The sequence below is a fragment of the Leuciscus leuciscus genome (genome assembly GCF_965113295.1).
Source record: "Leuciscus leuciscus genome assembly, chromosome: 8".
Taxonomy (NCBI): Eukaryota; Metazoa; Chordata; class Actinopteri; order Cypriniformes; family Leuciscidae; genus Leuciscus; species Leuciscus leuciscus.
The window spans coordinates 13376477-13448565 of NC_138732.1; the positions used below are offsets into that span (position 1 = coordinate 13376477).

General features: G+C 37.3%; 4 protein-coding genes across 4 annotated transcripts; 3 read left to right on the forward strand and 1 right to left on the reverse strand.

The window, feature by feature from the left end:
• Positions 1 to 25133: 25133 nt before the first annotated feature.
• Positions 25134 to 29388, forward strand: gar1 (GAR1 homolog, ribonucleoprotein). Its single transcript, XM_082177943.1, has 7 exons — positions 25134 to 25218; positions 25608 to 25822; positions 25930 to 26084; positions 26701 to 26760; positions 27803 to 27914; positions 28067 to 28189; positions 28872 to 29388. Exons 2-7 carry the CDS (start codon positions 25618 to 25620, stop codon positions 28880 to 28882), a joined length of 666 nt encoding a protein of 221 aa, XP_082034069.1. The 5' UTR covers positions 25134 to 25218; positions 25608 to 25617; the 3' UTR covers positions 28883 to 29388.
• Positions 29389 to 30311: 923 nt separating this feature from the next.
• Positions 30312 to 34708, forward strand: adh5 (alcohol dehydrogenase 5). Its single transcript, XM_082177963.1, has 9 exons — positions 30312 to 30457; positions 31023 to 31124; positions 31933 to 32074; positions 32185 to 32272; positions 32757 to 32976; positions 33077 to 33337; positions 33605 to 33740; positions 34302 to 34440; positions 34529 to 34708. The coding sequence occupies exons 1-9, from the start codon at positions 30440 to 30442 to the stop codon at positions 34551 to 34553; spliced, it is 1131 nt and encodes a 376-aa protein (XP_082034089.1). The 5' UTR covers positions 30312 to 30439; the 3' UTR covers positions 34554 to 34708.
• A 519-nt stretch (positions 34709 to 35227) lies between these two features.
• On the forward strand, positions 35228 to 39612 carry eif4ea (eukaryotic translation initiation factor 4ea). The gene is made up of 8 exons (XM_082178020.1): positions 35228 to 35351; positions 36121 to 36224; positions 36327 to 36422; positions 36554 to 36617; positions 36699 to 36812; positions 36936 to 37075; positions 38639 to 38768; positions 38853 to 39612. The coding sequence occupies exons 1-7, from the start codon at positions 35334 to 35336 to the stop codon at positions 38751 to 38753; spliced, it is 651 nt and encodes a 216-aa protein (XP_082034146.1). The 5' UTR covers positions 35228 to 35333; the 3' UTR covers positions 38754 to 38768; positions 38853 to 39612.
• Positions 39152 to 45189, reverse strand: adra1bb (adrenoceptor alpha 1Bb). The gene is made up of 2 exons (XM_082178019.1): positions 44062 to 45189; positions 39152 to 40635 (listed from the first exon to the last, which is right to left on the reverse strand). Exons 1-2 carry the CDS (start codon positions 45014 to 45016, stop codon positions 40136 to 40138), a joined length of 1455 nt encoding a protein of 484 aa, XP_082034145.1. The 5' UTR covers positions 45017 to 45189; the 3' UTR covers positions 39152 to 40135.
• Positions 45190 to 72089: the final 26900 nt, after the last annotated feature.

A 72089-nucleotide genomic window follows, 5' to 3' on the forward strand; every position in this document is an offset into this window, starting at 1 on the left:
AAGAAATGGAGAAATTGAGTCTTACATGATATGTGAAAAACTGCAAGGTTAAGAGCATATTTGCATTGTTGTAGTATCAACAGGTATTAGGACATTTAGCATTTACATTACTGTTAATCAGCAGTGGTGGAATGAAACGAAGTACAAATAGCCTACTTTACTTAAGTAGAATCAATAGTGCATACTTTTGACTTTTACTTCATTACATTTTGCAGCAATTATTATACTTTCTACTCCACTACATTTCTACAACGTTTCGTTACATTTTCTGATCAGTTTTTCCCCCTGCCAAAACAGGGATTGAAAAAAATGTCCTGTTTTCGGTGCTGATGTGGTGGTGACACGTTCATGTAACATAAGGGCGGCGCTGCCAATAAAGCACGTAAAAGCTGTCACAAAGAACCGGCAAAAGTAATGATTATGAATATGTAAAATATAGCAAGGAGACATTTTAATTGTTTATTAATAAACAAGTGTTTTCTGTGTCAGTGCCCTGCCTGCATAGATGAAGTTGACGATGCTATCCTCGCAATCTTCGCAGTAGTGAACGCGCCAGAGAGAAATGCACATTTCGGATTACACAAGCAGCGGTCTGTTTTCTTTCGTTTTGAATTATTCTGTTTAAAAGAAGACCTTCCAAGCTTTCTATAGATATATTTAGCAGGTCTGTCAGGCAAGTAGGCTCCCTTATACGCTGAGTTTCGGTTCATTTATGAGACGAGAGTCCAGTTCACTCGCCGGCGCGTCCATGTCGTGATTATCTATATTGTTATATATTTACGTCTTATTTATTAAATCCAGGCAATTGGTTGATGAAAAATGTATTACAATTAAGATACAATTAATACAAAACGAAATTCATTTTAAAGAAAGGCTTTGTGCTTTCTGTTTGAGGTCTCAGTGAAAGTTTTAAACAGTCATTTAGTGCCGCTTTCAGAGCGGTCCCGTCCGTAACATTGTTTTTTCCTCATATGCGAAGTGCGAACATGAAAAATAAAATAAAATGAATATGTTATGTTCTGTGGAGAGCCAACCCTTCTTCATCCGGAGGGTAGTATTACTTTGGTTTGCAGTGTAAGTCACAGAATTACAAAAAATTATTTCGCCACCTAAAAGCTAAAGATTTTTGGTGTCACGTCCACGGCATGTGTAGCCTATTTCCCTCATATTAAATATAAAACGCTTGATTACACATTGTATTACCTTGTTATGATATAGTGACCCATACAATGTGCCAAATATATTTTCCTTACCTTGTCATTCAAGGCAGGGCACTTTTTGTACAACCAACGTTGTGCTGAACTTGACAACGAGCAGGCTTATGTGCCGGGGCTGAGCCCCGGAGAGCCCCGGCCCAATTTAACCACTGATTACATGTTACATGTTTCTTCTCCAGTAGTGATTTTATATGCTTTCTGGAATATTTAAAGAATTTTCATAAAAATGTGCTTTGAATCATGATGATTATTTGCTGATCTATGATCCTCCTTGATTTAAAGATGGTCATCACAAACTTATGTATATTGTAATTATTATATTTATTATAATGCTTAATTGTAATAATATATTTAATGATATTATTATTATTATTATTATTATTATTATAAGTAATTAATTCTATCGTGACAACTCCCTGATAGATTGGCATGGTAATAGAGATTGGCATGGAAACAACAACAAAATGCTGCATTATGCATGCCAGACTAGTAATTGGCAATGTCACTTTGTAAAGACAGACTATAAAGACACACCCGCGTGCTTACACATTAAGCCTTCCACGTTTTCACAGATTCACATTTTTGAAGTTTACATAGAGATGATAATGGTATCGCTTTCAAAACTCGTTTTCAAAAACTTGCACTTTGAAACCTACTTTAAAGTTTGCATTCTCAGGCCACCAAAACGCTATCGTCGTGTAATTGAATGGCCAGAACGCATTCAAAGTTTTTGGTTTTCGGTTGAAAACGGTGTCGTGTAAGCAACCCCTAAGTTAATGATTTTTACCACGGAAATTAATAGCACTTCCAAACAGCACTAAACAGAACACACATAACATCCACGTAGGGACAACACCAGACAAAGAACATGAGAAGCACTGGGGTATATATCTACACAAGGGGCACAAACAAGACACAAGACATATCAAACAAGACACACCTGGGAACAATCAGAGAACTAATCAACAAGAAAAACTACAAAGGACTACAAAACATGGCATTAGGTAAGGAAATGCAACAACGTCCAGACAAGACATGGGTAATATATGACAATTACGCACTTCCCATTTTTCATATGTGAAAAGAACACTTTGTCATGTTTTTCTTGACCCATCTCTATTCAAATTTCAAAGAAGAAAAATTTTTTCTTCAAATTTTCACAAAGCGTCTTTCTAACATCATTTTACAAATTATGAGAGCTAATAGTCTGTTAGCAGGGTTTTTGTCACATGGAAAATAATTCTTGCTGACTTGTAATTGCATGATGGGTTGATGTGTTACACACGTAATTTAGATTTGTAGCGAGAAAGAACACAGACTCTCCAGCTTAACACTGCAGGCACATATTCTGCTTTCAATCCTTGTATATGAACAGGCATTAAAATATCTTTCTATAGTTAAATATGGAATGTGTTACGCAGTCTGACAATGAGATTAATTTAGGCCTGTTTACAAGAGATCAAAAGGGATCAGTCAGCACGATGAGTTGTTAGCTGAAGGAGGAAGTAGTGAGTACTGTGAGTACTGTTGATGTGTCACATTGACCTACCTGGAACAGCTCTGCATCACCCCACTCGCCTAATGCTGTTTTTGACAATGGCCAGCTGTTCCTGGAGAGGTGAATAGGGTATCATCTCCAGAACGTCACACTTGCCCACTTTGTGCCAGCTTACTGCAGTTTAATTGACATCTGCCTGAATCTCTCTTCACAAAAGCTGGAAGGGAAGAAGCACAAAACCAATTAAAATCTGATCAATGAGTGCTTTCTTCACATACACAAAGAGATTCGTGCGGTTCGGTGTTTTTATGTTTAAGCACCCGCGTGGTTTGTTTTCTAGCTATGTTTTGTACCGGTAAGCTCGGGCTGGGAGAACAGTTATTACAGGCTCTTTACGGAGGCTGTGTGTGACCCCTGTCTGAAGGTGAATGCCACCGGCTGCTCCAGCGTAGTCCATCACTACACTGCTTACCGCTTTCCATTACACTCCAGGTGCTCTTCAGTACTGCCGATACACACAAAACACACACTAGCACACAATGTAGCTCCATCTCACCTGAATTGTACCTCGTAACCTCTCAGCCCACATGCGTACTCGTCCACGGGGCTGTTTAAAATACAGTCATTGCTCAAATCCACCTACCCGCTAATACACCCGCCACTTATAAACACACTCACGTGGGTCACCGCAATAACAGACTGAAGTGAGGCCTCGCCACCTCGTGTCCACGTTCCTCAGAGAGGCCGTTTCCCTTGCGGAGGACTGTAATAAGTGTCAGCAGTGGCTGCAGATGGGGTCAAGTCTTTATTCAGAGATGGAAAAGGGAAATTAAAGGTCACAGTTCATTTCATAGGTCACATGGCACATTGGAAAAAGACAGTTTCTTATACAGCACTGGTTTTGAAGTTGGAGGGAAGTTCACTAAAATGAAATGGGGCTGCTGATAGTGCAGTTATATACACGTTGTTTTAGTGCTTGATTTCACAAATGCTATAATTTAGATATTGTTTATGACTATGTATTTAATTTCTTTATTGTAAAATGCTGTATCATATTTTCTATATAAATTCATGGATTTTGACAATTTAGGTCGGCATAGTGGGCCCTATCTTGCACCCAGCGCAATTGACTTTGTACACCGATGCATGTATCATTCCTATTTTGCACCCGACGCACAGCGGACTTTTCCCTCGGCAGACGCACGTTGGTAAATTAGGAAATGAACTTGCGCTCCCGGGGGCGGTTCAGCGAAAAGAGGAGGCGTGTTCCGTCGCAAACGTTCCCTGGTGCTATTTTGCAGTTTCAGAAAACAATTCCGCCTCAGACCAGGAAAAACCTAGTCTAAAGTCAGTGGCGTGTTTTCAATGGCAAGTTCAGATGCTTGGCCATAATGTAGCGTGTGCACAACGCGCATACACTTCTCTCATCTACACAGACGTAGGCAGCAGTTCCCATTTTTGCAAACCATACATAATTACAAGGAAAAATATTCCACAGGAGGGAAATCATTGTGGTGTCCATGAAGATGTGAAAAAAATAGGCATAAATCTAGCTTACACATTTACCCAAATTATTATACGCCTGTTTAACCAAAGCTAATTTGGGTGGGTTTCTCCCATCCCCATACAATGTCACTTTTCTGTCTTTTACGGCCCTGACGAGAACGTCGGTCTCCTCGCCTGTGAACCGCTCCTGGCTTGCGCCTGGCAAATCCGCCGTTATAATAGCAATCCGCCATGGAACAAGCGCGCCTGCTCTTAAAGGGAATGTGAGATGATACTCCGATTGGTTTATTTCACGTTACGCCCAAACCACACCTATGAGTAATGTAGCTTCTTCAGACCAACCCATTTTACCGCCAAGAGTCATTTATCCCGCCGGTATATATAGCAACAGCGCCCGAGATCCGCCCACAAAGTTACTTGCGTTTCGCGTTTGATACCTGCGTTTCAGATCGTTAAAATAGGGCCCAGTGTGTGTGTGCGCATTAAATAGATCAAAATTACAGAAAAGACCTTTGTATTGTTACAAAATGTCTATTTCAAATAAATGCTGTTTTTTGAACTTTTATTCATAGAATCCTGAAAAAAAAGTATCATTTTTATTGTTCATTATTGTTTAATCAAATAAATGCAGCTTTGGTGAGCATAAGAAATTTCTTTAAAAAATAAATAAATAAATCTTACCAACTCCAAACTTTTGAATGGTAGTGTAGGTAATGATGAGTAATTTGAAATGTAATATATGGAATTAATAAATAAATTCATTCATTTGTGTTATTTATCAATTCCATGGAGATCCTAGCAACTGTGAATATGCAAAGTCAAATGCAAAGTCATCACAATATTCCAAACGTATGAATGGCACTGATGTCAGCGTTTACATGTTAGTCAGCATTCGCTAAATAGACACTTCTTTCAAGTCACATCTATGGGTTACTGCATAGAAGTGCTCTAGGTTTTGTACATCAGAGTGACTGAAATGATGCATCACCATACTCATTTTTTGTCCTCAAACCAAGCTTGCGTTAAAGGATGCATTATATTTTTCAAATTACATTTCAACTGCCAATGCGTTTCCTCTCTATTCTTTTTCTCATCCCACACATTAGTGATCGCCCTAATGTGGTCATGAATCTTATGTGCCCGGGTATTCATAGATTTGCTGAGTCTGTATTTATGCAATTTTAAGAACCTGTCAGTGAGAGAGATGAACGATAAACCCATATATAAATATGATCACCTAGATCATTAGCCGTATTATAATGTTAATATGTCATTGACATGTATGGATAAATAATTTTCCAAAAGAGCAGAAAAAAAGGTCATTGATGCATTGAATTTAGAGTCATAAGTTAAAGTTCTGCCAACTGCAGTTTTTTTCTAAGAACCAGCAGAAATAATATTCTCCAACATGTTCACAGAAAAGTAAAAGTAACAGAAAAGAATCTGAATATTTTCATCTTTAAATATTATTCAAGATGTTCACACATGGTTATGACCCTCAAGCTAATTAACATATATGAACAGATATGCACACAAATTGCATATGCACACACCCACACATACAGATTCTCTTTCTGCCTTACTTCCATGTCTCTCTCTTTCTGCTGACCAAATCAATTAGAACATCAATGCTAATGATCACATCATAGAGCAAATGAGTTTGTCATCAAACACTTTTATCCGCATTGTCTCTGCACACCCCCACACGAACACACACACATGCGAAGTGGCTGTCACATATTCATTGCAACCCTTTCATCTTTCTCAACCACTGCCCCTTCTTTTACAAAAACACACTCTGTAGCACTGGCGCTAAATCGATAGAAACCAACCGCTCCCCTTTCCGAAAGCTTGAATCATCCACGCTTCATGCTCGCAGGCAGTTCAAACTCTCTCCTAACTCATTAAAGCTGATTTGGGATTATTTACATGCCGCTGGGAAGCACAGTAAACACGATTAGGTTGGACAAATACCGGGGTCAATATTTTGCAGACGTTCCAATTAATAAAACATAGGCCTACCATAGGATATGAAGCTACCGCTATCTTCAGTAGAAAGGGAGACAGCTAGGCAGGGCATAATTGGGAAGACAAAGAAACAAGAACCCCTACTGTCATGCACTGACATGCCTGTCACTGTAAAGACAATCCGCAACAGCAGTACATACTAGCTCGAATGAGCATTGATGAACTGAAATATCCTTCGAAACGAAGAGAAAGTGACATGTAAAGAGAAATTGAAAGTGGTAAAAAGAGGGAAAAAAAAGAAAAAAGAAAGAAAGAGTGAGGCAGAGATAAAAGCACGCTGCATAAAACCGGTTCACTGAAGTGATAGGATGTTGAGAGGAACAGCCACAAACATACACACACATATCCACATGTACTTGAAGTCGGAGCAGAAAAAGACACTTCGCAGCTTTATCACAAAGCCTCCTCTTGTCCCTCGCTAAAATTAGCCGGTGTTGACGAGACCCTTGCGCGGCGATAAAACAGATGAATTATGCAAAGGTATTGCACAGAGGAAAAATATGAAGCAGGGTAAAAGGAGTGGAAGATGTTGAAGTGCACAGCGGATGTGTTGGAGAGTGTGCGTGTTTGAGGAGCTGTATGTTGAACTATTTAACTATTTATATATGTATATTGTATGTGTACATACAGCATAGTACTCAGCGGCCATCTTGGAAATGGCTAGAGCAGCTGTTATCTATGTGAAATAGGCATACAAGCTCCAATACATACACTTGAATGGGGGAAGAAAAAAAAACCCCTCAAGATATAGTTAAACATTTTCTTTATAGAGACAACCAGTGGTGCTATGTAAAAAAAAAAATTTAAAAAAAATTATTGTATGCAGGTTTAAGAAGAACAGGGGTAGGAGTACTTGTTAGTGGACAATACATTTTGAAACTTTAAAGGTTAATTGCAATACTTTATGTGAATCATTAAGCAAAACTTTGTTTAGTAGCATGTCAAATATATATAACCTATGCTTTAATGATATTTTTTTTTTTTTCTGTTGTAGGTAAATGTATTTGCATATTCTAAGAGTTCCAAAAAAAAAAAAAAAAAAAAAATGTTTGGTCATAAAGCAATTTGGTGTTACTTTCAAGTGTAGCTTTCCCGATATTCAACCCGCTTTTTATTGTTACAAATCAATGTCAGTAGTATATTTAAATGAACAAATGTTTACTTGTTCTCCATGTTTCCTGCACCGAGAAATTTGTGTTTATTTGTCACAGCAAAAGTCCACTGGCTGACTTTTGACAGAGCTTTCATGAAAACTAGATTATACTTCTGCATTTTAGTTTTCCTTCCCACGGATAGTCTGATCGACAGAGGGTTATTAACAGAGCAGTCACTGTAAGAATAGGTTTATCACAAAAAAATTATCGTACCATGTCTACTCTATAAACAGCATTTCGCTAAAAATGGGCATGAAGTTTGAATTGTTGACAACAAACACAGAGTTTTTTCAGATTTTCCGTTGCAGCGTTCTCTCCGCATTTACAATTCTCTGCAGCCTTTATCCACTGCCTATAATGTGCTGGTTCCTTCAATCACTCCCACTAAACGTTTACTCTTTGAATTCTTGCATCCAGGAAACATTTTTTTTTTTTTACTCTGGTAAGCTTGTCCATAGCAGACTGGTGGGAGTGGCAACATGCATTATGGGTGTTGAAGTTTTCCTACCTATTTGGCAAAAGGGAAGACAACAGCCTTTTTTTCTTGGTTTTCTCTAGTTATGTAGCAAAAAAAAAACCTAACAAAATAAAACAACAACCATCTTTCTATTGTATAGGCAGCTAAGTTTTGTTGAAATCCCATTTTGCCAGCAGTAAAGTACCCCATTAAGGAATATAGTATACACATGTAACAGTAACGCATTGTTAGATAATATGTAATGGGAATACTTGACACAAAGAACATTGTTTTCTATAAAATGTCCATCTTTTTCTTCCTCAAACATGAGGCAGAGACTGTAGGACACTTGAGGGGTACTGCAATAAAAGCTGTGGACACAACAAGCAGAATTCAGAGATGCAGAGAGAGAGAGAGAGAGAGAGAGAGAGAGAGAGGGGAAAAGGGGAAGGATGATGGTGTTTAACATGGAACTGCAGATGAGGAGCTGCTGCAGTATCAGTGTGGGTGGAAGAGTCAGTGCTTAAATGACTCCCATCTTCTCCCTCTCCCTGTTCACCCCGACAAATTTACCCAGTCCAGATATAAGGAGGTCTGTAATACCTGCAGAAAGTCATCCACTTACATTCCCATTCATCTCAATTGATCTGAAATCTGCCATCTCTGCTCATAGGTGCTCAGTTCTGCAGCCAGGATTTTTTCAGGTCTGGTCTGAGGTACTTCTTTAGCTGCTCAGCTTCTTGGCCCTTGAAACATGCTTCCCAATCCAGGTCCATGCAGCTTATGCTATAGGTGACATGAGAGACCAATGCTCATGCATCAGAAGAACATAAATATTTTGTCATCATTTCCTCACTTCCATGTTGATCCATATGCTGTTAATTTGTTTAATTTAAAGGAGAACTTCTAAAGAATCTTTCAGACACTTTCAACAGTTTAATGTTGAAATAGTTTCATACAGTTTAATCAACAGTGCTAAATAGGAAAAGGATCTACCGCCAGCAGTCGATTTTGATATTCTAGGTATTATCAACTGAACGGAATTTTGAGATCGCAATAGACGTGAAGGACTATAATGCGTTAAGAGCTCGCTCAAGTACTGGGGAGCTAAACCATTTAGTGCTTTGTAAGTAATCAGCAATATTTTAAAATGTATACAATGTTTAATAGGGAGCCAATGCAGTGTTGACAGAACCGGGCTAATATGGTCATACTTCCTGGTTCTGGTAAGAAAGGACCAGCTGTAGTTTGTTTATTAAGCGTGCAGGGCAACCACCCATAATAACATTACAATAATCTAGCCTTGATGTCATGAACGCATGAACTAATTGTTCTGCATTTTTCATTGAGAGCATATGACGTAATTTAGATATATTTTTAAGATGAAAAAATTAGTTTTTCCAGATACTAGACACGTGACTTTCAAATGAAAGATTGGTATCAAAGAGCACACCCAAGTTCCTAACCGATGACGAGGACTTGGCAGAGCAGCCATCAAGTGTTAGACAGTATTCTAGGTTATTGTGTGAGGAAGTTGTTTGTCCAGTAATTAGAATCTCTGTTTTTTTCAGAATTAAGTAGTAGGAAATTGCTAGTCATCCAGTTTTTTTATATCAGCTATGCATTCCGTTAATTTTGTGAATTGGTAAGTTTCGTCAGGGTGTGAAGAAATATAGAGCAATATAGAAATATGTATCATCAGCATAAAAGTGAAAACTAATGCCATGCTTCCTAATGATATCTCCCAAGGGTAGCATGAACAGAGTGAACAGCAACGGTCCTAGTACTGAGCCTTGTGGTACACCATAATGAACTTTTGATCGATAAGACATCTCTTCATTTACTGCTGCAAACTGATAATGGTCAGATAAGTATGATTTAAACCATGCTAATGCAATTCCACTAATGCCAACATAATTTTCAAGTCTATTTAAAAGAATTTTGTGGTCGATAGTGTAAGAAAAAATGAAGTGGACGTCGAAGATCTCAAAAATGAAGTTTATTACAGCATAGCAGTGGCAAGGTACACAAAGCACCTTGGATTCAGCGGAGTCCCACAGAATGAATCTCATCCTCTCAGCTCAAACATTTATCCTCTATTTCGTTTGTCTTCCCCCTCTACATGTAAATGAACCTCTGTTTTTAAGTGTAATTTAAGAATAACAGATTCGTCTTCCCTCTCAACATGAGGCTGAAACTCTGTCTTAAATGTAAATTGAGGATCTTTCCTCTGTGCCCACATCTTTGATGTTCTGTGAAATCAGAACAGCAAAAGGTTAAGGTGATAAGATCTATCTGTAGTGGTCACATCTTTGATCTTCTGTTAAAATAGAACGGGTTAAATTTTAAGGTGACAAGCTATTTGAAGTCCCTGTAATCAAGATGGTTATTGGTTGCCCTCTGTGATACTATTTACATATTACTGAGATTGGATGTAATTGTCTCTATATGATAATTAAGCTCTTTTAAGTGAAGGAACATTTTGATATATATATATATTGGAGTGGAAGTTGTTGGGAACAGACCATAATTTCTTATAGACCCCCCTTTGATGCTCTTGGCCCAAAGTAGCATCACAACCACTCTCTTTTCGTAGATAACACCTCCCGAACCTGGTGGGCAGGTGCCCCAGTGGCGGTGTAGCCCTGTCTTAGGTTGTTCCCATCTATGGCCATCAGAGAATCTTACCCGTCTTCGGGATCTACGCCTCCTGCACACTGAGTTATGGCTCTACTTCACTTGAGCAAAGTTATCATAGTTTGTGATAATGAAATGTATTTTTTTAAAATTTTTTTTTTATACGAGGTAACCAAGAACCATCATATCCACTTGGAACATTCAATATTGATCATGGAATTATCTATAATCTTACGTTTCAGCATGGAACACATACAGCATAACATAATGCACTGACCGATAATAAGAAAGATATACACATACAGCCGTTTTAAAGGTTACATTCCAAATTAAACTAGAATAGGCCATATCTCCATCATGCATTTGTTTTGCAAAAATCTTGTCTTTCTTCAAGGCCTTGTTGGGCTCTCACAGTGGTGTTCACATCAGTGATGTTAGCATATTGATTAGTTTTGATAACTCAAATAATCAACAATCAATAGACAATATAGTGTGTGTGTGTGTGTGTGTGTGTGTGTGTGTGTGTGTGTGTGTGTGTGTGTGTGTGTGTGTGTGTGTGTGTGTGTGTGTGTGTGTGTGTGTGTGTGTGTGTGTGTGTGTGTGTGTGTGTGTGTGTGTGTGTGTGTGTGTGTGTGTCATTTTGTGTCCATTTTCTCAGTGTGGACATCCTTTATCCACTTGTTTTCCCTCTATGTTGAAAAACTGCTGTCCATAGTCTCTGAAATGGTTTGTTTCTGAAATCTCCTCTTGTTTCACTTCTCATTGTCCATTTTTTTTTTTTTTTTTTTTACTTGGAGCGCAAGTCCTTCTAGAAGAAGCAGTCACTGGTGTTGTTCAAGTCTGTGCCTCTTCATCAGTTCCTTCCATCCCATGGTGGGTCTCAGGGTTTCTAGGTCTTTTAGGCCTGGAGTTCTGGATCTTGCAGGTCTGGAAATCTCTATTCTTTTCTTTTTCTTGAGAAAATCCCCCTGGCTCCACTTCCTTCTCGTCCTTCAAACGACCAGATCACCTTTCTCCAGGAGGTTACAAATTTCAGGCAAACATCTCGATGCTTATATCTGAAACTATAATCAAAAGAAGAGGTTGCCCCCCTTTCCCCCACAAGCATCTTTTCACATTCAAACATCAAAGTCACAGAAGTTTCATCTCAAAACATGTTAAAAATTATTTCTAAACATAATGTATTTAAAACATTTATTATACATTACCACTACATATCAATGCTAATAAAACATGTTTCATAAATCATAAAGAATCACCCCCCTTTTGATAGTAAACCTTTTTCTACAATGTGTTACTATCATAAAACTAATTCTAATTTGCATCAGCATTTGCTTGTGACTGAGCTACAGTCATGTTGCTGGTGCAGTGATATGTTTGACAAGGTGTGAATGACTTCTTTATTTCCTTCCAACAGTGCCAACTGTGTTTCTAAATTGCCTATTTTCTTAAGCAAACCACTATAGCCCATCTTTCTTTTGTGTGAAAAGTGACACTGTCTTGCCTTGTGTCCCATCTTTCCACAAGCAAAACAAACAACTTCCTGATCTTCCTTTCTTTTCTCCAAACAGTGCCTTGCAATGTGACCATCCTTTCCACATGCATGACAGACAAAGTTTTGAAGAGGTCTCTCACTGTCTTGACAATGTCTAGCAATGTGACCAGCTTTTCCACATGCATAGCAAAGAATAACACCTTCTGAATTTATTATTGCAAATCTCCTTGGTCTATGATGGAAACCATTAGACAATGTAGAACATTCTCTCTCGCCAAAGGCAGCAACTGGATGTCTAGATTTGGCAGCTTTCATTTGACTATTTGCATTAGCATTATTGTTGTAAAACTGTGTCATTTTAGCAATAATGTCATTATATTCAGAGAGTGGTGTAACTAGCATTGTCACAGCAGACCGGGTGAGTGGGTCACATTTGTTAATCAAGGCAGACTTGAAACTGACATCATTCTTAGTAATGTCAGGATTACCACTGAAAGTCTTAAATGTCTCCAATAATCGTTCTGAGGATGCTGCTGGGTGTTCCCCTTTTCTCATTTGCATCTCAGATATCCTATCCCAATTAACTGACATCACACCTAGGACATCCAGCAGTGCCTGTTTCCTCTCTGACTTAGTAGCAGTTCTGTTCTTCACTTTCTGAGTTAATGCTCCAGACAAAGTGTCAGGCAAACACATTCTTAGCAATACGCATGCATCACCATCTGTAAAATTGTAAACTTCAGCATATTCCTCCAAGTTTTTCAGAAAATCTAATGCATCTTGTTTGGCAGGATCAAATTTACCAATATTCTTGATCACAGTTTCTAGTTCAGTTGGATTAAATCCTCGGACTATGGTAGAAGTCATTGGTTCTTCCCTTCCTTCTCTAGCACGCATAGTCGTAGTAGCATGGACTGGTGCCATGGGAAATCTGACTCTACAGTCAGAGTATTGGCTATTTAATGACTGAGAAACTTTTTCCAAACCCTCAGTCCTGTCTTCCTGTAAATCTGGCATTTCTGGAACTGGGTTACACAATGTGACACCTAACAATGTCTTACCATGGTTTTTCTCAGTTGTGCCATTCTTTATCATAAACTGACAAGCCGCCTTCGCCTCCTCCAAATTGTTGGACAATGTTTCCACAGATGATTTAAGCATACTATTGTTAGTTCTAAGAAGTACAATCTCATTCTGCATCTTGACCTTTTCTTCTTTCCATATCGTTTCACTAGCAAGGTCATTTTTTGTAGAAATTACCCCAACACTGAGTCGCTCATTTTCAGCCTCTAACTCATCTACTCTCCTCCTAGTTACTTTGTATGAAGCAAAAAGTGCTTGAAGCGCATTAGCAATTTTCCCATTTTTGTTCTTAGGCATTTTGGGATCATTTTCAAACTTAGAGATAGCCCACTTGTACGGTTTATCTACAATATTCTCTATTCCGTCAAACATTCCCTGAGAACCGTGTTTAGCGATGTATTTAACAATAATTTCTTCCATTTTCAAAAGTCTTATCGGGCTTTAAAATATCTCGTGATCTAATAGTTATTCACAAAGTCTGATTTAAATGACTACACGTTATCTAGTTCCTTTAAGATATCTGTTAGTCTAATTATTCACAGCTCCAGTACTTCGGACACAAATGATCAAAATAGCCACACTACCTGAGGCTTCTAAACTTAACCACAGCCACAATCCATTGGTCCTTAAATTTTGTTACGCAAAACAGTTAAGAAATGCAACACTGTCACAGTACGTCGGACAAAACCACACTATGTCTGGTTTTATGGTATATTCTTAAAACAACTTGGCCACAGTACGTCAGGCTTAAACAATATCAAAAAAATTAACACTGTCACAGTACGTCGGACACAACCACACTACGTCGGGTTTTTATGTTATTTTCTTAAAACAGCTTGCTTATCAGTACTTCGGGTTCAAACTATATTTATGAATTTTAAAACAATGCCACAGTACGTCGGGCAAAACCACACTGCTTCGGGTTCTTTGTTTTAAACTTCACAAAGTCACGGCACATCAGACTCACTAGTCTAGCCTATGCTATAACACACAATAGTTGTGAAATAATTCTGTGACCACACTGCGTCGGGTCTATTCAATTACTTTAGAATTTCCTCAGAATTATTACAACTTCACAATCGGTTTCAAGTACATTAGAAACATATACATTTGTTTCAGTTACTTTAGAAACAACCAATCTGAAATAACTCTGTCACAACTTCGGGTTTATTCAATTACTTTAGAATCTTAACAGAATTATAAGAGACCAACACCAAATTTCAGTTACTTTAGAAACTTTACACTTAAGCACTTTGTTTCAATTACTTTAGAAACAACAATTCCAATACAAGTCTGCTACCACACTGCTTCGGGCTTATTCAGTTACGTTAGAATCTTTAACAAAAATGTACGGAATAGGCTTAAAACTCCTCCTGCTAATACTGAATAAACCAAATTCGATCTCTTCTGTCCTTAATTTTTCTTTTCTAGATTTTTTTTTTAAACCGAGGAATTCCTTGACAAAAACAGCATAAATGAAAGAAAACAGCTTTTTCTTACCTTTTCCCTTTTTTGTTGGAAATCCGTCGATTCCTGGGTCTGGCTCGCCAATGTAAGAAAAAATGAAGTGGACGTCGAAGATCTCAAAAATGAAGTTTATTACAGCATAGCAGTGGCAAGGTACACAAAGCACCTTGGATTCAGCGGAGTCCCACAGAATGAATCTCATCCTCTCAGCTCAAACATTTATCCTCTATTTCGTTTGTCTTCCCCCTCTACATGTAAATGAACCTCTGTTTTTAAGTGTAATTTAAGAATAACAGATTCGTCTTCCCTCTCAACATGAGGCTGAAACTCTGTCTTAAATGTAAATTGAGGATCTTTCCTCTGTGCCCACATCTTTGATGTTCTGTGAAATCAGAACAGCAAAAGGTTAAGGTGATAAGATCTATCTGTAGTGGTCACATCTTTGATCTTCTGTTAAAATAGAACGGGTTAAATTTTAAGGTGACAAGCTATTTGAAGTCCCTGTAATCAAGATGGTTATTGGTTGCCCTCTGTGATACTATTTACATATTACTGAGATTGGATGTAATTGTCTCTATATGATAATTAAGCTCTTTTAAGTGAAGGAACATTTTGATATATATATATATTGGAGTGGAAGTTGTTGGGAACAGACCATCATTTCTTATAATAGTGTCAAATGCAGCACTAAGATTGAGTAACACTTATAGAGAGATACAACCACGATCGGATGATTAGAGCAAATCATTTGTGACTCTAATGAGAGCTGTTTCAGTACTATGGTACGGTCCTGATTGAAAATCTTCGCAGATATAATTTCTTTCTAAAAAGGAACATAGTTGTGAAGAGACAGCCTGTTCTAGTATCTTTGACAGAAAAGGTAGATTCGAGATCGGCCTGCAATTGACTAATTCTGTAGGATCAAGTTTTTGTTTGTTTTTTACAAGCGGTTCAATCATAGAAAGCTTAAAAGTTTTTGGTAAGTATCCTAATGACAAAGATGAATTAATGACATTGAGAAGAGGATATATTCTGGAAGCATCTCTTTCAATAGTTTAGTCGGTATAGGGTCTAACATACAGTAGGCCTACATGTTGTCGATTTAGATGATTTAACGAGTTTAGAAAATTCTTCCTCTCCTATAGCAATGAATTAATATAATTTTTCCTTAGGGAGACTTCAATGCACTGCCTGATGCGATACTGTAGTAGACGGTTGCATAGTTATAATTTTCTCCCTGATATTATCAATCTTATAAGTGAAGAAGTTCATAAAGTCATTACTGCTGTGCTGCTTGGAAACGTCTGGGCTTGAAGCTTTATTTTTCGTTAGTTTAGCCACTGTTTCAAATAAATACCTAGGGTTTCGTTTATTTTCTTCTAAAAGGGTTGATAAATAAGCAGATCTAGCAGCTTTTAAGGCCTCTCTGTATGCAATTGTGCTCTCTTTCCATGAAATGTGAAATACCTCTAGTTTTGTTTTCTTTCAGTTGCGTTCCATTTTTCTGGCTGTTCTCTTAAGGGCCTGAGTGTGCTCGTTGTACCATGGTGTTGGACTATTTTCTTTAATCTTCTTTAAGTGCAAAGGAGCAACTGTGTCTAAAGTGCTGGAAAAGAGAGAGTTAAACGTTTCTGAAAATAAAGCAATCTTTAGTGGCAGAAGTGATAGGTCTAACATATTTGTAACATAGAGTCGGCTTTGCAACCTTGGCTAAATGAAGTATACACGAGACTAGATAATGATCTGAGATGTCATCGCTCTGCTGCAGAATTTCAACGGCATCAACATTGATTCCATGTGATAGTATTAGATCTAAAGTATGATTAGGACAATGAGTAGGTCCTGACACATGTTGTCTAACTCCAATAGAGTTAAGAATGTCTTTAAATGCCAATCCCAATGCATATTTTTCGTTATCTACATGTATATTAAAATCACCAACAATTAGGACTTTATCTGCAGCCAGTACTAACTCTGATAGAAAGTCAGCAAATTCTTTGATAAAGTCTGTATGGTGCCCTGGTTGCCTGTATACAGTAGCCAGCACAAATCTCAAACATGCTTTATCATTTACACTAGATATTGTTACATTAAGCACCAACACTTCAAAATAATTATATTTGAAACTAGACTTCTAAGTATTTCTGAAAATATTACTATAAATTACAGCAACACCTCCCCCTTTGCCTTTCAGACAAGGCTCATGTTTATAACAGTCATCTTGGGGGGGGGTGGACTCATTTAAAGTAATGTAATCGTCTGGTTTTAGCCAGGTTTCTGTCAAACACAGCACATCTAGGTTATAATCTGTAATCATATCATTAACAATAAGTGCTTTTGAAGTAAGGGATCGAATATTCAGCAACCCAAGCTTTATCATTTGCTCATTTGTATTATATTTGTTTTTTATTTGTTGAACATCAATTAAATTTCTACCCTTAGATGGGTTTGGAAGTTTTTTGTATTTCCTTATTCGGGGAACAGACACAGTCTCTATATGATGATATCTAGGTGAAAGAGTCTCTATGTGATGGGATTTATCTGACCTCAGTGATGTGAGACAGCTAGATGACGGTCGGTTTAGCCAGTCTGTCTGCTTCCTGACCTGAGCCCCAATTCATGTTTGAGCTCTAAGACTAATACTGCCATATTACTAGAGAGAAGAACAGGAAGGGGGCCAGAGCAAATTACAGTGCCTGACATCATACTTGCGAGTTCACACACCTCTTTAACGTTAATTTTAGTGATCTCCGACTGACGGAGTCGAACATCATTAGTGCCATCGTGAATAATAATCTTAGAGAATTTGCGATTTGCATTAGCCAGCACTTTAAAATTTGCTTTGATATCAGGCACTCTGGCTCCCTGCAAACATGTGACTATGGTGGCTGGTGTCTCTATTTTCATGTTCCGTGTAATAGAATCGCCAATAATTAGGGCACATTCAACAGGATTCACAATGGGTGTTTCACTGAGTGGGGAGAACCTGTTTGATGTTGTAATCGGAACGGAAGAGCGGAAAGAGTTTTTTTCCCCGTGACTACAGCATCTCACCGTCACCCAATTGCCCTGCTGCACGGGCCGGAACCGAGCAATGTACAGAGTTCACTAAGCTAGTCGCATCCAAAGCAGTATCTAAAGCCCTTGCACTCTTAAAATGAACCTCGATTAAAGTTTGGACGCGTGTCTCTAGTTCTGAAATCTTCTCCGTCAACCTGACTATCTCCCTGCATTTATCACATATACATCCTGTGCTGACAGAGAAGGCTATGCTATACATGTTACGTGAAGTGCAAGTGACAATAAGAGGAGAAGATGACATGACTCACCGTGTTTGTTGACTGATCCTACTCACCACAGTTTGTTTGATGAACTCGTAAAAGGCACGAGCAAAAGAAAAAAAAGAAAATAAATAAAGAGCGCACGGATGGCACGCTAACAGGCTAGCGAATTACTAGCGTGTTCGTGTTGTGCTAGCAATAATGATTTAGATTGAAGCTAGCGATGTCAGGTTAATGTGTGATGTTCAGTAAGTTATTTTTAGCAGTAAAAACAACAGGGAATGATAGTGATTAAAAACAGAAAGATATACGAAGCTTACAGACGCAAGCCAACTCAACAGCCAGGGAGAAACAAACTGAGATTTTGTTTGTTATTCTCTGAAATTCCTCCACCCTACTGCGGATCTCAGAAACTGGTCTCCATTCTCCATATTTGAATATATATATGTGTGTATGTATATATATATATATATATATATATATATCCTTTTGTGTTGATAACAACAACAGCATGCTGGTGAAATACATATTTGGTTAAACTATTCCTATATTAGTGGGATGGTGTTGGCATGAAAGTAGCATTTCTAAAATTATGCAAATTTTTATATAATTACAAGCCATTTTCTTATATATTTACCAGACACTACTATCCAAGGTGACTTACAAAACAATGTGTATCATCCTAAGGTGAGTAACATGAGAACTTAATATAAGTTTGATTTTAAAAAAGTAAATAAATGAATACAAAAATTAACATTGATTTATTAAATTGCTTAAAAAAATCAAATTGCATTATTACAATGGCCACACAGTCACCTGTGAAAAATAATGCTTGTAAAATGCTTACCATTTTATCCCAGCATCTGTCGCACATCTGTCATGCTGAATGAAGACTTTGTCTTGTAGCACTGTTAGCAATTCTTTAATGTGTCATTGGTGGCATGACTTTGAAATACACAGCTTGGATTCTTCTTTGTTGACAACTAGAAAACTCTTCTATGGTACAGAAACAATACCCCATCAGCAGGTATAAGGACTCTAGTCTTGCTGTGTCTGCTCTTGACACTGCATGAATCAGCACTGCTATGGTCAGCAGAATATTTTGGATAAAGCAGATATTAAATATAAATGGAATCATATTGGTCACAAACACAGTGGCTATTGAAACATTGATGTGACATATAATGGAAAAGTGAGGTGGATTTGTGGAGGTGAAATAGGATATTTTCCCCCAAATTGCCTGAGAGGACCAGCCACTATACACAATTTAAGAACTAGCCTATGTTTCAAGAAATAAATATTTATTTTTTAAAAAGAGAGACATGTTTATGCAAGCAGACATACAATGCATGCTGTAGATGTGGGACACATTTTTTTTAAAGACCAGCTAATCAAGGCCTGGGTTTACTTGAAAATTACATGCAGGTGTGTTGGAGCAAGGTTGAAATTAAACTCTGTAGGGAGGTGGACCTCCAAAAGTAGGTTTGTGTACCCCTCCTGTAGAACTAAATTAAAAAGTAAAGCAAGCAAACCTCGTTGTACTGGTAAAACACCCTCTGTGTTTTGTTGATGATGTTCTTGTTCACTTTGCGGAGATGTAGATCTGTCTTGACTCGTAAGATTGAGAAGATGCTCAAGTTAAATTATGTTCATTGATATTTATTGTTGAATAAATATATAACAAAACACAAATGCTAAGCCCTATAAGCTTGTCACTCCAACACACGCTGCCAAATGATCATCCACACTTTCTCATCTTGCGGTTAATGATTGTTACGCTGGTATCAGCACTGAATGACAGCCTTTATTACGAATTTTCTCCCAATACCTGCAGGAGGAGCACACTACATAATAACTAAACCGAAAACTTTTTAGTAATTTTTTCATTTTTGTATTTGAAACAAAAATGAACATGGCTCCTACACTGGCACTTAACAGACTCTTTAAATGTTAGCGATCTCCTCAGTGCAAACATCATGGCATGCAGTTCCTTGACATTTAGCAGATGACTCATTCTCAAGTGGCTTACACTGTAGCAAATATAATTACAGGTAAAGTGCCTTGCTCGAGGCCTCAACCGTGATAGAGCTATACCTCACGGCCTGTTAAGGCTCCCCTCTATCTGTGATTAATCCAACAAACTTTAGGATTCTTAAAGGGATAGTTCACCCAACACTGAAGGTTATGCCATTAGCCTACTACCCTCGTGCCACAACTTCCATGGAACACAAAGTATTATTATTTTGTATGATGAAAGTATAATGCAAGAGAATATGGGGGAACAAGCTCCAGAAATTACAATAAATAAATAAATAAACAAATTCAAGAGAAGTTTAAAAAATGGTCAATATAAATCATGCACTGTGCGTACTATTATGTATATACAGCTCTGAAAAAAACAAAACAATGAATCGGTTGATCCAAAGCCATCTGAATGATTCATTTACAAATCAGAAAGATTTAGTTTTTAAAATTTTAGTCTTTTTCATCACACAAATCTATCGTCTTCAGAAGACTTGGAATATACCACACAAGTCGTATGAATCACTTTTATGATACTTCTTTGTGCCCTATTTGAAGATCGAAGCCCCAGTCAATTCACCTTTTTTATTTTCCACAGAAGAAAGAAACAGAATCATACAAGTTTGAAATGACATGAGGGTGAGTAAAAGAAAGAATGATCATTTATGGTTTAACGATTCCTATAACCACTACTCTATCACAACCAGACTTCAAAAGTCCCTCAGTCCAGTTCATCCAGTGATGGCACCCGAGAATCCCCTGCAGACCAGTTTGATACATGGAAAAGAAATGCACTCACCCATCACTTATTAAAGAGAATGAGAAACCTAATAATACACATTATCTTCTCTGATTTTGTTGAAAGGATAGTATGGATGAACAGTAGGGGCAGGGAGAGCATGGAAAACCTCTCAGCTCTAATGACACTGCTATTTGTATGTTTAGGTGCTTTCAGGGTATAATCTTGGTCATCGATGCTGCTCTGAATGGAATGGAGAAGGCAAAGCGAGATGGAATGTGTAAAACTGGCCAATATCAAAGGGAACCAATTACAATACATGAAAGTATTTGATTTACTAACATCAAAGTACCACAAAAGAGATTTTCCTGCTTGTAACTAACTATTATCTGACCTGGTGGCATGGACTTTTGGGTTTCCCATTTGTAGCTGTACAGAACCATTATGGTTATATTCTCTTAATGTAATAAAAGAGTCCATCTGCCGCCTGAGAAAACATGAAAATGCAATGAAATTCTTGACAATGGAGTGGATATAGACACTGAATTTGAAGAAACACTCAAAAAGCGGACCACTATTCCTTTTTTAGTTTCTTTATTTTTCTTTTCCCTTTTTTTTAACTATAACCTATACTCGGCTGCCGACATAAAACCAAGAAATAACTCTGGGATCTTAACAGATATGATCTCAGTTCGGTTAAATCAGACCCAGCCTGTCAAAGCATTAAAGAAAACCAAACATAATGCCAGCTCTTATCGTCTCTCATCTCAAGAGGTGAAATGCCAACTCAGAATGCATCACAGGCTGGCTCTAAGCATCAGATGACCTGTCTTCAGATGTCCCTGAACGCTCAGTTCTCCTCACCCACTCAGAATGCACTGTCTCAACCTGATCAGAGAACGAGTGTCATTCACACGGGCTGAGAGAACAGTGTGCCATTTGAAATGGACACACACGACATGCATACCACTTGTGTTTCTTTGAGTGAAACCTCTAATCCACAGGGCTTGCTGCCTCCCGAAGCAGAATAAAAATGCTGTTATATCATGCTGGTACTTTGTTTATACTTCATTTCAAAGAGAACAAGGCCCTTTGGAAGCCCAGTGGAAAATCAATGGCCAGAATAATGATGCAGGCTAGTGTTGGCTTGGATCTGTGCTTTGCATTCAGTGTTATCCTGAACACAGATTGGATGAGAGCCCTCCCTCACCCACATTAAGTAATTTCATTCAGTTACGTTCTTTCTTTTTTCCTACTCTCTTCTTCTGTCTCTCCACGTATATCCAGGTAATGATGTTAGTGGGCTAGTTTGTGAACAGAAGCACCAGCGAGGAATAAAAAGAGAGGCAATGACATCGAGTTTCATTGATAATTGTGTAAATTATAGGTTGCTTATTATATTTTCAGTGAAAATGATCTCGATATATATATATATATATATATATATATATATATATATCGAGATCATTTTCACTGAAAATATTATATATATATATATATATAATTCAGTAAAAAAGCGATAATGTTAAATACTATTACATTTTTAAATTACTGTATTCTTTTTTGCAGTAGCTTAAAATGTAATTTCAGTGTCTTATGATCCTTCAGAAATCATTATAATACTGATTTGGCGCTGAAGAACACTTCTTTCAATGTTGAAATTTTTCAGGATTATTTGATGAATAGAAAGTTACAAAGAACCTGTGTTTATTTGAAATATTAATATTTGTTATATTAAACCCTAAATGTCACTTTTGATCAGTTAAATGTGTCTTTGCTAAATTTACATTTTACATTTGGCAGACGCTTTTATCCAAAGCGACTTACATTGCGTTATCCTATACATTTATACATAGGTATGTGCAATCCCATGGGATCGAACCCACAACCTTGCGTTGTTAACGCAATGCTCTTACCACTGAGCTACAGGAAAGCCTTAAAAATATATATTTAAAGTCTTTTCCATATATGTGGTTAGTTCTAAATGTTATACTAAACTTGGAATACATTTAAGTCCAAACTCATTGATAGATTTTGCACACACAAATTTTTTTTGACATCTTCAGATTCACAAACAAATCCAGAATAGACAACTTTTTGGGTCTAATGAGGTGCTTAGTGGTCCATGGGGTTCCCTCTGTGTGTAATTATGCCAGAACGGAAATGTACTTACACTTAGGGGAGATAAAAGTATTTGTAAAGCTATGTAAGTACAGAAAAAGAGTGGTGTAAGCGATCAATAATTAATTTACTTTCAGCATTCAGGGGCAATTAACAGACTTTTCCCCCCATTACAATCTACAAGGCCACATTGCCTTCTCTACCCCATAATCTGACTGACCAGTGTGACAATCACGGATTACCCAACCACAAAATCGATACATTACAGGATAGGAACCACTCCACATTTGTGCAATTAAATCACATGGTTCACGTCCTGAAATGCACAAAAGGAATTTGTGGAGATAAAGAACTTGTGAGCCTTGCAATGGGGAATTTGAACTGCCAAGCATTTTAGATGCCTTGGTTTTGAATGCTATTGTCCTTGATGAACATTATTTAATATTTCACACGTTATGAAGGTTTCATCAAGTGCATTAATGTAAGTTAAATACATAATATATTAGGAACAATTATTTTTTTATTTTTTTTCAGTTCTGTTTTGAAACTGTCCATTCAGACACATGCTTTGCACATCCAAAGCATTGTCTGGGTATGTCTTCCATCTCCTCAATGAAAAGTAGCACAGCTTCTGAGCATGTGTGCTATAAGCCTAACATCAAATATTGACATTCAGATGTTGTAGTGTCTCTCAGTCAGCCAAGAAGAGATAAAGTCAAAATTCCAGTCACTGTCAGGTTAGGTGCAGGTATAAAGGCAGGATTTATTCTCTAAAAGGTTTAAGGGAAAGTGTAAAGGTATTTGTGGTACAAGATATACAACACAAGGTTATAATAAGCTCCACATAAAGTGCGGCACTCCTCTTGACGTAGGGTACTCTCTCTCTCTCTCTCTCTCTCTCTCTCTCTAGCTGTATAGCGCTCTCTCTCCCTCTTCTTCAGTACACTACTCAAGTTCCCATGCTGGATGCTGACAGTTGCCTGCGGCATTCAAAAAAAAAAAAAAAAACGAGGTAGAGAGATTCGGGGGGGGGAAACTGACTTCTATTTACAGATATCGCCTTCTAGTGTGTAGACCCAGGAGAGCCAGCAGTTCCCTGATCAGAATCCAAATGTTCCGGTCCCTCACAATCATCACAGCCCCTTCAGAGAAACTATAATCTACCGCTCAGCTCATCATGTGTCAAGACTGACCTCTGCTGTTACCTCAGTGCATGCATTCATATACAGTTTATATGTATATACATATATATATGATAATATTAATCTCTATTTATCCAGAGGTTACCGTATGTCAGCCGTTTCCGGTCTGTATCCAGATCAGACCACAATGCAGCCCTGAATGTCAGCAGAGATCCTCAACTAGACAGTCGTCTGTGAAGGCCTCGTCAACGTGACAGCCGTCAGCACAGATCCTCAGCAAAGACCACAAGAACCAGACAGGTCCTTTGCACAGACCCTAGCTTCGGCTCTGTGTGATTTGAATCCGATCTTCAAGCAAAAGGAAATGGATGAATATTCGAATGCTATCAATCCAGAATCTGAAGTCTGACTTGTGATGCAGCCTGAATCATGATGACACTGTGTTCGTTTGTTGGCCAGAGGAGAACTGGCCCCCAGACTGAACCTGATTTCTCCCAAGGATTTTTTTCTCCTGATGGAGTTTGGGTTCCTTGCCAATGTCACCTCTCTGGCTTGCTTAATAGTCACTTAATATTCAACAATATTTTTGATTTGACTGCACTGTCCACATCACTGTTTGTCTGCAGAACTGTTTTATAGATTGATAATTGATTATATTTACAATGGAACTGAATCAACTCTGAACTGACTTCAGCTGAACAATGACACTATTTTCTTTAGAGATGCTGTATACAGCCGAAATGAACTCTGTTCGCATCAGTGAATCATTTTCCTGTAGCTGCTCTGAAATAAACTGTATTGTATTAAGCACTAGGCCTATATAAATAAAGGTACCTTGACTTGACTTGACATGGGTGACGAGTCATTTAGAATCTGAGACGTGCTTCTTCAAAATCTTTTTTTGTCATCTAGTTGTATTTATATTTTACAGGCTGTGTAAAGTGAGTTCTAGAAAAGTGATATATGAATGAAACCTATTTTTACATGAAATTAACATCAAACAGTAACACAAATGTTAAAAATGTAAACAGTAAAAATGTAAAACTATTAGATCAAAATATTTAATTCAACATATAGGCCCTAAATGAGAACATATGTATGTATAAGCCTTAAAATAAACATGAACATTTGAAATTTGTGCTATTGTAATATGTTAACTTTTTTCTATGAAGAATGTTGTAAACCGTAAGTTTTGCTTTTTCTTGACACGAACGCCCCTATCGTCCAAACATGGTAGTGACTTCCTTGTTTACGACAGTCTGTGCCGGTGTTGGGTGTTCATTTACGGCAGGCACAGTGCAGAAGGCACATGTGTTTCCAGAGTCAACAGCGTGCTCCTTGATTTGATAGTCCAACCGAGCACATTTAAAGGTAAATTGTGCTTTTCACTTTTCAGCGCAAGTTTTAGAATAACATATGTTTATGTAGAATACCGGTTGGTGTTATTTATCTGTAAGTTATATTTCTTTTTGCAACTGGAGGTATTAGATGTGCTAAAAGGCTAACCTCCCTGGTTCACCATGCTCGACAGTACTCCAGTAACTTACAACTGTTATTTCTTTCCTGTAATATATTATATAATGATAAGGAAAGGTTTAAAATCCCCAAAATTTTCACCTGGATATGTAACGTTAGTCTTTTCCTCCAGTGTTTGTTTGGATCATCATCATCATGATGATTAAACTTATGCTAACGCTGACTTCTCGTATTTAATACCACGTTGCCCAGTGTAACCCGCGATTCGTTTATGTGTTTTACAGGATCTTCATCATGTCATTCCGCGGGGGTGGTGGTCGAGGGGGTCGTGGCGGTGGTTTTAACAGAGGTGGTGGTCGTGGAGGTGGATTCGGAGGTGGTCGTGGTGGAGGTGGATTCGGAGGGGGTCGTGGAGGTGGATTTGGTGGGGGTCGTGGAGGTGGAGGTCGAGGTGGATTTAACAGATATCAAGACTTTGGTCCACCGGAATATGTTATAGGTAAGGTATATTTGCTTTCTTTCATGCCTCTGTTTGTATTTGCATTCTCTTGCGACTGCTTGTCTCATGCTATAGGCTAAATTGTATTGATGCTCCTCATGTCTCAGCTGTGGGAGAGTTCATGCACCCCTGTGAGGATGAAATTGTCTGTAAATGTGTGACGGAGGAAAACAAAGTCCCCTACTTCAACGCTCCTATATATCTGGAAAACAAAGAACAGATTGGAAAAGTGGACGAGATCTTTGGGCAGATTCGTGATTTTGTATCCTTACATGTTTTTGCATGTGATGTTGACAGTGCTGTCAAATTTTACAGCGACTTCAAAACGTAATAGTGAAGTGTTCTTGTGTAATTTGTCCTATAAACCCAGACAGCAACATAGTGTCGGTCCACATTTGGACCTTGTGGAATTAATGTACCAGATGTGGGCTGGATCTGGGCCAACACTATGTTGCTGCCTGCGAAAGCCTACTGTATTGTATTTGATACATGAATGTCTAAGGCCAATTATTATCAACATGATCAAAACCTTGCTGAAAAGCTGTTGCACACAATTGATAGGTTATGTATATATATAATATATATTGTATAAGTAAAAACAAGTAAAAAGCCTTTAGTATAAATGTAAAAAAAATATATATATATTGCTACACTTGTGTGTTTGCTGTCAAAACTAATAATTTTATAAAATAAATGCAAGAATAGCTTTCATAGTGTTATTAATTTTTCAAATCATATGCAAATCATTTCTTTTAAATTCTTGTTTTTTCTAAAGGATTAATACATTTCCACTACAATAAGATTTTTCTGAATGTTATTTCATATGTCAGGCTTTACAGGATTAATGAGCTAAATTGTTTCCTTAACAAATTCCTCAGTATTTTTCAGTCAAACTCTCTGAAAATATGAAGGCATCCTCCTTCAAAAAGTTACAGAAGGTAAGCTCAGTTTTTTTATTTTTGTAATGTTTATGAACCCTATTGTTATGGTACTTTTTAACTTTATTTCTATATATATATATATATATATCTCACACAGTACTGTGCAAAAGTCTTTGGCATGTTAACCCCCCCCCCCCCCCCCCGTCAGTTATTTATATAATATATTAGTTAATAGAAGTTAAATCATAAATAAATTAAATTTGTGATTTTATTTTTGAAAGCATTCTCACTTTACAGCATTTTAACACAAGTGCCAGTACTTTTCACAGTACTGTAGCTTTGCAGGAAGGTTTCTTCAAGCATCTTGGAGACGTTCCCGCAGTTCTTCTGGATTTAGTTTTTGTCTCAAAACTTCTGTGGCTTATTTATATCATTTTGGGCAATTTAGAGCCAGCTTTTCTTGTGCTTTTGGGTCAGTAATGGTGTACGTCTTGGAGTTCTGGCATGAAAACTTCTTAAATTTTTGGACCATCTTTTGACATATTTCTAACATGCAGTCAAATGCAACACTCAACAAACCTAGCCAGTTTAGACATTTCATGTGTTCTAGCTGAAGCACACCTGGTGCAGCTAATGAAGCACTTGATTAGACAACACCCATTTTGCATATTAGTGCTGTTGTGAGGGATTCTATTCAGTGGGTTGAATAATTTTGAGACTGCAGAAATCACTAAAAGTTGCATTTTTAACTTTTGGGGAAACCACTTGAAACATTTGTTGTGTTGAGCTTATATATATATATATCAAGATGTAACACCACATAACTTTTTCCTTTTTTTGCGGTCTTCTCTATTTTTTTAAAGAACACCCCACTGCTTATCAGTTTTATTTCAAATATTAGACAACGATCAGTGTTCTTTTAGGATATCCATAATTTAGAAGCAGATATTGCTTCAGAATATCAAAGGGATTCTTATGAGCCTTCAAGCAGTTTTAGCGGCTTCCTTCGGCTGTTCTGCCTCTTATCAATTCACTAGGATGTGACTAACAGTATTATGATGAAAAATATTTTAATTAACTTTCTCTTCCCTTGCATCAGTTCTACATCGACCCCATGAAGCTGCTGCCCCTCCAGAGATTCCTCCCCAGGCCTCCAGGTGAGAAGGGGCCGCCCCGTGGAGGTAGAGGAGGAGGAAGAGGTGGAAGAGGAGGTAAGACCACACAAGAAAACAATATACATATGCTAATTGGTTCGGTTTTATCATTATCTCTGGTAATAACATCTGTTTAATTAACACAGAATTGTGTAGCATTCACATTGTGCTCTACACAATGAATCCTAAAACGAGTGTTGTATTTGCAGGAGGCTTCCGTGGAGGTCGTGGAGGATTTGGCGGGCGTGGAGGTGGCAGAGGAGGCGGTGGTGGAGGGTTCGGTGGAGGGTTCCGAGGAGGCAGAGGTGGAGGCGGTGGACGTGGATTCAGAGGTAAGTTAGCAATGTTGATCCTCAGAAATTAATAATGAAATTGGATGAAAGTACTTAATTAAGGTAAATGGAATATTTTATCCAAAAATGAGATTCAAAAAGATCCATAATTTGATCCCCTTCATGTATTTTCAAACACATTCCTTGGTTACCGTTCAAAAGTTTGGAGTTGGTAAGATTTTAAATAATGTTTTTTTTTTTATATATCTCATGCTCATTCTGCACCAATACATGCATTTATTTGTTCAAAAACAGTACAGTAATATTGTGAAATGATTAGAATTCAAAACTTTTTTTTGTTTGTTTTAATATATTTTAAAGTATAATTAATTCCTGTGATGTCACATGATATTTTAGAACTCATTCTAATATGTTGATTTGGTGCTTAAACTTTTTTATTTTTATTTTTTTTTATCAAAATTGTTCCGCTTAATATTTTTGTGGAAACTGTGATGCATTTATTTTATCAGTATTTTACAATGAATAGAAAGTTCAATAGAACAATGTATTTGAAATAGGAATGTTTTGTAATTTTGTAAATGTTTTTACTGTCACGTTTGATCAATTTAATTCGTACTTGCTGAATAATGGTAATTTATAAAGTATGAACATATCTGAGCTGCTCTTTTCCATTTCCATTGTAGTAGGAGTAACATCTAATTTTTTTCTACTTTCTTTGCAGGTGGAAGATGATGAAGGACTCATAGGGTGGGATCTGTCCTGTCATCTTCTGTGGAAACTTCTGGTGAGAAGCCAGAAGCAGCATTTGGGGCCTTGCCAAAGTCTTTTGACTGTCAATTCATGCCTCTGTTGTACAGCTGAACTTTTTACTTTTTGTATTATATATATGTATTTTCTCAGCAGTGGATTTTTTTTATTTGATCTACTGATAGGACTAATGTTTTAAGTTGCCACATGTCTGTGTACAAGAGGACGGGAGTCTCCACAACCTTACGTGGTTGGTTTGCATCCACTTGCATTTTTACATTTGCTGGAGGTTGGACCAGTATCTACTTGAACAACGTAACGTAACAGGTTATGTAGTGACAAAATGGTGAAGTTAACTCCACAAATAATGATGTAAAAAACTTTCATTGTTGGATAATAATGGATGTCTGCATTTACAGAATTGCAAATTGTTTCAGTTGACCTCCAGATGCCACCATGGACTTGCAAAATAAAATCTGTTATATGGTCAACTGCAGTTTTGGTTTTAATTATTTTGTGATGTACTAACATGTTTGCTATTGCTAAAGTGTAGATATTGGGTTGTGACATCTGAATAGGAGAGACTTGAGTCTGCAAACCTATCAGAGATTGTTTATAAAAGGCAATGTGCACTGTATCAACAGTTAGAGTGTTTAGTCAGGGATTTTCCAGATCTTCAGCATAGAACCAGACAGAAGTGAGAAGTGTCTAGACTTTTCTTGGAAAAGCAATACTATGGTGCTGCAGACTACAGCTTAAAGTAACAATAATATATATAAAAAGAAAATGTAAATATGCTAATAAATAGAAAAGGATTGCCAGAGCTTTATTCTAAAAACAGTGGTGTGTTTTTGGTGACTGTATATTTAAAAGTTCCTAACTGCATGTGTGATGATTATAATAAAATAAAAAAATGTTTTATTGAATTCAAATTTACAGACAAAATAGGTATTGAGCAAACAATATTAACTTGCAATTTTCAAAAGGCAGACATAATTGCAAAATACAACAAGTAACAGCGACGAAGTCTCAAATCAAATATACAATCAAGAAACGTGTGATTAAATAGTTTATAGAGTGGCGCTGGTGTGACGTCAGAACCCGGAAGTCTAATTCGCCACTTGTTCCTTTTGTAAGACATTATGAAAAATCCACATTCCCTTGCATAAATAAGATGATAACGTTACCTCTTCCCTAAGAGAGAGAGAAAACACTTGTGTTTTAGCATAAATGTAGGTCCTTGTTGAATAACATTTTCTCCGTAAAGTGTGTAAGCTAATCCTTATATCCAGTTTCATATTTACGGTGTAGAAGGCATCATAAATGCTTTGACAGGCTATTTCTAGATCGAGCGAACATTGCTCTTTGATTCATTATTTATCAGTTCAACAGACCTATTAGATGCATAAGCGCTGCATGCGCTGAGAAAAACAACGTACTTTGCTCAAGCGTAACCACATCCTGGTCTCTCATTGGTGGAAGAAAGCTGTTCTTTAGTTTGCCACACCTCTCCTTCCCTTTCTCTCGTGGTGGAAGAAAAGCATGGACACAACTGGGAAAGTAAGTTAGCAGCGAAATTTGCCCTCACCCTACAACTACGTAAAGTATTAATAGTATACATTTGTGCGCGTTTAATGTACACAAATGGGCAACATTTGTGAAAAACATCGAGTGTCAAGACAATGCAGTTCAATCAAAAACGCTTTGAAATATGTAGCAGCACTTGTGCATGACAAGAGTGCAGATCTAGGTATACAAAGATCCATTGTGCTGCTTTGACCTGTTTTCCGTTGCCCTTGTTTTACAATGCATGCATAAAACATCAGAAACATGTTATTCTAATCTTTATATTGTTGCATTCAACGCGGCCTTTCTCCTTAACCACAGATTTATTTATATTTTTTACAGCATGTGAATAGAGATTCACATTATGTTATGCAAATTTTGCTATACATAAACACATCACTTGTTTTTGTGTTTAACTGCTTCTCGTCCTGCACAGCATCTACATAAAAGTCTTCTAAAGCAGTGATTTGCATAACCTTCATTTTAGGTGAAAAATAGTTACCGAAGCATCTCTTCTAACAGTGTTTATGAGCTAACAGCTTCTTTGATTCATCCTCAGGTGATCAAATGCAAGGCAGCAGTGGCCTGGGAGGCTGGTAAGCCTCTTTCAGTTGAGGAGGTGGAGGTTGCTCCACCTAAAGCCCATGAAGTTCGAGTGAAGGTAAACCATTAATCTGAACATTGTACCTCTTGACAAAAGCAATAGGTTATTTGAAGTGCATAGATTGTAGATGACACAGAGTACTTTGGTGCTCCGTAAAATCTTTGTTTTTAAAGTCACCATGACATCAAAATGGACAATTCTTGTTTTTGTTTTTTTAATGGAATATTGCAGTGTTAACTATAAATGATTTATCCATACACGTAATTTTTTTTAAAAGTCATGTGCCCTCATAATCTTTAATCACAATAACTTCCCCTCCCTCTTGCAACAGCATCTGTTCTCTGATGATGTGTTTACTGGCGCGAGGGCGGGACAACCTGTCACTCACATGAGATCATAGCAAACCACAACCATCCAATCATTGTTTGAAAAGCCGTTTCACTCAGATATACAATAGGGGGAAAAAGACTATTGCAACTTCCGTTTCATGCTGCCTATAACATTTTAAACTGACATATCGGGACATTATGAGATCTTTTTATAATTGATATAGAAAAGATTTCTCTTTTTAAATTGCACCAGCTCTGCTAAAGCTGTAACAAACCGGCTTGCAGCTGCACCCTGTCAAAGCACCATGTTTTGTGACAGATTTACACCGAGCAGGTTCAGTTTTGACCCTGCTGTCTTCAGTGTCTTGTGCCATGCATGATTATGTAGAAGTGTTGCGTTTATGATTGTGTTCTTTATTACAAATAATTAAGCAATCAACTCATGTATAGAGAAAAATATATTGTGCTTTGAATAATAATAATATATATATATTCAAATATAATGGTGAGAAGTCTTGCGTGGTTGTGCGTTTCAGATTCATGCTACAGGTGTGTGTCACACTGACGCCTACACCCTGAGTGGAAGTGACCCTGAGGGCTTGTTTCCTGTCATCCTGGGCCATGAGGGGGCAGGCACTGTTGAGAGTGTTGGCGAAGGGGTCACCAAATTCAAACCAGGCATGTCAAAACAGGCTATTTACCCTCACTTCAGTGACATTTAATGTGTAAAATGTGAGCAATTTTGGGAGATGGGCTGAAATCCTGAAGCTCTTTCACTTTTTGTGAAGGTGATACTGTTATTCCACTGTATGTACCCCAATGTGGAGAGTGCAAGTTTTGTAAAAATCCTAAAACCAACCTGTGTCAGAAAATCAGGTAATTATGAATTATTTTCCATCATCATTCTCTCCTTTATGAAAATACTCTACCATTCAAAAGTTTGGGGTCAGCAAGATTAATAAAGTGATCAAAAGTGACAGTAAAGAGACAGTAAATTATTTTTAAAAATGCGGTTCTTTTTAACTTAATTTTATCCATCAAATAATCCTGAAAAAAAAGATCACGTTTCCACAAAAATATGAAGCAGTTTTCAACATTGATAAAATGTTTCTTGAGCAGCAAATCAGCATATTAGAAAGATTTCTGTAAAATCATGCGACTCTGAAGACCGGAGTAATGGCTGCATCACGTTTTAAAATATATTAAAATAGAAAAGTTATTTTAAATTGTAATAATAAATCATGTCTTGGTAAACATTAGAGATTGACCCAGACTTTTTAATGGTTGTGTAGGTCTTGTTATTGTTCATGCTAACTGTTATTTGGTTTATAGATGCTCAGTTGTGATGCAATTCTTTTAGGGTGACCCAAGGTCAGGGTCTGATGCCCGATAACACCTCCAGGTTCAGCTGTAAAGGCAAGCAGCTCTTTCACTTCATGGGTACCAGCTCCTTCTCCGAATACACTGTGGTGGCAGACATCTCTCTGGCCAAAGTGGATGAACATGCCCCCCTGGACAAAGTGTGTCTGCTGGGCTGTGGCATCTCTACTGGATACGGAGCTGCCATCAATACTGCTAAAGTCTGCTTCATTTAATTAATGTGCATGTCTTTATAATTACTAGAATGTTTCCTTCTGTCTAAATGTCACATGGTCAATAGACACATATTCCCCCTGGTAGGTTGAAGCCGGCTCTACTTGTGCTGTGTTCGGTTTGGGAGCAGTTGGGCTCGCAGTCATAATGGGCTGCAAGTCAGTCGGTGCCACCAGGATCATTGGCATTGACATCAACCCAGACAAGTTTGAAACTGCCAAGAAGTTTGGAGCCACTGAGTTTGTGAACCCAAAGGACCACAGCAAGCCCATTCAGGAAGTGCTGGTGGAGCTGACAGATGGAGGGGTTGACTACTCCTTCGAATGCATCGGCAATGTTGGCATTATGGTAAAACTGCAGAAACATCAGCCGTTTAGATAGGGATGAACGAAAGCCGACTAATACAGCCATCCAGATGTCTACAGCAGAACTGTAGATCTCAGCTTAGTTGAAGTCGTCATTGTTCCTCAAAATAATTGCTGCCATGGTAACTCATAATTAGAGACAGTATAGTTTCCACTATTGTACTTGTGTGAAGTGCATAATTGCCCAGTTGTATACGGCTTAGGATGCTCATGATGACCATTATAATTGTCACTTTTCTTTTGAATTCAGAGAGCGGCTCTTGAGGCTTGTCACAAAGGCTGGGGAACCAGTGTCATCATTGGTGTGGCAGGGGCAGGGCAAGAAATCTCCACCCGCCCTTTCCAGCTGGTCACAGGGCGTACATGGAAAGGCACAGCTTTTGGTGGTGGGTGTATTATTTTATTTTATTTAGTTTATTTAGTTTGTCCTAGATGCTCAATTTTAGCATCACTGTGATCACTGTGAAAAAAATTTATATGGCCAATTTTGTCCAAAACCTACTTTGGCCAACTAGTCCCTGGTTTTTCGCCCAATTGGAACCAGACCAGTCTAGGGCAATTCTCTGGACTCTCTAGTCTAGATCAATAATTATTTTTATTTTAATCATATATTAATTGTGATATGATTTTATATTATTGTTGTATGGTTATATTATTATATTTTAATATAAATGTTATATTGAATTTTACTTTAATATTATATTAATTATGAGATATGATTTTCTTAGTTTTGTATAATATTATTCATTTAATTTTTGTTTAGTTTTTTTATATTGTTATTATTTTATCTTATTTTTGTATATTATATCTTTTTTAATTATATCTTTTTATGTTACCATTTACATTTTCAGATAGCATTATGATATTTTCTTTTAGCATGTAGCATATAAATATAACATATTAGGTAATTAACTTCATAACAGAAGGATTTTCTCTTTGCTTTTAAGGTTGGAAGAGTGTGGAGAGTGTTCCTAAGCTGGTGAATGACTACATGAGTAAGAAGCTGATGGTGGATGAGTTTGTTACTCACACATTGCCCTTTACCCAGATCAATGAGGCCTTTGACCTGATGCATTCTGGGAAGAGGTACATGCCTTATAAAATGCCTGTTTTTATCTGGTGGGAAACAAACTGATATCTTAATGCAAACTTTTCTCTTGTGCGTCTTCCACAGTATCCGAACCGTCCTGCAGCTTTGAGCCTTCGGGTTCAAACATGAGTCCTGCCATGAATAAGACATACTAATCATCAACATCCTTGTCTCAATAGTTGCAGTGTTGACTGTTGTGTTAATTAATGGTTATTTGTGTGTAGAGTTCCAGTTACAGACTGAATAAATGTACCAAACACACAACATTTTGTGCCTCCTTTTTATTTAATTTTTTTATAGTTAAAATATAAATGGCTTGGCATCAAATTCTATTCTGTGTAAATCTGCTCTGTTATAAATCTTGAATGTAGATTAAAACTATATATAAAATATCCAAATAAATTATATGATACGTGTATAAAATAAATCAATGTATTCGAAAATACTTTGGTTAAAAAAATTGTCAAATAATGGTGAAATTCTCATAAACACTATAATTAGGATGATAAAGGAATATTTTTTTTTTAATGTTGACATTTGTGACAAATGTGATAAGAATAGCAGAGTTCACTTTCAGACATATTTTTTTCCAGTTTTTTTAAGCTACTTTCAGTTAAAGAATATTTAAAATTACACAATGAAATACATTTATACTTATCTATTATACTGATATGCATAAATGAAATACTTAACTGAAAAACTAGGGTTTGCTCAAGCAATGAATCATAAACAACCATCAGCTTTACGACGGCGGGAGTCCTCTTCTCTCTGTGTCCTCTAGGGGTCGCTGTCCAAACGCGTGCTCCTCGTTCACTCACATGTGTTCGCTTGAGTTTGGCCAATCAAATGGTGTTTTCACACACGGAAAGACCCTTCACATTTGTAGAAGATGGCGACTGCTGAACCGGTGAGTTAATATAAGTGCCCCTACAAACATTGTGATGATATCCGTGGTAGTTATTAATATTAAATACGTGTTTTATTTTGGTCAGTGCTTGTGTAGAGGGGTAAATATGTTTCTGTGGAGTGATATCTCTTAAAGCAAACAGTCAATTGAGCTCATGTGTCTGACTGTCGCACATATGCGTTTGAAGGATATTTTGCAAAATTGTTAACTTACATATTTCATGTTATTATCTGGAAAGGGGGCTGTGAGCATATTTGATGTTTTCTCTGTGAATTTAACATGTTGTTAAACCATCTCTGTTTCTGTGATCTAGACTTATGGTTTGCTGATGTGTCACTAAAAATATAGTGTGATTTGTTTTTAGTCTCTATGGACAACTCTTCATGTATCTAAAAAAAAACACAGATATTTTATTAAAACTAAATATAAGTAAATAAGTCAAATAGTTAGATGTTTAGTTTTTAAGTTTGTAATGTTTAGAAGGACCTTTAGTCAATGTCAAAATTTCTGCCAGGTTCAGAGCCTGAAGAACCAAAATGATTTATTCTGTTTATTTTATTTATTTAGTATATATATATATATATATATATATATATATATATATATATATATATATTTATATTTATTATTCTCATATTTTTATTTATTTATAGGCATTATCAAAATAGGCATTTTGTTTGAAATGTCACTTTAGGCTAGTAAATGTTTAGATAAAATAGTGGAAATGTAATAGAAATGAAATGTAATGCAGTGGAAATGTTCCCTGTAGGAAAATTCAACAAATCCACCAAATTCAGAGGAAGAAAAAAAGGCTGAAATTACACAAGAGATTGTGAGTCTGGAAGATTACATTAAACATCCTCTGCAGAACAGGTGAGTCACCTGGCCACACACATTTCATGGTTTTTGTGCATTGTAATGCAAAATAAAAATCTGGAAGAGTGATCTGTTTTTTGTTTTGTTTTTGGGGGACAGATGGGCTCTTTGGTTCTTTAAAAATGACAAAAGCAAAACATGGCAGGCCAATCTTCGTCTCATCTCAAAGTTTGACACAGTGGAAGACTTCTGGGCGTAAGTATTAACAAGAGGGAATCGAAACAACATGGACCGCATGAATGATTAAGAAAACCTTTGGTTAAACAGAAGATTGTTAGTTGTAAGCAGCAATGTGGCACTAACAGGTTTTGGTGTTCTGTTCCCAGGTTATACAATCACATTCAGTTATCAAGTAACTTAATGTCAGGATGTGACTACTCCCTTTTCAAGGTAAGGCATAGTATAGCATTCTCAAGATATTTTAGTATTTTGAATCCATCTAAATTGATCCTTTTGCACTTTTCGGAGCAGGATGGCATTGAGCCCATGTGGGAAGATGAGAGAAACAAGCAGGGCGGGCGCTGGCTGATCACCCTGTCCAAACAGCAGCGCAGAGCCGACCTGGACCGCTTCTGGTTGGAGACGGTAAGTTCGCACTCTGTCTAGTCAGTTTAACTGCATTATCTGCAAAATTCATTGTGTGCTCATAGATCCTGAAGGCTTAGATGCTCTATCTCAATTCTGTTTTTTTTTAATTATTTTTTTTAGCTTTTGTGCCTTGTGGGAGAAGCATTTGATGACCACAGTGATGATGTCTGTGGTGCCGTCGTCAACATCCGAACAAAGGGAGACAAAATAGCGATATGGACGACAGACTACGAGAACAAAGATGCTGTTGTACACATAGGGTAAACATAGTTTTGAGAAATTATACCAATATGAACACCTAGGTTAATGTCAGCAAGAATTGAAAATTCACCCGATCTATTTTTGATATGCATGTTATTAATCTTATTTTTCACCGATTCATCCCCGCATATTTCATTTCTGACCTCAAAAGGTCATAACTTGATCTTCAGTTGAAACGGCAGACTTCTCTCTGGTGATGTTTGCAGTACTTCTCCATTCATTTAGTCCGCTTAAACCCCACCCCTTCAAACTCACATTCATCTGCCTCCATTCTTAAAGTCGACATGAAATGGAAGTTGTGGTAGTCTTGTGATGTATATCCGAGTGAAATGGCTTTTCAGACAAGAACAAATGTAGGGCGGGACTTGATTTTGTCCATCGGGAATTGATTGGATCATGGTGGTTTGCTATTACAATAACACTGCTAGGGCTGGACCCGAATATTCGAATATTCGTTCGGTGGGTTGGTATTCGATTAGAAAATTTGACATTTCAATATTCGTTTTTTAATTTTTTTTGCACACCTGGGATCCCCCGCGAAACGGTTCTCATTCGCGCTTGAATAAGGCCGGCGACACACTGGCTGCGTGGCGTGTCCGTTTTTATTTCGGCTCCCATGTTAACAGGTTGGAGTTTGCACACTGCCTGCGTGAGACACGCGTCTCAGGCGCGGCTCGAGCCACGTGGAAAACGTGTGCATGCTAGAAATAGAACCGACGCCTAAAAGTGTTCCAGCAACGGGAGTGTTCTCTGGCAAGAGCGCAGAACAGCGGAGTTTGTATGGACCGAAGTGAATGCCTGAGCTTGTATTTTGGGTTAAGCTGCGTTGCTTTGACATTGTGGAAAATAGAATAATAGAAACAAAATGTATTAGCCTTTTTACCCGTTATTATCAATCTAAATTAATCTCGTTTTTAATTTAACTTAATTTCGTTTTTCTTTATTTAAATTTCGTTTTTCTTTACTTAAATCTACCCTTTACTGTGTGTCAGTAATTTGTTAGTCAGAAAAATATTAGACTACCTTAAAAGTATTGCTTAATTTAACAGACCTGTGTGTGTGCGTTTTATATCACTAGTGCAGTGTCTGTTCTCAGAGCATATAAGCCCTGCCCGCGTGAGGCGCGCCGCTTCCCTGCTCGCGCTGTTCTGTAGTTTACTAAAAGTTTATTAATTCTGAATGTGTCGCGTCTCCCGTGTCCATCTATATTGCACCAAATGGTTAAGGTTGAGCCACTGTAGTCACTTGGACTATTTTAAACATTGTCTGTACTAACTTTTCTGGCCCGGCAAGTTTCAATAACATAGAAGCCTATGGAGGAGTGAGACAGCTCTCAGATTTCATCAAAAATATCTTAATTTGTGTTCCGAAGATGAACGAAAGTCTTACGAGGTTGGAACAACATGAGGGCGAGTAATTACTGACAGAATTTTCATTTTTGGGTGAACTAACCCTTTAATCTTTACAATCTTTTCATTCGTGGCTATAAGGTAGACATACAGTATTATCTTATATCTTGCCTTCATCTGTAAATTTCTACATTTTTATTTGTTTATTCACAGGCGTGTGTACAAGGAAAGATTAGGTGTGCCATCAAAGGTCATCATTGGATTCCAGTCACATGCTGACACAGCCACCAAAAGTGGTTCCACCACCAAGAATATGTTTGTCGCTTAAGGAGCCTTTTAAACAGTGGGTATTTCTTGATAGAGTCTTGTAAATTTTTATATTACATTGTTAATTAGTAAGATTGTTCATGCTATAATTTCATTTCAGATGCTGCAACAACAGTCTGAATCTTTATCATATTCAAATCTTCATCGAAAGAGACAGAAAAATGAAAACAAAACTGTCCTGGGATCTGACCTTTTCACAGAATGCTGTGGGGGAAACACTAGAAAATGAAATGCCTTCAGATAATTACAAAACTGTACAGTGTATAAACAGAGCCACGTTCTTTTTTTTAAATGTTACTGCATACTATTAGCAGATATTTCGCTGGTGGGGATGGGAAGTGTATTCAATTCAATTTATGAATGTTTTTCTTTCATATTCTGTTCACTTTTTTATGTTGAGTTGCAGTTACTAAATCGTAAGTGTAATTTATTTTAAATTTTTTTTACTCAATCCATTTGTTTCTGCTTTGGGTTTAGTGTTCGAGTGATGTGGACTGATCATGACATTTCTAATTACACTATTAAAACAATTCTTGTATTGCAGCTTGAGAATGTCAACGGTTGATTCTGTTTAAAGACTTGTATAAATTTGTATTTTTGCAGTCTTGTTCTACATTCCTCATGTAAAGTGTTCAAGGCAGTATTGAGAAAACTGATCTCCATTTCTAACATTTTCCTAAGGGGTTTCATTGAGTAGCCTGATAAAAAAAAAAAATATAGAAACCCCTTTCTTGAAAATGGGTGCTTATTGAAAATGTATGGAAATTGACTGTAAATAAAATGTACAGTGCATTGTCTATATCCAGTAAAGAGCCACTGAAGTGCATATGTTGACAATAAATAAACAATCCTTTCTGAGATTCTTGAAATGTGGGAATCATTTTCTCATTCCAGTAGGTTAGAATTTTGTAACCATTTTAGCTAAATGTATCACCTTCCCTTTGCTCATATATATATATATTTTTTAATTTTTTTTCTGTCTGTACAATTAAGCGGTTTGAATAATTTAAACTGATGAAAAAGCCTGATCAATTTGGCAAGAACAACATTGACGTTTGTGATTAAAAATAATGAAGGCATTATTTAGAATTGGAAATAGTTGAGCAAAATTGCTTTAATGCTGTGTCTGAGTATTCACACTGTGATGTACATTAATGCCAGGTTGTACAACCCCATTTCCAGAAAAGTTTTTTGTAAAATTGAATAGCTTTTCGTTTGTTTGTTGTACTTTAGTCTGTTGAATAAAGGTTAAAGAGAATCCCAGTAAAATGTCCCAACTTTTCTGGAAATGGGGTTGTATGTCAGATTTAAATGTATTTACTCATGACCAGAGAAATACTTTGGGCGAATAAAGCAAATAGTGCCACTTAAAGTTCGACATCCTTACTCTTTCAATTGCCCTTGAGGCCAGTTTCTGATTCCAGCTTGATCTGGTTGGCCTACAGACTGGGTTGGATCTTCCTCCACACGCTCAAGATGATGATCCAAAGTACTTTCAGATAACACAGATGGTGTCCTGCTCCGGGCATGTCTGGGTCCATCCTCCTGAAAATGTGATAGGCCTTTGGTATGATAACTAGGGCTGGGGCTGGCAGAGGACAGGGTTCTCTGGCTCCCATTTAGGTAACTACCATAGTTCACAGAGTCCTTTGAATCCTGCCGTGAGTAGAAGGAGTTGATTTGTGAGCCCTGGTAGTTGTACGCTCTCCAACCTGGCCGTCTCCTGTGGTGACATCTGCATTTCAGGATGCGGATGAAAGCTAGCTTGAACTCCCGGCTGTAGCAGGGATAGATGATGGGATTCAGGCAGCTGTTTAAGTAACCAAGCCAGAAGATGATTTTGAAGACAGTTTCAGGGGGCCGCAGGCTGGCGTTGAATGCGACTGCAGAGAGAAAGCACACCGGTAAAGGTTGAGTATGAGATATTGTCATTAAATGAGCCATATGACATGAGTGTTCTGTTAGTTATTCAAATTGCAAACTAGATTCACATTGCACTTGTCATCATGTTAAGAATTTGAAAATGACACAATATTCAGAGAAAGCCTATGCCATGAATTGAATTCTAGAGAAAACTTGTCCATTTTCTATCATGCTGTGTGAGTGGGATTCGGTTTTTTCTCTCTCTCTTATTTAACACATGACTGGTGTGCCCCCTGCTGGCACAATCCGTGACTGTTCGTGATTGTTCCCCCTGCTATTCAACTGTTGTATGTTTTAAAGATCTGTTATTTGCTTTAGCATCCAGCAGGGGGCAGCAACGCTTGCTTACCAAAATGTTCCTCATTCAAAGTTGGTATGAAACTAAAAATGTGTCATTGACAATAAACTACATGGCAGATGTGCATAGCATTTATAAAGAAGGAAGTAATCATAAAAAAAAAAAGTTTAAATAAATGAATATGTGTTTACTCTTTGATGTGAACTTGGAAGAAAGGGCACGTGGTGCATTAGACACTGGTTAAACATATCAATCAAGAGTAGTTTGGATGATCAAGCTTCTGTTTTTAGGACACATGGAACTAAGTGAATAAAGATAACATGCTACTGAAGTGTTCTTTTACATTATTATGAAGTGAATATGATGCCATAAAGAATCTCACGCGCAGGGTAAAATTTGTGAAAGTGTACATAAGTTTGGAAGCGTAAGTTAAATTTGCATGCGCAAGAGAAGATTTGTAAAGGTGTAAATCGCCTTTCAAGTGTAAGAAAAACATATTTGCAGCATTTTACTGTTATTCGTAAGTGTAATTCGTAACAAATCTTCTCTTGCGCATGCAAATTTAATTTACGCTTGTAAACTTATGTACCTGCACATGCGATTCTTTTTGTCATCATATTATCTTCATTTAGAGCTGTGGATCTGTGTCATTAACTGCTTTAGACTGAGATCCCTGTGTAAACCGGAAGCACATCAATGCTGCAGTGCACCTCAGTGCATTGACCCCTTGCATTCAAAGTACCATGGGAACCATGAGACTTTGGCTGAAATAATGAATTCATGAATGAAAGCCAAGAGAGTTAGTGGCAAAGATAGGCTTCATCCTTCTTAAAGAAATCATGAATGGACTTTAAATAGACCTTAATTAATGTTAGCACAGCAAAGCAGCTCACTTAAATAATAAATACTCTCATTATTCTGATAACCGCTCTTATAATTTTTATTTTTTATTTTTATTTTTTACTCGTCTAGAATGTAACGAACAGTAGGATTCAGAGGAAGCAAACAAGTTGAGATATACTATCCACATCCTTACATCCTGTTTTTCCAACCTGTATGCAGTCAAGTGGCTCGCTGGGTTCTTCCATTGTCTAGTATGACAGGTTAGGAAACTTATCAAAGATTTATGTAACAAGACCCATAATCCCTGTTAGCATGTGTATCTCATGTGTTCAGCAATGAATGAGCCACAATTATGATCTCCTTAAGCTAAATAGCTATATATCATTATCCCTCTTTCACTACTGAATTGAATTTTTTTTAAAGATTCAAAGTTTTAAAGAGTTTTCATTTAAACACAAAGTGACCTTGTCTAAATTAACTTGAAACATTGTATCATGACATGACCTCTGTATCTACACTGTAAGGATCCAGTAAACACGCTACTTTTTTCCACTTAAGTTAAATTCAAAGAAAAGCACAGTTGCCTAATTAAGAACCAGGCCAGCTGAACTTCGAAGCACACTGCCCTGCTGAGATAACCCTGTCTGGGACAGGAATGACTACTACGCTAATTCATTAATCATAACCTGCCTTTGAATCTGAATGGCTGCGGTCCAGGGCCTCGTTCTCATACTCCCTGCTGTGACAGCCAAACGACGGATGCAGCGGACCCCACACTGGGGGCCCCGTGAGAGGGACGAGGAAACAAAGTGCAAAAAGATTTATTCTGTCTTGACCCCTACTCTGCGGTCTTCCCGCTGACCTCAAGCGTCCAGCAGCAGAAGGCTTAGTGTTGGATAAATCATTTGTACGTATTTCCTGTGAGTGTAAGGCAAATCTATTTAGTTGAATAACTTAAGTGAGTACAAAACACAGAATTGAAACTTCCACTGTAATTTAAGCAATTTTAAGCAAGTCTTATGTTAAATTATTATTATTAAATTTTTTATGCAGTTTTTTATTATTATAAATATAAAGTTGTTCTGTATTTTGTGTTGTTCCTGTAGTATGCCTATAACAAAATGAAATAAAAATAGAATTGGAAAAAAAAGTTTTCCATTTACCTTGCCATCCTTGCTAGAATCAATAGACCAATTACAATGATTCATTATTTGTTAATGATTCATTATTTGCATTCAATTTAAACAGTGATAATGGTTACTTTTTGTAAAGATTCTTTCATCTTAACTGCTGTTTGCTGCTGTTAATGACATGAGAACAAATACTGACAGGCATATTGCAAGGCATCAAGATGTTTAATGCCAAACAGGATGAAGGGAAGGATGTCATTAAGAATTTACAATTTTATGAATGTCAGTATTTTAAGTACAATTTATTATTATTACTACTAATAGCTGAAATAATATATCAATTGCCCAAGGTTAGCTGGTCTCCTGAGCTGATCTGTTGGCTGGTTTTAAAGAGGTTTTGGCCAATTTACTGGTCAAACTGGAAGACCAGCAGGAATATCTCAGACTGGCATAATGATAATGTGTGTGTGTGTGTGTGTGTGTGTGTGTGTGTGTGTGTGTGTGTGTGTGTGTGTGTGTGTGTGTGTGTGTTTGTGTTTGTGTTTGTGCTTGTGCGTGTGCGTGTGGCCTGGTAAACCCTACATTATGGGGACAAAATGTCCCCAAACAAAGATGCCAATATATGAAATCCTTGTCCTTGTTGGGACATTTTTTGGTGCCGAGACAGCTTATAAATAAAACTTTCAGAAAGACAAGGTTATATTTAATAAACCTAACAATTGATTGAAGCAAGTAGTCTGTTTAATTGGTACAAGTTGTTACATTTAATATTTTATATAAATAATTAATAAAAAAATGGTTAGATATTTTTGTTACGTTTAAATGTTCTGTAAAAGAAAGAAAGAAAGAAAGAAAGAAAGAAAGAAAGAAAGAAAGAAAGAAAGAAAGAAAGAAAGAAAGAAAGAAAGACCAGCTTAAACTGCTTTGCTGGTCCTAGCTGGTCTGTTAGATGATCAGGCTGGGAGACCACTGTGGATGATTTTATGGATGTAATTTAGCTTAATAAGCCGCATAATGTACTATTTCATTGCAGCTTCTCTTTGTGACAACTTAGTGTGACAAAATGAATGGGAGAGGGGGGACAAATTGTGCAACTGTGTATAATAAAAACCTACCAAGTGGTAAAGTGAGGAAGAATGGCAACCAGCACAGCGTAAACATTCCAACCACAACCCCCAAGGTCTTAGCTGCTTTCTTTTCCCTGGAAAACTTCAGGAGTTTGACCGTGAGAGAATTCCTCGCCTGATGAGCGCGACTTCTGGCTGCGGTGCTGGTGTCCTCGTGCACCTGCGAACCCCTGTGAATCCTCAGCGTTATTTCACCCGAATTCATCGTTTCCGTCTTCACACCGGCTTCTAGATTCTTCGTTGTCCGTTTAGCCACTACATAAACACGGCAGTACATGACTAGAACAACAATTAAGGGGATATAAAAGGAGCCGAGCGATGAGAAGAGCGCGTAAAAGGGTTCCTCTGTAATGGCGCACACCGTGTCGTCCGGTGACGGAGGCTCCTTCCATCCCAGCAGGGGTCCGATAGAGATGACCAAAGACAGGACCCAAACTCCCAGCATGGCAAGCAAAGCTCTGGGTCCTGTCACGATGTTGGGGTATTGCAACGGATGGCTCACTCCGATGTAACGGTCAATGGATATTACGCACAGACTCATGATGGATGCTGTGCAACATAACACATCCACAGCGGCCCAAACATCACAGAAAATTCTCCCGAACACCCAGTAACCCAATATTTCCAAGGTGGCTGATACGGGTAACACAGTTGTACCCAGGAGAAGGTCGGCAATAGCGAGATTTACGATGAAATAATTAGTTGGAGTTCGCAGGTGCCTATTGCACACAACTGACAGTATCACCAGGATGTTTCCAGCCACCGCGAAGATGATAAAAGCCCCCAAAGCCAAGCCGAGCGGGACGGCTCGGGATAGGAGTAGAGGCTCGAATCCTGTGCCATTTAACTCGGAAGAGTTTGAAAACACCGGTGACTCTTCATACGCATCCAAAGAACCGATTCCCCAGGACAGTGTGACTTCATCTTCATTTTGTTGGTTCATTTTGGCGAAAAATATTCTCCATTGCTGACACTTTGGTTGCCCGCTTGAGTCAGGTTCCTAATAAATGACTAGAACGTTGTGTGAGTTACTAATGAGCAATGTCTTCATTCTGATGCTCTCACGTAATGTGAAAATAAGAGTCTGTCTCAGGGGTAAGAATTTAATACCGCCCATCTCTGCTTCAGTCTCTCCAAACTGAATGTCGATTTATTTAAACAGAGGAAGAGTGCTGAAGAGGCAAACAAAGTGCTCTAGCCATAGGAGGAACTGGAGAGTGTCTTAAACTTTTAAATAACATTTCCATATTAGTATGCCTCAAATAAGTTTAGAAAGACACCATGTATCCAAATAATTTAAAAAGGTTAAAAAATGGGAAAGAAATACAACCCCACAAACGTAAAAGACAGATAATAATTTTGCTTTTAAATCAAAAGACCCTTCTTTTAAAGTTATTGGTGATCACTGCAAACGAGAGGATCTGTTTTAATTGTTAAATATAGCCTACACTAAAAAAAAGAAGAAAAAAAATCAGTTTAGTTGATTTAGGTGAAATTCATTTACTTTTACTTAATTTTAATTTGTAGTATGTTCATTATTACATTTGTCAAAATACATTTTCTTTTGTTGGTCCAACTAGATTTTTTAAAATTAATTTTGAATTAAGGTTTGAATTATTCCGTAGCTTTCCTGTAGCTAAGTGGTAAGAGCATTGCGTTAACAACGCAAAGTTGTGGGTTCGATCCCAGGGGATTGCACATACCTATGTATGAATGTACAGGATAATGCAATGTAAGTTGCTTTAGATAAAAGCGTCTGCCAAATTCATAAATGTAAGCAATGAAAGAAAAAAATCAGAAAAAATTTTCAAGAACATTTTGTGAAGCATGCAGTAAACTAGTGTGACATCACAGGTTTATTTCTGGCATCACAGGCTTTCACTTGTACCCAGACCAGACCACATAACAACCATGCCACTTTTGCTACACAAATGTGTCTCATGCAAAGGCTTCATTAGCATATCTCCCGTGGAGTCTGAAGATGAGCTCATTGGATTGGAGACATGAGGTTTTAATCTCAAGGTGTGCCAGGAACTGGAGAGTTTTTTGGGTCCCAGTCTTACTTTGTTCTATTTTTTTTTTTTTTTTTTACTATGACATTTGACAGACATATATATATTTTTTAAACTGACAGCAAGTTATATTGTAGCCTACGCATCTTTATTAATTCCCTGTGAGTCGAACCCATGACCTTGGCGTTGCTAACACCATGCTCTAAATTAAGTTTTATGTAACAAAGTTTGGGAGGAGCACGTTCAGGTAATCAACCAATCAGCTCAAGAGGAAGCTGGTATAATGAAGCCTTTCCTCACCTCTGTCTCATGACAAGTTTCACAGCATCCCTCCACCACCTCACTACCTCACTCTCGGCTGGTTTCTATCCCAGTAAAAAGGGGGAGCACTCTGGGTTCGGGACAAATTCCGAGCTCGGAGCCCTCCCCCGGACAGCAGCCAAAAACGCTTAAAATACTACGTCTGATTTCATGTACGTGTGAACTCGTGAATATAGCTATAGTTGTTATGAATAGCTATAGTTGAGCCGATACAGCAGCATTTACGCCAAAGAGACGTCTATAGAATGCAGTATGGCATATATTTTGTGATCATAAAGCTAGTTTCTTAATGTATTTATCTCTATAATTTTGCTGAGCAAAATATGTCCACACTTGTGTTTGTATCTAAAAAAATATATATTAGATATAAAACATTCAAGCACAAAAAAAAAAAAAAAAGTATGGAAGTCCACTGACTTGAGAACCCATGTGCAGCATTTATTAACAAAACTTGAATAAAATACAAAATAAACAATGACTTGGACTTGTCTTACAACCGAAACATAAACCTCACCAAACAGCAGTAAGAACAACATCAAAGCTGAACAATCTTCTTCTTCTTTTGTTTTAATGGCGATTGGCATCCAACTATTAAGGTGCATTAATATCGCCACCTACTGAGTGTGGGCCTGAGTCAACTACGGGCGTCGGAACCATTGTATATGGGTGGGACAAGACCCACCCACTTTTTAAGACCAATGATGTTGGACCCACTCACTTTTACCGTCTCTAATTCAGCGCATATGTCTGTTCACTTTTTTCTCATGCTATAGCCAGACAAAAGTGTGTGTCAAAACACATGTTATAAAAACGGACACTTCCAGTTCTTGATTATTATTGGCTGAGCGGTGTTCGATGCCATTGTAATATACTTTGTAACCACACAGTTGAGAGTCGTAAAATGAGACGACGCGCAGCCAGCAAAGTTGCAGTGGAAATAAACATCACAGTTCGAGCGCCAAATACGCACAGCGAGGATCAGCTTCAAGAGAGAGTGAGACAAATTAATATATCATGTAGCTTATCACATCATATGAAGTTTAAAACATTTAAATAGACATTAATTAGTAATTAATGTACATGAATCTTAGTTGATTATAGGCTATTGGAGCTGGGTTGGTTGCTGAGAGACGGAGACGCGCAGAGACGGCAATTAAAGCGCTGTTTGATCGTGCTGTGCTTATTCCATTCATTCGAGTATTATATTGTACAAGGCTTAAATCATTTAAATATACATGCAATAATATATGATATCATATCGTAGAACATGTAGATGATGTAGTAGCCTATTTGAGTTGATATTACTCTTGCCAAGCTCTGATTTCTGAGAGATGCAGGAAAGATTCATTTTTACGCACTCATAATTGCATAGAGATTTTAGATAAGGTATTTGGCTTTGGGAACACCCCTAATCTACTCCAGTAAAACAATTCTGGAGGATGACCGACCCACATTTATTTTGCTTCCGACGCCAGTTAGCCTACCTCCCAATAGTTTGTATGTGTATGTGTGTGTATATATATATATATATATATATATATATATATATATATATATATATATATATATATATATAACACTGTCCTTAAATTCTGTTAATTATTACAGTTCTTCTTAAGTAATTTGACAGAGAACAATGGGAACATGAGGGCTATTTATACAGAGAGATTTATGACTAACAAGGAACACCTGAGAACAATCAAACAATGAACCAATGAGAACACAGGACACATGACTAGAACAACCAATCAGAACTTGATACATAGAAAGGGGAAGCACATATCAGAGCCCGTCTACGGAGAGCCTGCCCACTCCCTATTAAGTCCTATTGTACCGAATTTTGGTTGTAGTTCCACCAGAGTTCCACTGGGGGCGATCGCCCATGAGTGCAAAATGAATGGGAGTCAATGGGGCTAGACGGCTAAATTTGTCTCTTTCACCCGATTGCCGTTGAGAAATCTCAGATTTGATTGTAGGTTTTGCAAGTTCAACATGGGTCATAGGTCGAAAGTTGAATGAACGAGTACTTATGTCCTTTCGATTTCTTACAGGCTGAGTTGTTGTTGCCCTTAACACGCTAGCATTCTGCTAATAAACGCTGATTGGTCAGTGAAGGACTGATTACGACCAGAGATACCGCTTGATGGCATCGTGGCATCCGAAGCGGGACCGGAAACAAACAAAACAAAAACTCTTCTAGCACGTGTATTTACCTGTGTCAGCTGTGTTGTCGACGCCTCGAGAGAAAAGAAAGTGCAGAGCGCGAAAGCACCAAAGTGACTGAAGGATTGCCGTGAAGCAGTATCTCTGGTCGTACGATGTGTATGACGTCATTGACACTTTAAAATACTTTTTAAAGCAAATAAGTGACTCTAAAAAATCTAACACCCAGCAATGTGTAATTTCTTTGCATCTCCTTTCGAATTACTAGACAAAAAATTATATCCTGAGAAAAGTGGATTTTGATGGCTATAGCGCCATAGACCTCCATTCATTCTGCACTCGTCCTGTGAGCGCCCTCATATGGAATCAGAGTGGAACTGCAACCAGTTCAGAAGCCGGAAGTGTACTGAGAGTGAAACTTCTCGCCTTATTAGACATTCTCTGCACATATCAAGATACATGAGAGAGACTCCAGTACCACACCCCAGTCCAGTAGGTGGCGGAAATGCACCATTAAAATTAGTTGCCAACCGCCATAAAATTGAAAGAAGAAGAAGAAGAAGATACATGAGAGCATAGATATCCATATAAGGCTAGATGTCTTAAGGCGGAGTCTCGAACGGCATCACCGGCGGCCATCTTGTCACAGGGAAGCTTTCTGGCGAGCTCTGTGGTATCTGAATTAAGGTGAGTGATCAGCACGAACACAAATCCTCTTATCTCGCTGAAATCTTGACGGATTTACAAACGGTTTGGTTTCTTTCATATGGAAGTCCATTGTTATAATTATTCATATGTATGCAGTGTCATAACTACATTTCTAACGTTTATAACAAACCAAACCGTTTGAAAATCGGTTGAAAATTGAGCAAGTTATGGTTATTTAAAAGTACATGCACCATTAAAACACAATGTTACGAGTGAGCGAGCTCCCTGTGGCAAGATGGCCGCCGTGTGCGGACGTCGACCTCCATTGGCCAGCAGTGCGGACGAGACATCTAGCCTTTATTATATGATATCTATGCATGAGAGGCTTGTTGGACTTGAACCGGCGCTGCACAGACCGATCGGTTTATGACATCAAAGTACCGCGAGAGCGATTGAAAAGCATACAGAGCCGTCTGCTCTCTAATCTCTCTCGCGGTATTTTGATGTCATTCACCGATCGGCCTGTGCAGCGCCGGTTCAAGTTGAACAAGCCTGAGGGCAAGGGAAGCACATGACAAACAGGAAGCATGACAGTCACAATTAAAAAATGTAATAAATGAAAACATAAACCAAAACCAAAACCAAACGTGACAAATGGTAACATAATGGTTGTTCTTCAGGCATTCATTTCCATCATGATTTTGTGATTTGTAATTTTTTAAATAAATTATTGTGACTATAGGCTACTTTTATCTGACTTTTACGTGTTTGATCATGTTTTATATTGAGAAATGGTTATGTTTAGGCTTTCCCTTTGAAAGCAATGAGTTACTAGTAGCTGCGGTGCAAAAAAAGCTACTAAAGGGTAAGTTTCTTTGGTAGAAAGAAACCACTAAATAGCAAGCTGCTGAACAGTAATGTTAAAAATTATATAGTTAGTAGATTGTATGCAATTTAATAATGATTTTCCTACACCAGTATTGCAATAACTTGCCACTTTTGTAGGCCTACTGCAACATTGTGTATGCATTGTCACACATTCAAGTTTATTTGACAGCGTTTATGTTTCTAGTTTTGTTTCTCCAGCATTAGCTAAATATTATCAGTCTTTTGAAATGTTGACAAATTGCCATTTTCCATTCATGTCTGCTGTGTTGTAAATTGTCTAGAACAATAATATTAGTTCACCAAATTGAGACTAGTTTGACAGGTGAGATTCTGCTTCTTCTTTTCAACATAGCGCTTGGGAATGAGATGAATAAAACATAGAGCTGTTTCTCTAATTCATATTGATCCTAGTCGGAGGTGTTTTTAGTGTAGAATCTCTTTTGACAGCGTAATAGTCCATACTGAGGGTTAATCTTTTTTCCAGGAAACTTGCCCATACATATTAATTAAGCTCCCGTTGTTCTTCATGTCAGAGTGCTTTTATTATGATTTGGGGGTTTCAGTAGACATGAAGCATCTGAGTCGTGATAAGAGAATATTTTCGACTAAACTTAATGTGCAGCCAGACACTATCAGGTACATTTGATGCTTAGCATGAGGGATCGTCCATATACAACGTATCTCCAGTGTCCTTTTTCAGAGAACATATTCAGATAGAGATTTTTTGGTTGTCCAAGCACCTGGAAGGCGTTTTCTTTGGCAAGGGAACATTACAACCTCCTGACCTTCCTGGTTATTAATCAAACCAATGGCATCTGCTGGTGCCCTGAAATAAGAACACAAATCCATCCACTTAAAATCAGTTTACAATGCCTTGAGAGAACTCTGAAAATAATCTTTTTTCTAAGCATTGCTCACATAACATAGTCTTATATAGAGTTCAGGTGGTATTGAGTGGCTTTAAATGGAAATAGAGACTGACTGACTTAAAAGCCTCAGGGGAGAACGACAGCACGGACAGAATAAACTTTGATCAAATCGTAGTCTCTTCATCAAATCATGGACTCTTCAAGGGATAGTTTATCCAAAAAATGAAAAGCCTGTCCTCATTTCCTCACCCTTATGCCGTGTGACTTGTCCACGGGACACAAAACCTTTATTTTTATTTTTCATCTTTAGTGACAATTCATACTGACCAAGGGCCAAAAAACTGAAGTCAAAAAACAAAGCAAAAAATATATACCAAATTGCATTTGAAATGCATTTATTTCATGCTATATAGGCCTACAACAAATACATTTACATATTTATGTACTTAATATAAATACCCTGCAATTGTACTTTTTACTCAATTGTAGTTGTTATTGATGTATACTTAAAGTCTGCTAAATTGGAACAACAAATTTTGTACTTCTTATCTGGAAATAGTGCTGAGATCCAACCAAAGATACACTTAAGTATATTTGACTGTGTTAAAATGTAACTATTGCAAGTATACTTTAGGTACACTTTCTATATCTTGAATTTAAAGACTGAAATTATGCATATATCATACTTTCCTTAAAACACATTTTAGGATTAATATTAAGACATTTTGCATTGTGCAAAATAGAAGTACTCCAAATAAAGTTGTATTATCTGTATCATGTATTTGTACTATGCATGAAATAAATGTTTTTTAAATACATTTTGGCATAGGCTTTTTTTTCACTAGGGAAGTAGTCCATCTGCCACATTTTCAAAACTGGGTTGTATATTTGACATAAAAAGAACCTTCTGTGTTCTTTCGCAGAATAGATCACTTGTTTGATTGCTAGTCGCAAGATTGCTTGTTTACAGCAAGTCAACTATATTTCACTTCAGTAGTCTATGTGCTCTGGTTTTGAAATATGTAAGCATGTCAGGCTAAGGCACAGATGAGAAGTGAGCTTTTTACTGATGCTAGGGACTTTTTAATTCCCAAATCATCAGACTGTGGGAACTAAGAACGAATCACCTTCTCTACGCCACAGGGAAAGTACCGGAGCTGAGAAAGAGGACGTGCCTTATACCTCTGAACCGAGACATAATCTTAAATGCCTTATTAACATGGGGATTTGACATTTCCCATGATGTTTAGTTTACTATACATATGATGTTTAAAATGATTTTTCTGACCCTCTTGGTCTTGATAAATGATTTACTGTAGGACATGGTAAAGATTCCCTGTCCGTTAGCACTCAAGTATTTCATCAAAGTCAGGCACTTTTATGTCCCAAGGATTTATTTGTATTAAAATGAACATATTTCAAACTTAAAACTGCCATGGAGACTTTTTTTTTTGTGTGTGGCTTCTTTTTGAATGCCATTTACTGTATTTTTAATTGTATTGTTTTACCCTTGTCCCAGAGCCACTATAAATCTTAAAATATTATTAAATATAAGTAAAAAAGTAATTTATTATATGTTAAATATAATGGGATGTGTAAGGAAATATGAAGGTAAATATTGCATTTCAAAGCTGCATTTTTCTCAAATCATGCATGTGCTGTTCATAACTGTCTATAATAATAACTGCATTATTTAATAATAATTTGAATATAATTATGCAAAAGTTTTTTGTGTATATTATTTTACATATACATGCAAAATACTGGCTATGAAATTAGTCTGTAGCAAGAGAAAGGCATCTGACATTTCAAAATTCAACCACAGAATGCTATCAAATGGTAATATAAGTAGTGTTAAAGATATTTGTTGGAAAAATCTTTAGAAAGAATGTTAGGGGAAAAAAAATACAGTATTTTCCTGTGGTGCTTGTAAAAGTGTTTAAAAAAATGCGTAAAAAGAAAGTTTACTTTCTTTCTTTTTTCACAGGGCCAAAAGTGGCTGTTGGAGAAACACTTACTTACTGAAATATGGGTTTGGTATTACTGTAATTCATCAGTTTAGCATTGCTGTTAATTTATCGTTTGCGAATTCCTCTCACTCCTACTTTCATTACTTAACCTCTGACAACTAAGTAATGCTGTGATGAACACTCAGCTATAGCGTAAAAACAAACCTTTTCCCTCTTTGCTTCATTCTAAAACTGTCAGATTAATGTTGAAATCTTAACATATGTCTCTTTTTGATCGTATTTTGTTGTGCTTCAGACTATAACATGAGAGCTGAGCTCCAGGAATAGACAAACTGTCACAGCTCTCTGAGCCACTATAACATTTCCACAAGTAGACATTTATTAAAATGATTTATCTTGAGAAAATCTTCAGAAGCTAAAGTGCAGCAAACATAAATTAACCTTCATTTTTAGATATAAAGTCCCTGTGCCAGGTACATTATGCAAATTTCGCACAAAGACTTCACATAACTCCATCTAATATAAAGCATGCCATCTTTAACATTTCCTTTGTGTGAAAATGAAATGGCTTGGAGCATGTAAGTAATATAACCTTGTCTGAGCTGTTTCTTTTTGCAAAGTGCACCTGTATAAAATCATGCTCAAATGCCTTAAGTACAGCCAGCCTTGTTGTGTCTCGTATAGGTGAAATGCTCTTTAGCACCCTGTTGTGACACATTTGTCTCAGGGCACGGTGGTTATGCGGTTCGTATTGCACCTTTTTAAAACCCCAGCACCTTTGCAGACCTCTCGACGTGGCTTTATCCTCCATCTCAGGTCAACCAGACACCAACCCAGTTTTGTTACAGGCATGATGTGAATCCCAAGGGACACAAATCTCATTTACACTTCAAGGAGGAAGTCTCAGGCAGCTCGGGCTGAACATGCCCTCGTGCGCTTAGTGTCAGATATGCTTGTCTGAATTACAGTCAGTCTAAGCTGACGGCTGTGACAGGAAAGAAAGAGGGCTTTCTGGGAGAAATAGCCTGTCTGAAATGTGTGTCAGGGTGCATTAGAGTTTGGGCCTTTTGGATGCCGTTGAAAAGTGTTTGGTGTGGGCCAAAGGTGCACTAAAGGTGCGCTCAGCTCACATTGCATTGTTTGGGGAATTTGTCGTGGATGATCCGAAATGTAGCATGAGGGTAAAAAAATTCTCATAGATTTTCCATAATGATTTTTTTTTTTTTTTTGAAAGTTACTTATCTGTGTGAAGTCTGCTTCAGTAAAACTTTAAATTAGGTCCAGTTTGTTCAAATTAGTTAACCATATCAGTTAACATACAATGAAAAAATGTCATTGTATATATATATATATATATATATAAATTCGTGGCATTTTGTCTTGTTTTACAGTACAAATATCTAAACCATCTTAAATCAAGACACAAATACTTGAGAAGCAAAATTAGGTTACACTTTATTTTAAGGTGTCATTGATACAGTGTAATTATATATTGAAGAATTGAGTGATATTAAGCAACTACATGCACTTACTATAGGGTTAGGGTTGGATTAGGATTTGGTTGAGGGTTAGTTGCATGTAATTATGCATAATTTATTGTTATTACTATGGTAAGTACATGTAACATGTAACAAGGATCAAATCAAAATGAATCAAAATAAGTTTATGCTTAAAACAAGAAAGAAAAAAAAGCCAATGAGGTCAGAAAAAAAAATGTCAAAGGGGAAAAAAGCTTATTTTTCTTATACTCCATTGGGAGATTTTTTTTCTTGTTTTCAGCAAAAGCTCACTTAATTTTAATAATCTTTTTATAAAACAAGACTTAATGACTTAGGTCATTTAGCATCTCTACTAAATGTATCTTGAATTAAGAACGTTTAGATATTTGTACAGGAAAATGAGACGAAAATACTGAGTTGGAAAAAAAGTTGTATATTTTTTAATGGACCAGATGAACTAACAATGAAAAGTTTAATTTTTATTAACTAACGTTAACAAAGATGAATAAATACAGTAACACTATGTTGGTCATTGTTAGTTAATTAATTAATTAATTAGGACCTTATTGTAAAGTGTTACTGCTTCATAAATCGCTACACTATTGACAACGGACCTTTTTTTGGACAATGTGACCATATATATATAAACCTAAGGAAAATACCACACTGTTATATTGTCCATGTGACACACAGTCACGGAAAGAAAGAAAAGCAAGCAAGGCCTTGAAGGGCAGTGGTGAGGTCAAAGTAAAGCTTCTCTGAGGCCTAACACAACATGAGCCTTTTTACTATGACTAGTATAAAACACACGGTTACATTGTGAACGCTCAATGTGAAACATATGGTGTCTTTATCTGTTGTGGCCGAGGTAGGAATCCAGGCTTTGAAAGCAGCATTCATCCTGGTGGGGAGGCACTAATGCCAACAACTTTATAAAACAGAGACTCTTTTCAAGTGTGCTCAGGCAAATCAAAGCATCCTTCAAGCTGGGATTCCCTCTCAAAACGTATTTCCAAGTTGTTTACATTTCATATGAGTTACATTTTTGAAGCTTTTGATTGATTTGATGTTGTTATTAGATGCTTCACATGCCTTTAAACTCTTTAAAATTATGTTAATACATGTTTTGAGTAGATTAAAAAGTCATCTGGGAGTTGGTTGCGCCAAGAATAGTTTGTTCTATCTGTTCTTTCATATTCTCAATGTGAGGACAGAGGCAAGTTGCTGAGAGCACAGAGGGACACTCAACGCATGCCGAATAACTTGATTTAACAACATACTGCAACTCCTCGGGGAACAGTAGTGCAAACAAGATTGTTTAGGACTTCCTGTGTGTGTATGAGCCATAGAAATACAGGATCTTTTTTTTTTTCTCACAAATTGCCAAAGGGATTTAAGTGTTGTCTGTGTGAGGTGGTCGGTCAAATAAATTTATTTGACAAGCATGTGTCATGAAATAAATCTTCATTTTATTCCAAATAAACAGTGTGTGCTGAAGTTTAGGTTGTTTTGCTGCATCTTCATCACTTTGAGAGAAATACGTTCTTGGGAGAAGGGCGGCTTTGGTGAAGCTGTGTTTTATATAACATAGCCTAATCTGTGTACAACATGCTTATGGGAGCAGAGTGACATCCGCTGCAATTGATCTTTAGATATTCTGGGAGCAAACAAGTGACAGTGGCTGAATGGACATTTAAGGAAATTTATAAACATCCCTGGAATAAGAGAAGTGGGGATGGCTCTCTTGATATCTGTCTGTGCCAAGATCTAAATCCAAAGGGGGAAAGAGAGATATTTTCATCCTGAGAAATGTTAAGTGTCCCGAGACCCCTCAGTCTGGACATAATGAGGATAAAGCTTTCTCCTACTCATCATCTTCATTTGTTCTTCCTCTCTGTGTGCTTTCTTTATGGGCTGTGTGAAATGCAGTGTTCCTTCTGAAATACACAATGCCTGATGTTATGTTGAATCAAATGTATGCTTTTATTAAGGTGGTGTGCCTATATAACATTTTAAATGAAATTACTGACAATAATGTAATTATGCAATAGTACCATCAATTATCAAAAGAAGAAAGAACTGATTAGTCAGAAATCCCGCTGGACTCATAAAAACATCTAGAGTCTTAAATGTGCACAATGCTTCCATCTAGTGGCCATATTGCATTATCTATCTATCTATCTATCTATCTATCTATCTATCTATCTATCTATCTATCTATCTATCTATCTATCTATCTATCTATCTATCTATCTATCTATCTATCTATCTATCTATCTATCTATCTATCTATCTATCTATCTAAAAAGTTGATTCTATATGTATGTAGGCATACATTATACATTTTATGAAATATAAAAATGAAAACAAGGAATGTAAAAAATAAACTTTTTTTGGGACAAAAACAAACAAACAAAAAAAGCAAGAAAAAAGCCACCAATTTTCATAACAGTCTGTTTCCTTTGGTTTTATATATTTTTATTCTGAGCAGTTCTATGTGTTCCCTTTGGCATCATGACAACATTTCACAGACTAATGAGTCTTCTGCAGCCAATCAGATGAAGGTAGCCGACATCTGGAAGCAGATCAGTAAATTCAGGGCGCACCGAGATTCTCTCTGGGAGAACCAGTCATTTCATCCTTTCAATCTTTTTCATTTTATACCTTGCCACACTGGGATTTTGTGATGTTGACCAACCTCTTTCCACTGCTCCCAGGCCTGCACCCACTCTTGAACTTCCTCCATATTTTGCAGCATTCTCATGAGGCCATCAAGACGCATGACATTTAATGGACGAGGGGCTGGCAGGGAGGTCAAGCTGAGGGGCAGACTGGGTCTGAACAGCAGGATGAAGAGCATGGTTTGAACGCAATTGTCTTACTAAAAACATATAATGTGTGAATTTTGAAATATCAGGCTAGTTCATTGCAAAAAATCTACAAGTCTGATATGAAAGCTGGATATCCCTTAATTTTGTGTTTTTAAAAAGGACAGATCATTTTTAGGCAGCTTTGTGGTTTACACAAACACAAATGTCTATTATAACGTATCTTATAGTTATCAATTAATAGGTGTTTATTATATATTTTTTTCTGTCCATAATAATTAATGAAAAAAAAAAATAGGCTATGTAAGCAAGTAAACGTAAGCAAGTAATTAAGTAAATTAATGAATAAATAAATAGATATTTTTGATTGCTACATAGCTTATTTATCTCTAAACCTTTTAAAACCAACTTTAAAAGTTGGTGTCCTTTTTTTAACGAGCACTCATAAGTTCACTATCATAATTCCATTGGGACAATACATTTTTTTTTGGTGTATTTATTTTATTTTATTATTGATGACCATGTTAACGTTGTTATTAAAAAATAGTTGGCTAGCTGTCAGTTACCCATCATTTTAAGTCAATAATTATACAGACAGAAAATACATATTTTTTCTTTGTTGGATATAATGATATATATCTAAACGTTTCTATGTTTAAATCAATATGTTTTATCCTATTACAAATGAATACTGAAACGAGGTGCGCTCACGCCATGTCAGAATTACCGTAATTACGAGTTTCCAACTTGTAAAAACTGTCTTCATAACCATACTGTCGATGTTCATAACTCGTAATTACAGCTAATCAATTTTCTGAGAGCTCCGACTATACTATTTTAACATTGATAACGTTGCCACAGAAACGCATAATTTCGAGTTCGAGGACGTGAACCAGAGCCAAAAATTTTTAGAATATAATCTCAGGTTGTCATCTCGTAAATGGTAACGACATGGCATGAACTGTTCGGAAGTGAATGCGCGCGAACTCCCAACGCTGAGAATCAGGACCAGAGGTAAGCCAATTAAACTTGAGTGGTTTATACAAAACGCGTTTCTGGTTTCCAATATGCTGCTTTTAAATTGTTCGTGTGCAAACATGTGCTTGATGGGTGTTTTTGACCATTGCATTTTTGCATCTATCATTGATTTTCATGGCGTCTTTCCTCTTCTCAGTGAGTCTATGTAATTAATTATGTCTGAGAATCTTGATGAACATTTGTATGGTTCTATTGATTTTTTCTGTTTATTATTAATTTATTTTAAATAAATAAATATAATTCTAATTTCTAGTAGATATTCTGTATATTTGCAGTAGGTTTTGTAGTAGGCCTATGGCTCCATACATGAAATAAGTTTGGTAGCCTATCTCTTTTAATGGGAAAGTAATAACTTAAAAAATGTAGGTAAATCATGAAGTTATAACATTGTTCAGATATGATTTACAGTTAGTCATACAGACAAAACGTTTGGTTTTCTATTATGTATTTTTCATTGTTGTTTGCTAGCTAAGTGTCACCAAAATGACGTTGGCTAACATAGGCCTTGCTAGATGAGATTTTATTGATTTTTCAAAAATGACTTGTCCGATTGTCTTGGAAGCCTCAGTAAAAATGTGTTGAAAGCCACAAAATTGTTTTGTCTCGGCCGTCGCTTTCAGGCATAGCTATGTGTTTAAGAATATGATGTTATAGATGTATAATTTCCAGCTTGTTGCATGTATTTATAAGTGAATAAGACATTTATTGAAAACTATAGCTAAATATTTATAACAAATATAAAATGCATAGTTAAAAATTAATTGTATTATTTTGGGGTGGGCTAGCAAAAATCAAAACCACTGGCTTGCAAAAAAAACCTTGTAATGGTCCCCTGAAACTGAGAGGTTGTTTACATCACGACACGGTTTTCCACTAAAAACAGAAACTTTTTAAGCGTGCCGGCTACTCATTTAAACTACAAGGGTGTTTAAAAATGCAAACTTTTGAAAACTGGTTTCAAATTCAAGTTTTTGAAAACAATATACCGTTATCATCTCCCTGTAAACTGGAACGAATTTGTGAAAACGGTGACGTCCATAGACAGTATAAGAAGTGGACAGAGCCATCTCATTGGAACTCAATTGAGACAAGTGAAGCCCATTTTTAGCGATTTTTTTAGAACTTCCGTTCCTGACGCGCAGACTCAAACCGAGCTTGACGACGTAGATGTGACGTGAGCAACCCGTCTGTCTTCTAGTTGCTGTGCCGAGAGAAATCTGAAACATTCCCTTCCAAATCTCGCAGAGACGGAGAGCGTGAGTAGGAGGTGTCCATGAGCTAGGAGCAGGAGAAACTTTTGCTAGGTATTCTGATTAATTATTTTGTCATTGTGCCTCCACGTGTCCCCGATTGCCCGCGAGCTTCTCCTCCTGTCCATACGGTAATCTCTCTACTGTGCGACAGAGAGTCGCGTGGTTATGACGCAATCGTTAGCCTACTTTTACAAAAACTGCTTCTACGGGGCCATAACATAAGCTACAAGGTAATGGAGCATTTTATACATTGTGGTGTTTCTTTAGAAATAAATAATGGACAAATGGAGTCTTTAAACGCCTCAGATGTGAAGTTATTCGCTGTCAAAGTGACGCCAAAATGAATGGGAGTCAATGGGATGCTAACAGCAGGTTAAGTTCTGCTACAAGATGGTGGCACGCGGCCGGCTTCAACTTCCGGTCGACTTCCTTCCCACTTGGTGACGTCATGTGCATGCGTATTATGTGTTCAGTTTCTTTACAAAGCGACATCGCCAACTATTGGCCTGGCAGCAGAATACAGCGTTTTTAGTAGTTTTTGCAGATCTGTGTGAACGGGGATAGTTTTGACAATGTTGTACTCTGTACATGAAAAACGCAATGGAAAAACTTTTCCGTTTTTACCACTTTCATTGTTGTGTAAACGTACCCTGAGTACTTTTATACTGTCCAGTGGCCTGTTGCACGAAGCTAGCTGAACAAACTTTTCAGAGTAGGTTAAGATAAATCCAACCTGGTTTAGATTAGGTTCAGCGGTCTCACAAAGCTCGCGTTGTCTGTCAACTCAGGTTTGATCCACAGTTTGCGATTAACTCTGAAGCGGAGAGGGTTAGCCGTGTAGCGTAAGTTACCATGGCGATGAACACCGCTTAAAACCAATCAACCTTCTTGAGCCCAAAAAACCAGAGTTTGCTCAAACTAATCTCGGACTTACCTGAGTAGCAATTGAAACCAGTTTTGTGCAACATGCCACAGGAATTTTTTACTCTTTGTATTTCACTTTCTGCAGATTGCGTTGTTTTGCCAGTAGGTGGAGACAAGTGTCTTTGTGTATTATGAGTAAATCATTAAATCATTAATTCAACTGATTCTTCAATATAATAATAATAATAACAATATAAAAGACCTTAGTTTATTTCCATGAACCTCTTCTATTCCAGTCAATCAGTGTTTCCTCCGTGATTGCAATTCATTCTGTAAATGATATAGCACTCCAAGTGGAGTGGTTTCTCTTCAGTTTTGGGCCTAAAGTTTTTGGAAAAGAGCAGACTCAAGTTGTTTGTTTGGGAAAGAATGATTAAAGAAGGTGACATTCAGCATCAAGAGGGCAGCACAAATACTATGAGTCTAATCTATCACTGGAATGCATAATGCATCCACCGGGCTGCATGCTGCCACCACACAAATGTGAGTGGACGTTTTCAGATGGGCCTTATTGTGCAAAAATGATTACTTTCCCTCCACTGAAAAATGCCGCTCTGATTAAATGCATCAGTGCATCAGAGGAGACTGAGATTTGTGTGTGTGTGTGTGTGTGTGTGTGTGAAAAAGAGCTCACATTGGCTAATCTTTGAGAAAATTCAAGTTTTGAAATAAGTCCAGGACAGTCACATTTTCTAAATGAAAGTGAGAAAATGAATTCACACATACCCTCCCACGTCTCTTCATCCAGCTTCTATCTGCCTTTCTGGGTGTGTTTGGGGACCTTATCTTTTTTCCCTTCTTTTTTTAATATAAAAGACTAATTACATATTAACACCTTTAATTAGACAATGGAATTTATTCTGAATTGATTCTTTATTTTAATAACCAACATAGTATATTTAATTGTTTGATATTTTGCTATATGAACTCTCATTGGAATGTTCTATTCAAGAATATCTTCTTTAATCAACTGTTTATTTTAAGTTAATTGGTCAATTAAGCACCCCTGAGTAAATTGAAAACATTTGCAAACAAACAGGCATAAAATAAGGGTGCATTTTCATAGTATTTTACCAATGAGGTAGTCCTCAGAGGACTTCAATATTTATATTTTTGCTGCAGTTTTAAAGGTCCCATATTGTCAAAAATGACATCTCCTGGCTTTTTTCATGGTAAAAGAGGTCTAGGGGCTATGTAACTACCATACAAGTTTCAAAACAGTCAATCCACAGACAAATGCACACAGCCTGCATAAAGTAGCTGTGCCTTTTCACAAGCCGTTGTGACTTCCGTAAAAATGTGATGTCAGTCCCACCCCGAGCACTGCCCACCATCCCTCCCTCCTTTTGCCCAACCTCAGACCACATCGTTGCAGAGCAACAACAATGGAAACATGTCGAGAAAATGCTGTTCAGTCGATGTATGTAGAGACCTGCACTCCCGCGGGACCCAACGCAACAGAGTGCGGCGCGGGACTAGATTTGATGGCCGAGTGAGGGCGCGGGCGGTAAGGTACTCGTGTGTGTGCGGGTTGCGGGAGAATAAAACGATTCACGGGACTAGAAATATCTAAAAAATAAAACATCTAAAAACAAATAAATCGTTATTCATATGTTGCACAAAAGCAACAAGAATAACTAAAACTAAATAAAACCGATTTACAGGCCAGAACGAGTTTCTTTTTATAACATGTTTGCAGTGTTGAGCAATATAGCCAATCACAGACGTGTTGATTTCTTGAACGCAATGAGATGCATTTAAGATAGAATCCACTCAAAACTGAGTTTTTGTGCTGTGCTGAATTCTGCATGCTGGCAAATCCTCTGATTAGAACAAACAAAGTGTAGACATCATGAAAGATTTATTGTCCAGTCAGCTTCATTGATAATAACGGAGCTTTGTGAGATCGCGATGAACTGAGATATCAGCTTTTTAGGAATTATTAAGGGAGCGCACTTTGCGCTATTTCTGTCATGCCAAACCATGCATGTAGTAGCCTATGCTTGCTTTTATGTTAAATTAACAGTAGTTTGTGAATGTTTATGCTATAATAACAAATAATTTATCACCATCATTAAAGGTGTTTTATTTAACCTTACTTGTGAGCATCACCAAGCCACAGCAGGCTACAGCATACATGACCCTGTAGCCTGCTGTGGCTTGGTGATGCTCACAAGTAAGGTTAAATAAAACACCTTTAATGATGGTGATCACACGTTTCCTTTATACTGGACAATAAATCTTTCATGATGTCTACACTTTGTTTGTTCTAATCAGAGGATTTGCCAGCATGCAGAATTCAGCACAGCACAAAAACTCAGTTTTGAGTGGATTCTATCTTAAATGCATCTCATTGCGTTCAAGAAATCAACACGTCTGTGATTGGCTATATTGCTCAACACTGCAAACATGTTATAAAAAGAAACTCGTTCTGGCCTGTAAATCGGTTTTATTTAGTTTTAGTTATTCTTTTTGCTTTTGTGCAACATATGAATAACGATTTATTTGTTTTTAGATGTTTTATTTTTTAGATATTTCTAGTCCCGTGAATCGTTTTATTCTCCCGCAACCCGCACACACACGAGTACCTTACCGCCCGCGCCTGGCCGTGCGTCACTCAGAAAACAACAGGCCAATCAGAAGAGAGGCTCATGAATATTAAGTAGACAGGCCAAAATCGACCTGTTCTTGGCAGAGCTCCTGAGAAAGGAGCTGTACAAATATATTGAGATGGTTTTTGGTACTTATACCGCAAATATACAGTGGGGAGAACAAGTATTTGATACACTGCCGATTTTGCAGGTTTTCACACTTACAAAGCATGTAAAAGTCTGTAATTTTTATCATAGGTACTCTTCAACTGCGAGTGACGGAATCTAAAACGAAAATCCAGAAAATCACATTGTATGATTTTTAAGTAATTAATTTGCAATTTTTTTGCATAAGTATTTGATACATCAGAAAAGCAGAACTTAATATTCGGTACAGAAACCTTTGTTTGCAATTACAGAGATCATACGTTTCCTGTAGTTCTTGACCAGGTTTGCACACACTGCAGCAGGGATTTTGGCCCACTCCTCCATACAGACCTTCTCCAGATCCTTCAGGTTTCGGGGCTGTCGCTGGGCAATACGGACTTTCAGCTCCCTCCAAAGATTTTCTATTGGGTTCAGGTCTGGAGACTGGCTAGGCCACTCCAGGACCTTGAGATGCTTCTTACAGAGCCACTCCTTAGTTGCCCTGGCTGTGTGTTTCTGGTCGTTGTCATGCTGGAGGCCCAGCCATGACCCATCTTCAATGCTCTTACTGAGGGAAGAAGGTTGTTGGCCAAGATCTCGCGATACATGGCCCCATCCATCCTCCCCTCAATACGGTGCTGTCGTCCTGTCCCCTTTGCAGAAAAGCATCCTCAAAGAATGATGTTTCAACCTCCATGCTTCACGTTTGGGATGGTGTTCTTGGGGTGTACTCATCCTTCTTCTTCCTCCAAACACGGCGAGTGGAGTTTAGACCACAAAGCTCTATTTTTGTCTCATCAGACCACATGACGTTCTCCCATTCCTGGCAAACTTCAGACGGGCCTGGACATGCACTGGCTTGAGCAGGTGGACCTTGCGTGCGCTGCAGGATTTTAATCTATGACGGCGTAGTGTGTTACTAATGGTTTTCTTTGAGACTGTGGTCCCAGCTCTCTTCAGGTCATTGACCAGGTCCTGCCATGTAGTTCTGGGCTGATCTCTCACCTTCCTCATGATCATTGATGCCCCACGAGGTGAGATCTTGCATGGTGCCCCAGACCGAGGGAGACTGACCATCATCTTGAACTTCTTCCATTTTCTAATAATTGTGCCAACAGTTGTTGCCTTCTCACCAAGCTGCTTGCCTATTGTCCTGTAACCCATCCCAGCCTTATGCAGGTCTACAATTTTATCCCTGATGTCCTTACACAGCTCTCTGGTCTTGGCCATTGTGGAGAGGTTGGAGTCTGTTTGATTGAGTGTGTGGACAGGTGTCTTTTATACAGGTAACGAGTTCAAACAGGTGCAGTTAATACAGGTAATGAGTGGAGAACAGGAGGGCTTCTTAAAGAAAAACTAACAGGTCTGTGAGGGCCGGAATTCTTACTGGTTGGTAGATGATCACATACTTATGTCATACAATAAAATGCAAATTAATTATTTAAAAATCATACAATGTGATTTTCTGGATTTTTGTTTTAGATTCCGTCTCTCACAGTTGAAGTGTACAAAATTACAGACCTTTGTAAGTAGGAAAACCTGCAAAATCGGCAGTGTATCAAATACTTGTTCTCCCCACTGTATATTCTTAAGGACATCAAAACCTAAAATAAAACTTCAGAAAGGTGTACAATATGGGACCTTTAAATATTGTTTGTTTGCAGGCCGTATTGTTTTGTATTGTATCAACTATTTTTTTCTTAGCAGAAAATGTCAATAAATTATCCTATTTCAGGTATTATTGGTGCCTGCCTGTATTGTTTTTATCATTTCATATTTCATTAAATTATATTTTATTTTAATACCGGTCTACTTGAATTACCAAGATTAGATTTTATGATTAAACCATGATAAAACTGGTGGTATAGAAAGCCACACGGTGAAGTTCATCAGAAGAGGCTTGTCCATAAAATATGGCCAATATTTATATAGATGATGCACAGGGTCATACAAAGACAAAAATAAAAAAAACATCAGGGTAACAGACATGGACTCTAAAATAATGCAATACACATGAAATAACTAACAAACAGAAAAAGTAACACAAAACACCCTAATGTACATTATTGATGACAGAAATAAGAAGAAACAAAATTATTTGTGTGAAATGTAATCATATTTGACGTGTCAGGCATGAACTTCATTGTTTTGTTTTTTTTAAAACCATAAATTAAGTATTTTACAGTAAAAGGACAATGCAATGTTAAACCATTTAAAAATTTTCACTGTATACGGTAAGGTAATTTTAAAAATGTTTTAACATTTTTAAACCATTTTAAGGTGCAGCTATAAAATATATAATTTTGAAAATAATTTAAACTTAAAGCAATATTTAATGTATGCGAATTCAGTCGCTGTGTAACAAGATGGATAATGTACAGTAGTCATTATCGCAAAATATTGTGGCATAATAATAACTGACTGACTGTACATTATCTCTCACACATTACATCTGCTAGAAGTATTTGCCATTATTAAAATGCCCACGACATCTTGCTCTTCATCTAGATGGGCCAAAAGAGCTGAGTCAGCACTAATTCTCTCAAGCGACTTCCTGTCGTGTCTCTAGTTCACTCCGCCGCCAGTCATTCTCATCTGTCCCACGATGGCAGCTGTCCCGCAGAGGAGTGGCACTCTAGAAAAATTAGGCACACCCCAATAATCTTTAATATTGTTTCATGAAGCATAATTAAAAAGACTTTATCACTGGATGGAGGACAGCTTCAGTAATGAACTGTCTCCACTCATGCAGAGAGCCATTAATACACATGCAAATACGCACACATGTGCACTGACGCACACACACACACACACACGCACACACAAATATCAGATGCATTCTTCACAACCACATACATGACCGACTATCAGTCTGTCTATAGGGTCACGGTGATGAAATTAAGGGAGAAAATACCCTCATCTTGTAAACTACTTCTCTCTCTCTCTTTGTCTCTTAAAGTCATTTATTCCCTCTACTTTTATTATCTCTACTTTTACAGGGTGATTATGTTTCAATGACAGACGAGGGGAAAGAGAGAGCAAGTGAAAACGGGAGAGCGAGATGGAGAGAGTAAAGCTAATAAGTTAATGCAACGTTACTGAGAAGAGAGGGATGATACATCACTTCGGCCAACTTAATGAAATACTGAATCTGCCTCCATTACTCACAAACCAATACAGGAGATTACATTTCATAGCAAAGAAATCTCTCTCTCTCTCTTGCCTTTCACACTGCTCTAAAGAACGTCCCGCCTACTTCATTCAGTTGGCCAATATGCAGATTGTATTGTATGAAAGAAATATGAAACCTTTTATTAATTTAAGGTGTGTGCGTCTCAAAGTGTGCATGCCTTAAGGAGCTTTCAGAGAGAAAAGGTGCAAAGACTATTTATTTTTCTTTTCTAAATAAGAATAAATGCCTGTCTTAAAGCATTTATACTTATTGCAAGTTTTGGACAATATAATAATAAATACTTTGCTTGTTACATATACGTGCAACATTTCAGCTGTAGAATAAATTATAGATGTTAGCTTAGATTTTGTTCATTACCTGTCTAGCAATGTATGTTTATGCTGACATATAATTAAATTATGGTTTGTATCTTTAAAAAACATATTTCGTCATGTATGATGAGTTGGCTCACGTGATTTGTTTTCGTGCTTTAGAACTTCCATACTGAGCATTGATGCTCCCTGGTTTTCACTGTGAATTGTGTGACTTTTTAGGGAGCTAAATGTTCCAGAGTACTGGAAGGATTTTGCAATTGAGACAGCCCGTAAAATGTCTGACTCCCTGATCAGTGCCCTGACCACTGAACCAGGGAGCTGATTGAGACGCACTCATGGTCAAGGTGATCTGTTAAAGTTCAAACTGAACATTAGAATTGGGAAGAAATGTGATTTAAGTGACTTTGAACTTGGCATGGTTGTTGGTTCCAGACAGACTGGTCTGAGTATTTCAGAAACTTTTGATTTGCTGGGATTTTTCATGATTTGCCATCTAGGGTTTACAGAGAATGGTCAGAAAAAAAGAAATTGTCCAGTGAGCAGCAGTTCTGTGGGCGAAAAATGCTTTGTTGATGCCAGAGGTCAGAAGAGAATGGCCAGACTGGTTCGAGCTGATAGAAAGGCAACAGTAGCTTGAATAACCACTCGTTACAACCTAGAATCTCTGAACGCACAACACGTCGAAACTTGAAGCAAATGCCTACGATTTGCTTGAGTTTACCAAAATTGGACAATAGAAGATTGGTCTGATGAGTCTCGATTTCTGCAGCGACATTCAGATGGTAGAGTCAGAATTTGGCATAAACACCATGAAAGCGTTAGATACACACAGTGCTTAACCAATGTATTAGACCACCACCCAATGTAAGGTTTGTGCCACAGCTCTAAACTAACAGAATTGGTGATTACCAAAATTAATTTTTATGTTTCTGTAATGGTTAATCCACCAGTACGTGTAAGCTCTTTAGTCACAGTTGGCCAATTCAAAGTCCGGACTTGAATCTTATTGAACAAATGTGGGATTTAGATAGATCACACAAAAGATAAAAGGAAGTCTTTTGGAACAGCTAACAACTATTTGTTAGTCAATAACAACAGAGACTGTGGAAAAGTACTGTACATAAAAATAATGGCAGCAAGAATGAAAGCTGTTATCAAGGCCAAAACATGACATGCAAAAGATTTTTTTCTGGTTATTATATGTTAATAAAGACTAGAGACGTCACCTTTTTGGTGTCCATATCAAATTAAATGGACAAAAGTCATTTTATATAAAAAACAAAACAAAAACAAAAAACATGTTAAATGCAAGTAAAGTGTCTACTTTAATATTTCAAATCACTTTTGTGATAATACAATGTCAACATATGGGGAAAATAATGTTCCAAAGTCTAAAATTGTCATTCAGTGTAATTGTCCGGACTTTGATTTTGCCATTACATCTTTAAGTAAACATAAAATACCAAGTTAAAAAATATATTTGTTTTCTTGGCATTTTCAAATAAGTGTTGGCTGTGTTATATTAAAAGGACTATGTCTTTTAAGTATTTAAACAACCAGGAGACTTTCGTCCCAATATTGCAGTTTGTAAGAGATCATTCATTGTAACAGGATCAAGAAGCCATTCTGAAATCATATAAAAGCAGATAGTCATTCGACAGTCTGTAACATCATCAAACGGCACCCTGAACACTGTGTGCTGCTGTGGAAAAGCGAGTTCATTGCTCTTAAATATTTGACAATTCCATCTTTTCATGGTGTGGTAGCCTAAGTTACTAAAACGCATGTCATTCAGTGAAATGCCAAAAAACCTTATTGTTAGATTTTTTGAAAGATAAACAGAGGTTGTAAATAATTGTGATTAACTTTACTGGTCAAGCTCACAGTTTGATATAGGTGGCCAGTTGATGGCCTGCAATATAAGCTGAAGTTTTGTCATTTAGGCTAATGTTTTTGTCATTCAGTGTAATGCAAATTCTCTGTTAACACCAAAGGGTCATCCATTACACTAAATGACAGTGTCACTGTATAAATAACTATTTTAGCATCTTATTTATATTACAGATAATGTTTAGCACTGACAAATATGTGTTCAACTACATTTGAATGCATTTTTGTATTGTTTAATTTGTTATTGATTCTTTTTAGATGCCCACGAAGATGGCACTCTTAAAGCCCATTCACAAGAACAATAACTATAAATATAACTGTAATGGTAACTATATTAGCGTCCACACCAATGAACGATAACGCTGTTCATTCTAAGCATGTACTGCAGTTTTGTTGCCTGCCACTTTAAATTCTTGAGCTCGTTACAGCAGGATGGCTTTTAATTGGCTGTTAATGTTTTTATCGTTCATCAGCTGGATAAAATCATTCTGAAAGTGATTCCAACATTATTGTTTGTGCTGTTATCGTTATAGCTATGGTGTGAACTCTGCTATACTTTAACATTGAGAATGATTTTTAGAACTATATCTTTATCGTTATCTTTATAGTTATTGTCCTTGTTGCGAACGGGCCTTAATACTAAAAACATTGCAATTATGGTTACAATAGCAATATTATTTCCCTTTTTTGCAAAATGTCATTCAGAGAAACAAACCATGGTCATTCAGCATAACTGATGTATTTATGTAAAAATGAAACAATATACTTATTCTGACCTGTAATTATTAAAATGCATAAAAGAATGATCATACGGTGGCCGAGAGAGCTCAACGCGTTGCAACCGAAGAAACCCCCTGCAAATTAAGAAAACATCTTCATCAGTTTTACATGATGTGTGCTCCAAATACTCACAACACAACCAAATACAGAAATGCGCTGCAAATAGAACAGAACACAACGGAAATGTTTCCAGTGGACCGCAATAAGTGACGAATCCGGCTGGGACGTGCTTACTGCTCGTGAGCATCCCTATGCCCTACTCCAGAGCCCTTGAAGTGGGGACTTTGGAGAGAGCCGTTTATGTAACTGTTTGGAACACACTTGGTGAAGGGAGCAATGAAAGACAACATCATTTTACTAATTATTTTCACCTGGGATGTTCCCATGACAACGCAGCACCTTGTCCATCAGCTGAATCGCTGTTATTACCAGAAATATATTATTATTGCTGTTAACATAACTGTTGCAAATAAATATACATTTTATACAAAAAAGTTTTTAAAATATGCGTTATATCAGAGAATGTCTAATAGGAAGAGAATTGGCACTCTCTGGTTACTTCCGGTTTCTGGACTGGCTGCAGTAACGTGTCTCTGTCCATGCGGGGGCGCTCGCAGGCGAGTGCAGAATGAATGGAGGTCTATGGCGCTATATCCATCAAAATCCACTTTTCTCAGGATATAATTTTTTGTCTAGTAATTTGAATGTTGTATTCGAAAGGAGATGCAAAGAAATTACACATTGCTGGGTGTTAGATTTTTTAGAGTCACTTATTTGCTTTAAAAAGTATTTTAAAGTGTCAATGACGTCATACACATCGTACGACCAGAGATACTGCTTTACGGCAATCCTTCAGTCACTTTGGTGCGTTCGCGCTCTGCACTTTCTTTTCTATCGAGGCATCGACAACACAGCTGACACAGGTAAACACACGTGCTAGAAGAGTTTTTGTTTTGTTTGTTTCTGGTCCCGCTTCGGATGACACGATGCCATCAAGCGGCATCTCTGGTCGTAATCAGTCCTTCACTGACCAATCAGCGTTCATTAGCAGAATGCTAGCGTGTTATGGGCAACAACAACTCAACTTGTAAGAAATCGAAAGGACATAAGTACTCTTTCATTCAATTTTCGACCTATAACCCATGTTGAACTTGCAAAACCTACAATAAAATCTGAGATTTCTCAACGGCAATCGGGTGAAAGAGACAAATTTAGCCGTATAGCCCCATTGACTCCCATTCAGTCTGCACTCGCCTGCGATCACCTCCAGTGGAATTCTAATGGAACTACAATGGGGCTAATAGGAAGTGCCAAGGCTCTCCGTAGACGGGCTCTGGTTATATATATTTGTGTGTGAGTGTCTCAACTTTAAAACTTCCCTTCTCATCTTTGGACCCTGCATTACCTAACATTATTATGAAACTTATTTAAACATAGCATGACAAAATTTGTACAATGTAACTGATGTATAGAATAATATGTTACGCTCATGTTCTTTTTCTCTATCTTATTATTTTTTAGTGTTCAGCTCATTGTTATGTTAACCCTTCTTTTCTTATTTGTATTCTGATGACATTGAACATATTGTTAATACATTTTGTATATTGTATACAAAGTTATATGTCATCTCTGTATGTTTTTCACAAAAAAAGTTTATAAAATAAAATAGTAGACTTTGAGCTATTCGGTTGTTAATTCGTGACGTAACCACTCTCCGATAATACTCTTTCCGGGTCCAAAGTCCAGGTCCTCTCTACCGCTTTCGCTAGTGTTTTGGTTATTATTGAGTGTTTTTACAATGCCGCAGTGCTGTGTCCCGTGCAGTGATGGGAATAACGGCGTTATAAATAAACGGCGTTACTAACGGCGTTATTTTTGTCAGTAACGAGTAATCAAACTAATTACTGTTTCCTCCGTTACAACGCCGTTGCCGTTACTGTCAATAAAAATGCGGCGTTACTATAATTGAGCTCACTGAAGCGGTTTTCATCCGAGTAGGCTCTCTCTGTGTGTGTGTGTGTTTATAAGGCGCCGGACTGGACAAAAGCGAGGCGAATGCCGCGAGCCAGCGCGCTCGACAGTCCGCGAGAGAGACCGAGTGTGTCCGAGAACGCGCTCGACAGTGCGCGAGAGAGACCGAGTGTGTCCGAGCAACGGGCATAAATACTTTATTTATAAATAAATTACACATTTCAGCATTTGAATAATCTCTGTAGCATATTGGTATCATATGCAATGTTTTAATTAGTTTATATAGCCTAACATAAACTCCAAAATAACCTGCAGGGAACGTTCAAACATGGCTATTTGTTGTTGTGCGGCAAACACGACTAATTTGGCTAAAATAACCTCTGATGATGACGTTCTCTGTAGGTTATAAAAACAAAGCCCCAAAATATTATATTGTATTATTATTATTATTTATGTTGGTACATTGTTCAGTATTATATTGAGAGCACTTTTTGTTAAACTTAATATTGTGAGGAAGAAAATACTTCAAGTAGGCTATACAGAATGTCTACCAGTTGTAAAGGTGTGTGAGTTGTATCATTTTAATGATATGCACTAGTGTATGTGTATGTAGGCTATATTTTCTATTACTATTTATTTATTTTTGGTACATTTCTTAAGAAGCATGTTCTTAATTCATTTAACATTTCATTTGGGGGTATCCAAGAAATTTCTTAT

What these genes read in the sequence shown, in the direction of transcription:
- gar1 (XM_082177943.1), top strand. Translation starts at nt 25,618, where the DNA reads ATGTCATTCCGCGGGGGTGGTGGTCGAGGGGGTCGTGGCGGTGGTTTT. An exon ending in TCCACCGGAATATGTTATAG is followed by an intron (nt 25,823 to 25,929) that starts GTAAGGTATATT and finishes CTCATGTCTCAG; the next exon opens with CTGTGGGAGAGTTCATGCAC. An exon ending in AGGAAGAGGTGGAAGAGGAG is followed by an intron (nt 27,915 to 28,066) that starts GTAAGACCACAC and finishes TTGTATTTGCAG; the next exon opens with GAGGCTTCCGTGGAGGTCGT.
- adh5 (XM_082177963.1), top strand. An exon ending in GGTCACCAAATTCAAACCAG is followed by an intron (nt 32,075 to 32,184) that starts GCATGTCAAAAC and finishes CTTTTTGTGAAG; the next exon opens with GTGATACTGTTATTCCACTG. An exon ending in AACCTGTGTCAGAAAATCAG is followed by an intron (nt 32,273 to 32,756) that starts GTAATTATGAAT and finishes CAATTCTTTTAG; the next exon opens with GGTGACCCAAGGTCAGGGTC.
- eif4ea (XM_082178020.1), top strand. An exon ending in AAACATCCTCTGCAGAACAG is followed by an intron (nt 36,225 to 36,326) that starts GTGAGTCACCTG and finishes TTTGGGGGACAG; the next exon opens with ATGGGCTCTTTGGTTCTTTA. An exon ending in ACCGCTTCTGGTTGGAGACG is followed by an intron (nt 36,813 to 36,935) that starts GTAAGTTCGCAC and finishes TATTTTTTTTAG; the next exon opens with CTTTTGTGCCTTGTGGGAGA.
- adra1bb (XM_082178019.1), bottom strand. Translation starts at nt 45,016, where the DNA reads ATGAACCAACAAAATGAAGATGAAGTCACACTGTCCTGGGGAATCGGT. An exon ending in CTTCCTCACTTTACCACTTG is followed by an intron (nt 40,636 to 44,061) that starts GTAGGTTTTTAT and finishes TTCTCTCTGCAG; the next exon opens with TCGCATTCAACGCCAGCCTG.